General features: G+C 43.0%; 1 protein-coding gene and 2 pseudogenes across 14 annotated transcripts; 1 reads left to right on the forward strand and 2 right to left on the reverse strand.

Annotated features, from left to right (window-relative positions):
• Window positions 1–42,063: 42,063 nt before the first annotated feature.
• Rbm43 (RNA binding motif protein 43) lies at window positions 42,064–52,779 on the reverse strand. Of its 14 annotated transcripts, none has more exons than NM_030243.5 (5): window positions 52,555–52,779; window positions 50,016–50,139; window positions 47,276–47,465; window positions 44,297–44,376; window positions 42,064–43,550 (listed from the first exon to the last, which is right to left on the reverse strand). In NM_030243.5, exons 2-5 carry the CDS (start codon window positions 50,016–50,018, stop codon window positions 42,792–42,794), a joined length of 1,032 nt encoding a protein of 343 aa, NP_084519.1. In that variant the 5' UTR covers window positions 50,019–50,139; window positions 52,555–52,779; the 3' UTR covers window positions 42,064–42,791. The 14 variants fall into 14 exon arrangements, with proteins under 14 accessions (NP_084519.1, NP_001342535.1, NP_001342533.1 ...); NM_001355606.1 differs by having other exon boundaries at window positions 52,452–52,779; NM_001355604.1 differs by having other exon boundaries at window positions 50,016–50,135; window positions 52,448–52,779.
• Window positions 55,681–56,284, reverse strand: Gm13495 (predicted gene 13495; annotated as a pseudogene).
• Gm20588 (predicted gene, 20588) lies at window positions 57,032–58,627 on the forward strand (annotated as a pseudogene).

A 60,948-nucleotide genomic window follows, 5' to 3' on the forward strand; every position in this document is an offset into this window, starting at 1 on the left:
AGTTACAGAGACGGAGTTTGGAGCTGAGATGAAAGGATGGACCATGTAGAGACTGCCATATCCAGGGATCCACCCCATAATCAGCATCCAAACGCTGACACCATTGCATACACTAGCAAGATTTTATTGAAAGGACGCAGATGTAGCTGTCTCTTGTGAGACTATGCCGGGGCCCAGCAAACACAGAAGTGGATGCTCACAGTCAGCTAATGGATGGATCATAGGGCTCCCAATGGAGGAGCTAGAGAAAGTAGCCAAGGAGCTAAAGGGATCTGCAACCCTATAGGTGGAACAACATTATGAGCTAACCAGTACCCCGGAGCTCTTGACTCTAGCTGCATATATATCAAAAGATGGCCTAGTCGGCCATCACTGGAAAGAGAGGCCCATTGGACTTGCAAACTTTATATGCCCCAGTACAGGGGAACACCAGGGCCAAAAAGGGGGAGTGGGTGGGCAGGGGAGTGGGGGTGGGTGGATATGGGGGACTTTTGGTATAGCATTGGAAATGTAAATGAGTTAAATACCTAATAAAAATGGAAAAAAAAAAAGAATAGCAGTAGATGTACAATATTACATACTGTGGACATTTTATGGCCTACAGTTAGCAATACTGTATTAAACACTGAACATTTTGTACAGAGAAAAAAAAAAAAAAGAAAAACTACATACTTCACAATAGTCACAAATAATATAAATATCTTGGTGTAACTCTAACCAAGCAAGTGAAAGATCTATATGACAAGAACTTCAAGTCTCCAAAGAAAGAAATCAAAGAAGACCTCAGAAGATGGAAAGATCTCCCATGCTCGTGGACTGGTAGGATTAACATAGTAAAAAAAGGACATCTTACCAAAAGCAATCTACAGATTCAATGCAATCTCTATCAAAATTCCAACTCAACTCTTCACAGAGATAGAAAGAGCAATTCTCAAATTCATCCAGAATAACAAAAAACCCAGGATAGCAATCCTCAACAATAAAAGAACTTCTGGTGGAATCACCATGCCTGACCTCAAGCTCTACTACCAAGCAATAGTGATAAAAACCACATGGTATTGGAACAGAAACAGACAAGTAGATCAATGGAACAGAACTGAAAACCCAGAAATAAACCCACACACCTATGGTCACTCGATCTTTGATAAAGAAGCCAAACCATACAGTGGAAAAAAGAAAACATCTTCAATAAATGGTGTTGGTCTAACTGGAGGTTTGCATTTAGAAGAATGAAAATTGATCCATTTTTATCTCCTTGTACAAAGCTGAAGTCCAAATGGATCAAGGACCTCCACATAAAACCAGATATGATGAATCTAGTAGAAAGGAAAATGGGAAAGCGCCTCAAACACATTAGCCCAGGGGAAATTTTCCTGAACAGAACATCAGTGGCTTATACTCTAAGATCAAGAATTGACAAATAGGACCTTATGAAACTGAAAAGCTTCTGTAAGGCAAAGGACACTGTCAACAGGACAAAATGGCAACCTACAGATTGAGAAAAGAGCTTTTCTAACACTACATCTGATAGAGGGCTGATATCCTAAATATACAAACAACTCAAGAAGTTAGGCTCCAGAAAACCAAATAACCCAATTAATAAATGGGGTACAGAATTAAACAGAGAATCCTCAACTGAGTAATCTCAAATGGCCGAGAAGCACCTAACGAAATGTTCAACATCATTAGTCATCAGGGAAATGCAAATCAAAACGATCCTAAGATTCCACCTTACACCAATCAAAATGGCTAAGATCAAAATTTCAGGCGACAGCAGATGCTGGCAAGGATATGGAGAATGAGGAACACTCCTCCATTGCTCGTGGGATTGCAAGCTGGTACAATCACTTTGGGAATCAATCTGGCGGTTCCTCAGAAAATTGGAAATAGTTTTACCTGAAGACCCAGCTATACCACTGTTGTGGATTGCCCTGGTGCTGTTTGTTTTTTGAGGCAAATTCTGCTTCTCCAAGAGGGGCTGAGAATTAGAAGTGAATCATGTACTCAGGTGACTTCACATGAACCTCCTCCCCATTTTGACTTAAAATGAAGGCTAGAGCCGGAGATTGGACAGTGGAAAGGAAGGTGGAGCTGAAAAGTTTGGGGGGAGAAAGAGGGAGGAGAGAGAAGAGAGAAGAGAGAAGAGAGAAGAGAGGATGATGGAGGAGGAAGAGGTGGAAGAAAAATGGAGCAGAGCATGTGGCCAGGAGAAACTGCAAGTTATAAGGGATCATAGCTGGGGAATAGAGTAGTGTGGCGGTAGATCTGCCCAATCTAGGCGTGCAGCTTGTATTCATATTGAGTTGTTTTCTTTGCACAGGCTTACTTGGGTTGGAGATTTTACAACAAACCACTCCTGGGCATATACCCAAAAGGTGTTCCACTATATCACAAGGTCACATGCTCTACTATGATCATAGCAGCCTTATTTATAATAGCCAGAAAGCTGGAAATGACCCAGATGTCCCTCAACAAGAAGAATGGACATAGAAAATGTAATACATTTACACAATGAAATACTACCCAGCTATTAAAAACAAGGACTTTTGCAGGCAAATAGATGGAACTAGAAAATATCCTGAGTGAGGTAACCTAGACCCAAAAGGACATTATGATATGCACTCACTGATAAGTGGATATTAGCCAAAAGGCTCAGAATACTCATGAAACTCACAGACCATATGAAGCTTAACAAGAAGGAAGGCCAAAGTGTGGATGCTTCAATCCCACTTGGAAGGGCAAACAAAATAATTAATGTGGGGGGAGGGAGGGATCTAGGTGGGAGAGGATAGGGGAGGAAAAAAGGGGGAGGGAAAAAAAGATATTGGGCTGGGGGAGACAGAAGAGAAGCCTAGAGGGCTAGGAAAATGAATAGAAAGAAATACGCAGCAGTTAAGAGTGAAGAACTTGGGGAACCACTAGAAAGTCCCAGATACCAGGAATTCAAGAGAATCCCAGGACCCAATGGGGATGACATTAGCCAAAATTCCCAACAGCAGGGAGATAGAACCTGTAGAGACCATCTCTAGTAGGTAGACATGGCCCCCAGTTAAGGGATGGGGCCACCCACCCACCTCAAAAGTTTTAACCCTGAATTAATTGTTCCTGTCAAAAAAGGAAATGCAGCAACAACAACAAAAATGGAACAGAGACTGAAGGAAAGGCCATCCAAAGACCACCCCACCTTGGGATCCATCCCATCCACAGACACCAAACCCTGACACTATTGCAGAAGCCAAAATGTGCTTGTAGACAAGAACCTGGCATGGCTGAACCTGAGAGGCTCTGACAGCACCTGACTTAAGACAGATGCAGATACAGCCAACCTTTGGGCTGAGACCAGGAACCCCAATGGAAGAGTTAGGGAAAGGATTGAAGGTGCTGAAGGGGATTGCAACCCCTTAGGAAGAACAACAGTATCAACTATCCCCTCAGAGCTCCCAGGAACTAAGCCACCAACCAAAGAGCACACATGGGCCAGTCTATGGCTCCCACTACATATGTAACAGAGTACTATCTTATCTGACATCAATGGGAGGGGATTTGCTTGATCCTATGGAGGCCTGATGCCCCAGAGAAGGGGAATGCTAGAGGGATCAGGTGGGAGTGGGTGGGTGGAGGAGGAGCATCCTCTTAGAGGCAAAGGGGGTGGGGGATGGGGTAGGGGGTTTGTGTAGGGAAGGCCAGGAAGGGGGACAACATTTGAAATGTAAATAAATAAACTAATTAATAAAAAAGAAAGAAAGAAAACATGTAGAATTGACAGAGAAGCATGTTAAAGAGACAAGCAAGAGAAGGCTAAGGATCAGACAGCGCCCATGTTGGGAGCCGCCCCCACATTCGCCGTCACAAGATGGCGCTGACATCCTGTGTTCTAAGTGGTAAACAAATAATCTGCGCATGTGCCAAGGGTATTTTACGACTACTTGTACTCTGCCTTTCCCGTGAACGTCAGCTCGGCCACGGGCTGCAGCCAATCAGGGAGTGATGCGTCCTAGGCGAAATATAACTCTCCTAAAAAGGGGACGGGGTTTCCGCCTCTCTCTCTCGCTGGCATCTCTCTGGCTCTGCGCGCCCTGCGCTCTCTCGCTGCCTAAAGATGTAAACAATAGAGCGCGCTCTGCGCTTTGGCGCGCCGGAGCGGAGCTCTGGCTCCTAAAGATGTAAGATAGAAGGGGCTTTCGCTTTTGGGGCTGGGGGTTTGCGCTCCTAGCTCCTGAAGATGTAAGCAATAAAGTTTTGCCGCAGAAGATTCTGGTCTGTTGTGTTCTTCCTGGCCGGGCGTGAGAACGCGATTAAGAATTGGTGCCGAAACCCGGGACGAGAAAAAATCCGAGAAGAAAAAACCCGGGAGGAAACTCTGGACGGGAGTTTCACCGGCGCAAGGAAGATCCCTCATTCCAGAACCAGAACTGCGGGTCGCGGTAATAAAGGTTCCCGTAAAGCAGACTGTTAAAAAGGATTCAACTGCATAAATTCAGAACTTTTCAACTGGGGAACGGCGGTAACCCGTAAGTATAGCTTTACAAGGTACGCCTGGCCTTAAACTTTCTAAGGAAATTCAAGACAGTCTATCAGAAGTAAAGTAGAAAATAGCTTTATAAGGTATGTTTGGCCTTGAATTTTCTCTAGTGTTAGAAGCCCTTTTGTTCCTTTTCACATGTTATCAAGTGGTTAAGGCAGGGCGGATTCTGGATGAAGTTCAGGACAATCTATCAGAAGTAAAGCGGGGAGAGAGAATAGGAGCAAAGAGAAAATATGGTTCACAAAATAAGTATACAGGCCTTTCCACGGGTCTTGAACCTGAGGAAAAGTTTAGGTCAGGTAAGAATACCTGGGGAGAGATTAGAAGGAAGGAGAAGGAAAAAGAAAAGAAAAAAGATCAATTAGAGAAGCCAGTTCTTAGTAGTTCTGAATCAGATGAAAAGGCTATTAGGGCCTGGAAGGCGCTCTCCCGAGCAGGTGAAGCCACTAGACAATAATGACAGAGGCAGGCTCTTGCAGCCTACAAGGTCTTATTGTCCACCCTGGAGTTGTAGATCAGGATTGTAAAGGGAAACTTCAGGTTCTCTGTTCTTGTCCTCAAGTTGTCTTTTCTATATCACAAGGGGACAGAATAGCTCAACTAATAATTTTGCCAAGCCTACATGGCTGTTTTTTCTTCCTCTGGTATTCCTAGAGCTACAAGAGGGATTGGTTCTACTAGAAATGATTCTGATTACTTAATAATGCCTTTAGATTGTTGTCAAATTTTATCTACTCACGTAGGGGTAAACCCTCGTGGCGTCAGGCCATTACAGGTCTGACAAATGGATGTCACGCATATTTCCTCCTTTGAGAGAAATCAATATTTACATGTTTAGAAGAAACCCACTTAAAAATGGGATTGTGGTATATACTGATGGATCAAAAACTGGCATAGGTGCCTATGTGGCTAATGGTAAAGTGGTATCCAAACAATATAATGAAAATTCACCTCAAGTGGTAGAATGTTTAGTGGTTTTAGAAGTTTTAAAAACCTTTTTAGAACCCCTTAATATTGTGTCAGATTCCTGTTATGTGGTTAATGCAGTAAATCTTTTAGAAGTGGCTGGAGTGATTAAGCCTTCCAGTAGAGTTGCCAATATTTTTCAGCAGATACAATTAGTTTTGTTATCTAGAAGATTTCCTGTTTATATTACTCATGTTAGAGCCCATTCAGGCCTACCTGGCCCCATGGCTCTGGGAAATGATTTGGCAGATAAGGCCACTAAAGTGGTGGCTGCTGCCCTATCATCCCCGGTAGAGGCTGCAAGAAATTTTCATAACAATTTTCATGTGACGGCTGAAACATTACGCAGTCGTTTCTCCTTGACAAGAAAAGAAGCCCGTGACATTGTTACTCAATGTCAAAGCTGCTGTGAGTTCTTGCCAGTTCCTCATGTGGGAATTAACCCACGCGGTATTCGACCTCTACAGGTCTGACAAATGGATGTTACACATGTTTCTTCCTTTGGAAAACTTCAATATCTCCATGTGTCCATTGACACATGTTCTGGCATCATGTTTGCTTCTCCGTTAACCGGAGAAAAAGCCTCACATGTGATTCAACATTGTCTTGAGGCATGGAGTGCTTGGGGGAAACCCAAACTCCTTAAGACTGATAATGGACCAGCTTATACGTCTCAAAAATTTCAGCAGTTCTGCCGTCAGATGGACGTAACCCACCTGACTGGACTTCCATACAACCCTCAAGGACAGGGTATTGTTGAGCGTGCGCATCGCACCCTCAAAGCCTATCTTATAAAACAGAAGAGGGGAACTTTTGAGGAGACTGTACCCCGAGCACCAAGAGTGTCTGTGTCTATGGCACTCTTTACACTCAATTTTTTAAATATTGATGCTCATGGCCATACTGCGGCTGAACGTCATTGTACAGAGCCAGATAGGCCCAATGAGATGGTTAAATGAAAAAATGTCCTTGATAATAAATGGTATGGCCCGGATCCTATTTTGATAAGATCCAGGGGAGCTATCTGTGTTTTCCCACAGAATGAAGACAACCCATTTTGGATACCAGAAAGACTCACCCGAAAAATCCAGACTGACCAAGGGAATACTGATGTCCCTCGTCTTGGTGATGTCCAGGGCGTCAATAATAAAGAGAGAGCAGCGTTGGGAGATAATGTCGACATTTCCACTCCCAATGACGGTGATGTATAATGCTCAAGTATTCTCCTGCTTTTTTACCACTAACTAGGAACTGGGTTTAGCCTCGATTCAGACAGCCTTGGCTCTGTCTGGACAGGTCCAGACGACTGACACCATTAACACTTTGTCAGCCTCAGTGACTACAGTCATAGATAAACAGGCCTCAGCTAATGTCAAGATACAGAGAGGTCTCATGCTGGTTAATCAACTCATAGATCTTGTCTAGGAACAACTAGATGTATTATGACAAATAGCTCAGCTGGGGTGTAAACAAAAGTTTCCGGGATTGTGTGTTACTTCCATTCAGTATAAAAAATTTACTAGGACAGCTAATTTGTCAAAAAGTCTTTTTCAGTATATGTTACAGAATTGGATGGCTGAATTTGAACAGATCCTTCGGGAATTGAGACTTCAGGTCAACTCCACGCGCTTGGACCTGTCCCTGACCAAAGGATTACCCAATTGGATCTCCTCAACATTTTCCTTCTTTAAAGAATGGGTGGGACTGATATTATTTGGAGATACACTTTGCTGTGGATTAGTGTTGCTTCTTTGATTGGTCTGTAAGCTTAAGGCCTAAACTAGGAGAGACAAGGTGGTTATTGCCCAGGCGCTTGCAGCTCTAGAACATGGTGCTCCCCCTGATATATGATATATCTATGCTTAGGCAATAGGTCGCTGGCCACTCAGCTCTTATATCTCACGAGGCTAGTCTCATTGCACGGGATAGAGTGAGTGTGCTTCAGCAGCCCGAGAGAGTTGCACGGCTAAGCACTGCAATAGAAGGGCTCTGCGGCATAAAATGAGCCTATTCTAGGGAGACATGTCATCTTTCAAGAAGGTTGAGTGTTCAAGTGTCCTTCCCCCAGGAAAAACAACACGGGACCAGACCAGGACCCCTCTGGGTGATGAGCCTGGGAGGAGGTTATGTGTACGGCTCCTTTACCTACACACTGGGGATTTGACCTCTATCTCCACTCTCATTAATATGGGTGGCCTATTTGCTCTTATTAAAAGAAAAGGGGGAGATGTTGGGAGCCGCCCCCACATTCGCCGTCACAAGATGGCGCTGACATCCTGTGTTCTAAGTGGTAAACAAATAATCTGCGCATGTGCCAAGGGTATTTTACGACTACTTGTACTCTGCCTTTCCCGTGAACGTCAGCTCGGCCACGGGCTGCAGCCAATCAGGGAGTGATGCGTCCTAGGCGAAATATAACTCTCCTAAAAAGGGGACGGGGTTTCCGCCTCTCTCTCTCTCGCTGGCATCTCTCTGGCTCTGCGCGCCCTGCGCTCTCTCGCTGCCTAAAGATGTAAACAATAGAGCGCGCTCTGCGCTTTGGCGCGCCGGAGCGGAGCTCTGGCTCCTAAAGATGTAAGATAGAAGGGGCTTTCGCTTTTGGGGCTGGGGGTTTGCGCTCCTAGCTCCTGAAGATGTAAGCAATAAAGTTTTGCCGCAGAAGATTCTGGTCTGTTGTGTTCTTCCTGGCCGGGCGTGAGAACGCGATTAAGACGCCCAATCATTCTTTCTGGCACCATTGCAATGAGTGGCCCGTGCCTTGTACCCTCTTCAAATGACTCCAGCCAAGGCAGCAAGTTCTGAGAGGGTCCAGCAAGTTAGGGTCTGACTTATGGTGTAGACAATTCCCCAAAACTGGACATTTCTAAGGAAAGATAATTCTTTAAAAGAAAAAAGATAATTCTTTATGACTTTGTGCATAAGTGCAGGAAATAGGTAGTGGCTAACCAAACATGATATATTCCTCCAGCAGAAAAGCTGGCTCTGTGTTGGCCCAGGCTAGGCTAAGCAGCCACATGGCTGAATAAAACAATTGTGGGGTTTTTTTATTAACATTTTATTTCAACAATCATACTTTTTATTTAAATTATATATTCATTGCTGTCTATAGGTTTGCTGAAAATTATCAGCCAGTTAAACCGCTCCAAATCATGCTTTGACTCTCCTGACTACAATCCAAAGACAGCTTTGTTTGCTCTCACATTGGCAGCCTGGTTCTAGAATCTTGAGTAGCGCTAGGCTGGAAAGATGACAGTGTGACCCATTGCACTGCAGTGGCCTTTAGTAATAAGCCACAGGCCAGTTCTCTGCTAGACTCAACAATTGTCAGCCAGCTGCACCAGCCCTTTAGTGTTTCCCTTTGCCTGGGGACAATCTCAGAGACTTTTTAAGGAAGATCCCGAGCCAGCACCATGCCTCTACTAGAACAGCAGCAGATTTACGAATGGTCCCCAGTTCCCAGGAAGGCAGTTAAAACAATTACACAGCAAAACCAAAACCATGGACAATATTTATAACGTGATCAGCTTTTCTGTGGTCATGCTGGCTGTATTAATCTTCTCAGGTGATTCTTAATAGTGACGGGAGACTTGAAATTTTCTTTACTTTAAGCCTTTTCTACACCTAATAGAAAAGTTAAAATAAGTATTGACACTTTGAGAAAATCTGCTGGGCTTGATCTTGAACATATTTTTCTCAGTACCATAAATTTCATGGAAAAAGAAAAACCTCCTGCTCTTTCATAGAAAAACCAGTAGTTACCACGTGGAGTAACCTGTGAACACTGAGCCACCTATGGACATGTTCCTTTATCTGTGTGTTCTCTCATGCTTTTCAATAAGTCAGTATCAAATTCTGTTTGTCCATTTATTTGTTCATTCGTTCGTTCGTTCATTTGTTTGCTTGCTTGCTTGCTTGCTTGCTTGCTTGCTTGCTTGCTTGCTTGCTTGCTTGCTTGCTTGCTGCTTGAGACAGGGCCTCACTCTGTAGCCCAGACTGACCTAGAAGTTATTCTGTATCTCAGGCTGGCCCAGAAGTCAGTCTGTAGCCCAGACCGGTCTCAGACGTGCTGTGGTCCTCTTACCGCAGCCTGCCTACCACATCTGGCTTAATTTGTATAATTTTAGAAATAAGGATTCATATATTTTAAAGAAAGCAATCCCTTTTAAACACATTGTTTGCTTGTGTTGCCACTGAATATGGAGCTCAGTTCTAGTTATATTTTCTATTTTTTGTCTCTCTATAAAATGTCATTTGTTCTGTTATAACTATGCTACATGTAGCAAACACTGCATTTCCTGTTTGTTCGAGTTCTGCTGTATTACCTACACAAGCATCGCATTGTAGCAACCCGCTGCATTTCCTAGTTGCTCTAATTCTTTTGTATTCCCCACACAAACAATTACATCATTGTAAATATCAACCCTTTTGTTTCAGATTTTCAGATTTTCATATCTGTTATATTTCTTCCTTGCCGCAATAAGACAGCAGGTTTTCAGCCTAATGTTTATATAAGCAGTCATTTCTACCTTATTATGTAATTTAACGGCAGTGTCTCAGTCATGGGCTTTCCAATGACTCGTGGCTTATTTATGTATGAATAAGCTTTTTTATGAAATGTATATACAGCCAGATTTAGCAGGAGTTTAAGTTGGAATGCTCTAAAACATAAGCAGTCTTTGTCTAAACGTCAAAACTAAGCATGACACTTCGGTATCTGGAAGTGGTTGAATGTAGGAACTTGACACCCAGGAATAAACTATTTATAGAACACAGATTCTCAGACATGAACTGCACTTTTTCACTCACTATGAAAGTTTTCAAATACAGAGCTCTCTGGGATTCGAAAGAGAACAGTCTTAATCTTCCTAAATAAGCCCCAGATATAATAAACTGTGTCTGCTGAGTAGAGCGCATGCGCTTGCCTTTCACACGCAGCACCGCGAAGGATGGCGCCTACCCGTGGGTTCCACAGGAGACTTTTCAGCTGTGGGAAGAGTTCCTGATTTGCAAACTACATTTACATGTTGTCTCTCACTAACATCTGTTATTTCTGAAGTTAAATCAACTTAGACAAGTTTGGGTCATGTCTGGGTCATGACAAACAGTTACCAATATTAATATTTTATTTGGTGTTTCTGTTCATCTTTTTCTTGTATTATCCTTGTACACTTTGTCTAATATCAAAATTATACAATTTCTGTGAAATGAGTTTGGGAGTAGAAACTTCTTTTCTACTCATCACAAGACCACAGGCAACCTGTCTTGGGAACACTGTTGGAATTTACCAGTGAACCGTCTTGGCCTGGATTTTGTACTTTTTTTATGTGAGGTTTTTGCTGTTAACAGATCTTGGTGTGTTTGGTGTTCTGTGAATTGTTGAATCCAATTTGAAATTTTTATTCAGGAAAGTTTTCTTTTACTATAAAGTTTCAAAAGCCTTGCCAAAGAATTTTTCACAATATTCTCTACCCTCTTGTTAGATGATAGATACATAGACACATAGATATATAGATACATAGAATGGACACATATATGGATACGTGAAAGAAAGAAAGAAAGAAAGAAAGAAAGAAAGAAAGAAAGAAAGAAAGAAAGAAAGAAAGAAAGAAAGAAAGAAAGAAAGAAAGAAAGAGAGAGAGAGAGAAAGAAAGAGAGAAGGAAAGAAAGAAAGAAAAAGAGAGAGACAGAAAGAACAAACGAACCTGGAACTCTCTCTGTAGACCAGCCTAATCCATATTTGTCTGCCTCTGCCTACCAAGCACTATGTTTCACAATATTCTAGAATACTTGTTAAAACACTCCAGCATCAATCCCCACCATTCTCCATTTCTCCCTAATATTGTTATATTCTTCATTCTCTTTTAGTAGCATATATCACATAGCTATTCATAGTAAAGTAATAGGAGAATTTGAGTCATTTTCTGACAATGTCTTTATTTCGCTCTCTCTGTTGATACAGAGCTTTACAGTCAAATGTTTGGCTTTGGTGTCTCTGAGTTGATATTTTTGCTTCCTGTTGCTTCTATTTTTCCTGAAACCTGTTGAAATGACATTGAACTAAGAGATTAGCAGAAAAATTTCCACAGCAGAAATCACCTACACTGAAAACAATGCCCCCAAATGCAGTAATTTAAATAACTACATACACAGAATACATGCAACGGTAAGCAGAAATAAAGCAATTCAGTAGGGTCAAAAGGCATAAGCTTGGAATTTGAAAATCAAATGCATTTCTCAATGAATGTTAAACTTTTTATAAATATTATTTCTAAGACCACAAAGAAAAAAATACATTAAATGCAGAAGAATAAATCTGACAAAAGTATTACATTTGTACAATATCGTACAAGACCTTGACAGAAGAAACAGTACCATGTGTGTGGTTTGAAATTCTTTTTAAAAAATGAATTCTTCTGGGCTGCGGTTATGCACGCCTTTAATCCCAGCACTCAGGAGGCAGAGGCAGGCAGACCTCAGTGAGTTCAATGCCTGCCTGATTATACAGAGTGATTTCTAGGAGATCTAGGCCTGAGTAGAGAAACCCTGTCTCAGAAAAGGAAAAAAAAACAAAAAACATGTTGATTCAAGGTAACTCTGATGAAGATTGAGACCAACAACAAATGAATCATGAAAGAGTCAGGGTGATCTTTGAGAAACAGAACAATGTTGAAGGGATGGAAAATGTCAAGTTGTATTTCAAAACTACAGAAATTAAATTAACACAGAGACAATGAGGGGGAGGAGCTCAGAAGTTGAAGCCCTTGCATAGAGAAGTCAAAAAAACATCAGGAATAAATCACTGACCAAAGAGTACATACACATGGAGGAACCCATGGCTCCAGCTGCATATGTAGCAGAGGATGGCCTTGTTGGACATCAGTGGAGGAGAGGCCCTCGGTCCTGTGAAGGCTCAAGTGTACCAGTGTAGGGGAATGCCAATCCGGGGAAGTGGGAGTGCGTCGGTGGGTAGGGGACACCCTCACAGAAGCAGGGGTGGCAGAGGATGGCTTAGGGGGGGTTCGGAGGGGAAACCAAGAAAGGGATAACATTTGAAATGTAAATAAAGAAAATATCTAATAAAAATTTTAATTTTTTTTCAATTCCCCAAGAAGTAGACTGGGCTCCTCAGAAGGAGCCACTGACAATGGGTCTTTAGTCAATGACAACCCTGAACTAGGGAGACAGTCTCCTGGGACACCTTAGCTGGAGGAGATAACAAGGCTAGAACAAACCTGGTTACGGAAACTCTTCAAGGTCTCACCAAATATAATGGAACTAGCATACCAACCAATCATACTTGTACGGCTTTGCCTCCTACCAATCATATTAGAGGTTACCTAATCCTTCTGGAAAATTCCCCAGCCCTGCATAAAACAGAGCCTTCAAGCCCCACCCCTCAGGTTGTGGCCATTTTGATGAATGCTTGACCCCTGCTCTTTGCCTTTGCATACTACTGGAGTCTGGGACCCTAACAGCACATAAGAAGTATGTGACTGTCACAAGCCTAGACACCAGACCAGCAGAATATGTTGAGTCTGGAAACACACATAGTTGCCTGCTGGTGATACCCAAGGTGTTGTGATGAGTAGTTCAGCTCAGCTGGGAGGGGGGAAGTGTGCATTTCTAGAGCATACCAAATATAAACATTCATGTTAATTACAAAGCTCTATGTGAAGCACAGAAGCACAAGTTCCCCTAGAAACTTATATAGGAAAATGTGTTCCTGGCAATAAGCCAGGTAAACAAATTCAAATGAGATTCAAAGTACTAAGCAAAAGAACAGATCGATAACTAGATTACATTTAGTTTTACAACACTCTTCATTAAAGGCACCATTAGGAGAGTGAACAAATGTGCGTGTGGGTGGAGTGTATTTATTTATTGTTCTTAATAGATTTTAATGTGTTCAATGTTCTATGAAAATAGAACAAGAAAAGCTAAATATTAGACTATGAGCAAGGTCTGAGTGCAGGCAATAAACATGAGTTATGAAAGAGGAGATGAAGCTAGTGTTTCTCTAGTTCTCAGTCTGTCACCGTTTCTCATATTTATTAATGTATAAATGCGTATAAATGCATAAAAATGTATTCCATGGTGAAAGGATGAAATCCAGTGTGGGGCTCCACAGCTTCTGCTCTGAATGGCTCTTCTGTGAGGAAGCTCGTTAAGTTGTATAGACTTTGTTGATTTTGGTCTGGTTAATTTTTATGTGTGATGTTTTGGGGTTTGGCACCTCTTTCTAAAATAAATTTTAAAATGTCAAAAAGAGAGAGGGTTGAAAAGTCCAGCTACAACGTAAAAGACAGAACTCACCATATCTGTAATGTACAAATGTCTCATAGACAGAGTAGAAAAGAAAAAAGAAAAAAAGTGTGTTGAAAAGTGGATTAGACTCTGATTTCAAATGCCCATCCTACTGACATCTCCTCCTGCCCAAGTGCCCTGATGACAAGCCCCGCCCCAACCCCTGGGGTAGCTAACATCGTTAGCTACTTTCTACTCAGAAGCAGACAGAGAAACAGCTAGGGGGACTCAGGCAGAGACTCCCTGCTGAACCAAAGACCATACCAGCTGCCAGAAACACAGATAGGTAACCCACTTTCAGAGTTCCTTCCTTAGTGCCCCCCACTATGACTAGCCCCCACTATTCCTTCCTCACCACCATATCTCACCTCCTTCCCATGAGGGAAAAGACTCCCTGATGGACCAAAGACTGGCTAGCACCAGAAGTCCAGCTCCCAACTCAAATGGAGACTTCCTGCTGTGGAGCAGGGGTTGGACTGGCTGCCAGGAATCCAGGCCACAAAGACCAGAAGACCAAAGAGGAATCAGAAACAAAGGGGAAAAAACATCATCCAACAAAGACAAACTCAGAAATTGGTTCCTAGATCTATAATCAACCCCAAACCCAGATGCCTAGATGCCAGTGTAAGAACATAATCTGTAACAGTCAGGGCAATGTCACCACCAGAGCCTACCTAGTCTACTACAGCAACCCCTGAATATTCCAACATGGCTGAAGCACAAGAAAAAAACTTAAAACCAACTTTATGAAGAGGATAGAGGTCTTAAAGAGGAAATTAATAAATCCCTTATAGAAATCCAGGAAAACACAAACAATTTCAGGAAATGACCATGAATCCCTTAACGAAAGGCTAGAAAAACAAACAGTTGGAGGAAACAAAACTATTCAAAACCTGAAAATGGAAATAAAGAAAACAAACTGAGGGAATTCTGAAAATGGAAAAATCTAAACAAACAGGAACTGCAGACACAAGCATCACCAACAGAACACAAGAGATGGAAGAGGGAATCTCAGGCATTGAATATAGGATAGAAGAGACAGATCAGTCAAATAAAATGTTAAAACTAAAAATTCCTGACACAGAACATCCCGGAAATCCGGGACAGTATAAAAGACCAAAGCTAAGAATAATAGGAATAGAAGAAGAATCCCAGCACAAAGGCCAAAAGAATATTTTAACAAAATCATGAAAGAAAATTTAACTAACCTAAAGACATGCCTGCTGATAAAAGTACAAGAAGCTTATAAAACACCAAAGAATTGGACCAGAAAAGAAAGTCCCATGGTCATATAATAATCAAAACACTGGACACTAAACACACAGAATAAAGAAGACTAGGACAACCTGCAAGGAAAAAAGACCAAGTAACATATAAAGGCAGACCTACTATAATTACGCCTGACTTCTCAATGGAGACTCTACCACAGTTGACAGCACACTATTATACCTAGCAAAATATTCACTCACTATAGATGGTGAAGACAAAGACAATTTAAGCAATATCCACAAATCCAACCCTACAGAAAGAACTAGAAGACAAACTCCAACCCAACAAGGTTAACTACACCACGAGAACACAGGAAATAAATGACCACACACCAACAACACCAAAAGAAGAGAAACACGCACTCTCTACTACAACCAACAACAACAAAGTAACAGGAATTAACAATCACTATGTCTCAATATCAAAGGATTCAAGACCCAATTAAAAAAAAACACACACAGGCTAACAAAATGGATATAAATACAGGATCACTCCTTCTTCTGCAAAAAAAAAAAAAAAAAAAAAAAATACGCCCCAACATCAAAGATAGAAAATACCTCAGAGTAAAGGCTTAGAAAAAGAATTTGCAAGCAAATGGACCCGAAAAGCAAGCTGGTATAGCTGTTCTAATATATAATAAAATAGATTGCCAACCAAAATCAATCAAAAGAGATGGGACAGATACTTTATACTCATCAAAGGAAAAATCCACTCAGATGACATCTCAGCTCTTAACTTTTATGCCCCAAGTGCAATGGTACTCACATTTTCAAAATAAAAACTACTAAAGCTTAAATCACACATAGACCTTCATGCATTAATAGTGAGACAGCTTCAACACTTTACTATCACAAATGAACAGGTCATTCAGAAAAAAAGCCAACAGAAATAACAGAGCTGAGAGATGCTATGATGCAAATGGGCCTTACAGATATCTACAGAATATTTCACCCAAACACAAGACAGTATATATTCTTCTCAGCATCACATGGAAACTCCCTGAAAACTGACACAAGAGAACATGTAAAACGGAGCTATGGAAACTGAAACGTGCTAATCGGCTTCAGGACAATTACCGAATGGTCACAGGGATGCAGGAGCCACAGGGATGCAGGAGCATCAGGGATGCTGGTGTCATAGCAACGTCTTACATTGTTAGCTATGGATTAAGAAAGTATTCTCTTTTAATGGCCACAGTTAAGATTTGTGAATTGGTATGTTATACTTCAACTTTTGAATTAATAACATGAGATAAATCTGTAGACTCACTTATGAATGTTAAGTCTCTATTAAAGTTTTCACAGCAGGTGGGTAACTGATCACCCTAACTCTGTCATCTATTTTCTAAGCTCAGAAATCTTGTTTTTTCCTCAAAATGGTGCTTATATTATTTTAAAAGGTTTTTTTAAACAAAAAGTATTATTTTTAAATAAAGGCTTTAAAAATAAAAGGATTATCCATGTCAAGCTAACTAAATCTACCAATGAAGTGCACTTCTTGCGGTGACTGTAAAGTCCCCCTGCTGCGTGGATTTAACATCCAGTTTACTCACCCTATCCCTCTACGGTTTTCAGAGTGCATGCTGGATTTTTTTTTTCTCTAATTAACTGTTCTCCTAGTGCCAAATGCTCTGTGCTTGCTAGTTCCTGGCTAGAGAGTGTGCTCATAATCCTGACTGAGAGCATTGGGCCTCTTAATGCTTGGACCGCTTCAGAACCAATTCTTAAATCCTGAAAATCACAAGCACGGACTGACTATGGGGCGGTTGCCTGAGTGAATCATGCAGGCAAAAGAGAACCTGTTATCCCCGCAGGTTTAGACTCCACTCTTGTGGCTCCAGGGGCCCAGTGGATATTAGAAAGGTATGGAAGTATCCACTTCATTTAAACTCAGCCTTTACTTACATGGAATGTTCTGAGTGCCCAGAATGGGACTCTGTGTTAATTTCTGCTCAAGTTTACCAGGTTGCCTTTGTCCAACGTTTCAGCAGTCTCAAGGGATAATTAACATTATTGCTTTGTCTTTATGGGTCAGTCTCCATTGCTCATGTTCTACTTTATATACAAAAAATAATACATTTTCACCCATTTTCTATTTCTATGTCAGGCATGGGTGACTGGTCAGACTCTTATCAAATGTGGATTTACATGTGTAATCACCTAGACAGGAAACCGTCAGCTACATGCCACTGTTCTCAAACATAAATAACACATCAAAGCTATGGCATGGGCAGGTGAGCATCCCAGAATGGCTAAAACTGAAGTGTAAAACACTGCTGGTTAATGGTCTGAAAACAAACGCCTTTTCCTTTAGGATTCTTTCAACATAAAATGTAAATCATAGTTTCAAATTTAAAAAGTCCTAGCTACATGGTATAAGCAGGGCAGGCATTGGTTTGTGGTGGGCTACAAATCAGGTGGGCAACTCCACCTCCTGTGTTTTGAGGCAACAGCAGGAATTTGGTGATAATGGCTAAGGATGCTCTTTAGCTTAGATAAGTTTACCAGCCAATACGGAAACTTTGAAAAGTAACATTTAATGCTTCTCCATTTTTTATGAAGAGTGGCTACTACTCTAGTCTCCCGGAATCTACAGTGATGCAGATGGCTATATCATAATTCATGAACAGAGCATAAATCAGACATCAGTTGTCACCTGGAAGAGCCAAATTCTTTATTGGTGCTGTGTTGTTTCATACATCTTATGGAAAACGATATTCTAATGTAAATGGCTCTGGTTAAAATTAGTTATCATTTAATATCTACCCTAAACTACACAAAAGCAAAAATGACACAGAAGTATTCTCTTGTAGCCAATGATTAATTCTGTAAAAGCACAGAAATTTCCGGACCAAAGAAAAATATGAGATAGCTTTAGGATTTGAAACTTCAGAGTAAAAATTTTATATATATTGAATTGATTGACATAAGTCTAAATAGCTTTATGTATCAGGTATGTGGGCATATTCACAATACACATGTGTGTGCATTCAGGAATCAATTTCTATGGACCACTAGCTCTCACATAACTGTGATTTTGCTGTCAATAATGGGCTCTCACCCTGGTAGACGGGAACAATAGAACTCCCTTTCAGGAAAAATTCCACTGGTAACGTCGCCTGGGAGGAAATCAATAGCTTCCTTTCTACTTATCTTCTCTTCCAGAGCAAAGAGAAGGAAACAAAGTCCACCTATTGAATGTCAAAAGACATGCCTTATTTTCCAATGCTGCTCATGCCAAAGAGCAGCCACTTACGCCAGCCATTTTCAATCCTTTAGCATTTTCTTGACCTATTCTATATGGATGGGTCTATTATTCACATGAGATGTCACCAGTTATCTACAATGAGTGAAAAAATGCTTCCATTTCTTTGCTGTTGTTGGACTCAGAGTCTCTGCAGTATCATGGGTGCTAGGATTACAGGTATGTGGACCACTCCTAGCTCAACTGTTTAGTATAAAGATAAAAAGACAATTACATGTTCATTGCCTGGATCCCAACCTTTATATTCTTACTGAGCTGTCACTCAATGCTATATGCCTTAATGTAGTCTTCTGTTAATTTACATATACAATGAGGGTAATGTATTAATAACTTTCTTCTAGGTTCATGATTGGAAACTGACTTAAGCCAAAATGGCCATTCAGCAGCTGTCATATTCTTTGGGTAAATATTGAAAACCTCCTTGATAGATTCAGAATTAGAAGTGAGTGAGCGGGAGGCTCAATGCAGCTCCATCCATGGTGACAAACTACTACAAGCCACAGGCAAAAACAGATAGATAGATAGATAGATAGATAGATAGATAGATAGATAGATAGATAGATAGATAAATTAGAGCAAGCAAACACAAAAGCCATGTGGTCCATCCTTCTAAGTCATTACAATTGACTAACATGAACAGCTCACTCTGAGGGCAGCACAGCAGTGTCTGAGGGCCAGGCACCAAAAAACTTGTTCAAGAAAAGCGACAGAACCCTCCTTAGGCTGGACAATAAAGAGGAAGCATTTTTTAAAGAACAAGGACTGAATGGGGTGAAACTCTTCCCCCAGGGCTGAGAAAGTTTGGAGAGAATCACAAAGCATCACAGAAATCAAGATGCAAATGAGGGATTCTATAGCCATTGCCTCCAAATTGAAACATTCCCTCCTGGAGTGCAGAGGCAGGCTCATGGGGCCTGGGAAGTTGACAAAATGTAAAACACTCAGGAAGCTCATGGAACTTTCCAGACTCTGGAAACTCAAAAAAGTAGAGAATTCACAAGGGCCCCTTCAAGGTTATATAAGCAACAGGTAATTTCAAGGAGAAGAAAGTCCCTGAGAGGTACCTACAAGTTGTTCAAGGGGCTCCAGGGATAGAGCATACAGGAATCACCTCTCTGGAGTGGATTTTCCCATGAGGCTGTTGCCTTTGAAACATCCTTGTCCCTGTAAGCAATTCCTCCTATGTTCCTATAAATAACCCCAATAAGTTCATTGCTTTGCCAAGCAAGATGCAAGAGGGAATAACTTCTTTAGCCTGCCATCAGTTTCTTATCTAAGGTAAATAGACTGTCTACATATCTCTCCAGGAAAAGTCTCACAACATGGAGATATTAGACTACAAAATGGGAAAGTGAGTCTCCTGTCATCTTTTCTGTGGATGATAGACTAGACTCTGTTTGTTGTATTCAAAATGAACATCTCTGAAAACACAGATTTAACAAAAGTCAGCTCTAAACGAGACAGTGAAAAAATTAGTTTCCTTGCTATTACCAATTGCACCAGGTCAAGGGGGATTCAATATTCAGGAAAAACCCAGTGCTTTCAAAGAGCTTACAATCAAAAGAAGCAAGTATCAAAAAGACATATTCTATATAAACATGAACATAAATTGTATCTACAAATAATGAAGACTTTACATCAGTGGTTCTCAGCCTTTCTAATATTTTGAGCCTTTAATACAGTTTCTCACATTGTGGTGATACCAACCACAAAATTATTTTTGTTAGTACTTCATAACTGCAATTTCGCTACTGTTATGAATCATAATATAAATGTCTGTGGATTTTTTTATGTTCTTAAGCAACACCTGTGAAAAGGTCATTTGATGCCCAAATGGGTCACAACCCACAGGCTAAGAACCACTTCTTTGGGCGCCCATGAAGAAGAAAACAAAATGGGAAGAGTTATCAGGGGAGTCTCAGTCTAGAGACAAGGCTTGATCATAAACTTTGCAAAATGAACAGGACTCAGGAGTAGGTGAAGAGCAGACATCCTCATGAAAGAAGGGACATGAGGCTGTGGTTAAGCAGACACAGCAAAGCAGAGAGTAAATGCAAGGAAGAAGTAAGAGCTACTGTTGTAAAGGAGAGGGGTTTCTAAAAGCATATGACCCTGGTGCAGGACAAAAGTGGGAACTAGAAAGTCGTCTAGACAGGTAGATCAATGGAACAGAATTGAAGACCCAGAAATGAACCCACACACCTATGGTCACTTGATCTTTGACAAGGGAGCTAAAACCATCCAGTGGAAGAAAGACAGCATTTTCAACAAATGGTGCTGGCACAACTGGCGGTTATCATGTAGAAGAATGCGAATTGATCCATTCCTATCTCCTTGTACAAAGCTCAAGTCTAAGTGGATCAAAGACCTTCACATAAAACCAGCGACACTGAAATTAATAGAGAAAAAATGGGGGAAAGCCTCGAAGATATGGGCACAGGGGGAAAATTCCTAAACAGAACAGCAATGACTTGTGCTGTAAGATCAAGAATTGACAAATGGGACTTCATAAAATTGCAAAGCTTCTACAAGGCGAAAGACACCGTCAATAAGGCAAAAAGGCCACCAACAGATTGGGAAAGTCCCCAATCCTATATCTGATAGGGGACTAATATCCAATATATACAAAGAGCTCAAGAAGCTGAACTCCAGAAATTCAAATAACCCCATTAAAAATGGGGTACAGAGCTAAACAAAGAATTCTCAACTGAGGAATACCGAATGGCTAAGAAGCACCTGAAAAAATGTTCAACATCCTTAATCATCAGGGAAATGCAAACCAAAACAACCCTGAGATTCCATCTCACACCAGTCAGAATGGCTAAGATCAAAAATTCAGGTGACAGCAGATGCTGGCGAGGATGTGGAGAAAGAGGAACACTCCTCTATTGTTGGTGGGATTGCAGGCTTGTACAACCACTCTGGAAATCAGTCTGGCGGTTCCTCAGAAAATTGGACATAGTACTACAGGAGGATCCAGCAATACCTCTCCTGGGCATATATCCAGAAGATGCCCCAACTGGTAAGAAGGACACATGCTCCACTATGTTCATAGCAGCCTTATTTATAATAGCCAGAAGCTGGAAAGAACCCAGATGTCCCTCAACAGAGGAATGGATACAGAAAATGTGGTACATCTACACAATGAATTACTATTCAGTTATTAAAAACAACGAATTTATGAAATTCTTGGGCAAATGGATGTATCTGGAGGATATCATCCTTAGTGAGGTAACCCAATCATAAAAGAAGTCATTAGATATGCACTCACTGATAAGTGGCTATTAGCCCAGAAACTTAGAATACCCAAGATACAATTTGCAAAACACAAGAAAAGGGAAGAACAACGTGTGGATACTTCATTCCCCGTCAGAATAGGGGACAAAATACCCATGAAAGGAGTTATAGAGACAAAGTTTGAAGCTAAAACGAAAGGATGGACTATCCAGAGACTGCCCCACCCAGGGACCCCTCCCATAATCAGCCACCAAACCAGACACTATTGCATATGCCAGCAAGATTTTGCTAAAGGGACCCTGATACAGCTGTCTCATATGAGGCCATGACAGTGCCTGGCAAATACAGAAGTGGATGCTCACAATCATCTATAGGGTGGAACACAGGGCCCCCAATGGAGGAGCTAGAGAAAGCACCCAAGGAGCTAAAGGGGTCTGAAACCCTATAGGTGGAACAACAATATGAACTAACCAGTACCCCCAGAGCTCGTGTCTCTAGCTGCATATGTAGCAGAAGATGGCCTAGTCGGCCATCATTGGGAAGAGAGGCCCCTTGGTATTGCAAATTTTATATGCCTCAGTACAGGGGAATTCCAGGGCTAAGAAGCAGGAGTGGGTAGGTAGGGGAGCAGGGTGTGGGGAGGGTATAGGGAACTTTCAGGATAGCATTTGAAATGTAAATTTTTTTTAAAAATCTTATAAAAAAAGAGAAAAAAAAGAAAGTCGTCTGGAGAAGCCTGTTTAGTTGGGAGGTATGATATGAACGAGGATGTGCTGGGTAAGTCAGCAGCCCACCAAAAAAGTCTGCATCTGCTATGCTGTAAGTATTTTTTTGTCCCTACAACATTCATGCAGTAGAAGCTTTTATCACCTATCCCAACTGCAATGACTTGGGAGCTAGGGGCCTATTGAAGGCATCTAGGTCAGTGGAGCAATGCCACCATAAAAGGTAGGTGGGTGGGTGCTTCCCTTCTGTTCCCCTGCTGCACAAGGGCCTACCTAGTGTTCCCCCTATCAGAGGATGCAAGACTCAAAGTACCACCATGCAAGCAGAAAGACTGATGCCCTGACCTTGGTCTTCCTAAATCCCAGAACCCTGAGAAATAAATACTTTTCATAGAGAGAGTTATGTAGCCTATGAGGTTCATATTAAACAAGCACACAGCAAGTGTTAAAACTTTATTCCGGTGTCTGGAATCTGTAAGTATGCTGCCATGCATGGGGGAAAAAAAAGACTTTGCATTTGGGATTCTATTAAGGCTCTCGAACCAGGAGGAGTCTTTTGGCTTAGCCAATATAACCAATGACTTCCTTGTAGAAACAAAGCAAAGAAGGCCAGAATCAGAGTGAGACAAAAGACAGAAACAAGACAAAAGGAGCTGAGGTCAGAGTGATTGGCAGCCGTACACCAAGGGATATAAGTGGTCTAGGGATCTGAGCAAGACAAGGATGCCCTGGAGCATCGGTAAGGAGCAAACACTGCAGGAAATCTTGATTTTCCCACAAGATACATTTGGACTTCTGTGTCATTTAGAAACCACCAATTGGCAGAAATTTGTTACAGCACAGGACACATGTGCCAACAGCCTAAACTCAGAAAGGCTACGGACAAGGGGTTTCATCAGGTATCCACCACTGTTAAAGATTTACCTCGTAGCATAGATCAGTGGTTATTTGTGCCCCTTTCTCTCTTGAGGATAACCCTAATGACTGAAGTAAATAATCTGATTTCTATAAGAAAGTTGCCCTCTCAAGTTTCCTTGCTAAGAGAAAATTCAAAATCCTGATTCGAAGCCGTGGGCCGTCTACACACTCCTGGAGTCTGAAAGCTTCAGACACATATCTGATTACAGAATTCGGGAGAGAGCAGTGCTCTGGAGAAATTATGCACGCAGTCTGTAATCACACAAGAGACATCAAACACGTGGCCTAAAAACTTGAGTCCAAAATTACAAAATGAGAGGGTTTGATTTCTCTCCCACGGATATGCCACCATCGTTTACAAGGAGGCAAAATGTTTAGTTTCACAAAAGTGGAACAGATTTTCATAGCTAAGCCCAAAACTTCAAAAAGACACCACATCATACATAAAGCTCAAGCAGGTCTGCAAACAGCTTTCCATTTCCCAGTCAGATCGGGTGGATTGTTTTGTGATCACTACAAATATTGAGCAGAGGCAAAACTACACTCACACGTACAAGTTCACACCAACAGAGACACCTGGAGGGTCATATTTTCTTACAGCTTCCAGACTGATAGTCTCACTTAGCACTGTTAATTTGCAATTAGACCTTAATGATATAGGCAGCATGCCAGATCTGTCCTTTTATTCTGCCTTAGCCCTTCCAAGAAAAAGTCATAAATCACAATCCACTGTGTGTGTGTGTGTGTGTGTGTGTGTGTGTGTGTGTGTGTGCGCGCGCGCGCGCGTGCGTAACAGGTCTCATAGGTCTGCCTCAGCTTCTTAAATGCTGAAATTATAGGCATAGCTTCCAATTATACTGCATGTATGTGTGTATGTGTATGTGTGTACACATGAGTATATACACACATGTGGAAGTCAGAGAGCCTCGGGTGTCATTCATTTCTCACATTCTGTCCACCTTGTTTTGCTGAGACAGAGTGAGCTCACCACTTGGTGGCTAGGCAGACACAGAGGTTAATCAGAACCCCACAGATCCAACCAAATCCCACCGTGCTGGGATTAGAAGTGCACATCACCACACCTGGATTTTTTTTACACTGATTCTGCACATGGAAATCAGGTCTTTGAGCATATATGGCAAGCACATTACCCACTGTGCCAGCTCCTGCCTTCCACGTCTACTTTTTTTTCAAAGGTGAGAATGTATACAGCCTCAAAAGAAGACTGGTGTTGGAGTTGGTTGTTCAAATTATGTTCTAGAACTCAATCCATTTAACGCCATGCTGTAAGGTAATATCACGTCATGGGATACATGTCAGGCTTTAGGCAAATCAATATGAGTGCTACTCACTATGTTACTACCATGCTATGATGTCACATCCCACGAAGCAGCACTGAAGACAGCAGAACACAGACAGGTACTTCCTCTCGCCAACCCCACACTAACTTCCTGAACTGTTTCAATATATTGAAATGATCACATGAGAGACAACATGAAAAAATATTTGGTATTTTGCATATACTTTCATATTTGCAAATATTTAATATTTGACACATAATATCAATATTTAATTTGATGATGATGACTGTAATAATGAATGTTGGCATAAAAGTTGGGAATCCCCCGCCCAGGGCTTTATGTACAAATGCCAGGTAAGTTCTCTATCCCTGAGTGAGTACTTGTGAGAGAGGTGAGTCATGGCTAGGCCTTGAATCTGACTCCTTCTAACAATCTAAATCTCACAAGGTATCTTCAGAGATAGCTGCAGCTACCCAGAATCCAACCGTGCTCTTTTCTGAGCTAATAGGAAGCTGGTAAAATCTATGAAATTCTACCGTGCTATTTGCAGGATTTGGGCTGGCCCAGAACTTTCAACCTAACACTCAAAGGTCACAGAAGCACACGTACACACCTGCCAACCCCTGAACGTTTGCATGACCCAGCATGAGCCCTGAACACAAAGATGCACAGAGCAGATCATCCTGGAAAGAGCTTGCTCCCAACTTCAGCCAGCACCCCCACTGCCAGCCACAGACTCCTTCGGTGTCTGTGGGGGCTGCAGAGAGCTGCCTGGCTGCACACAGCCCCTCTGCAGTGACTGAGCACAGCATGGGAGCAGAAGCCTGAACTTTTGGTTCAACACAGAACAATCCTGACCACAGCTGGCCTTGGGGAGCCAGAGTTTAATCAGGCCTGCATCACACTTCCCGTGTCTCGCTGTTCATCTTTGCTTCCTTCCTCACTACCTAACTCCTGATGTATTTTTACAACCCAGACAGACTCTCTAACACTGTTTGACTCCAGAAAACTCAAGACTGCTGAGATGTGGTGATAGGAAAAAAGGGAGGGAGGGAGGGAGGCTATAGTGTCCTCAGCCCTAGAACCTATAGCTATGTAGCCTTACTTGAAAAACAAACTTTTCAGGTGTAATTAACAAAGGGATTTTAAATAAAGAAACCACGTTCTATTACACAGGTGGGAACAATGTAATCATAATGATAATTTGTCCTTTATTGGGGTGACTAAGATCAGTCCTCAGACATGCTAGGCTATGCCCTTGCTCTTCTACTAGCTCCACCCAAAGCCTATAAAGATCTTATAAAATAAGTAGAGAAATAGGAAAGTCGACTCAGAAGTGGGGCTGTCACGAAGAGGGCAGAGGTTGGAACAATGTGACTCTTGAGAGAGGAATATAAATCAGTGAACCCCAGCAGCTTTCCTGTAAGCTGGAAAGGCCCTTCCCCTGGAGACTCGAGAAATCACAGCCCTGAGAAGCACATGGCCTGCAGCCTGGTGACACACTCTTCACACTTCTGCTCTCCAGACAAGGAATGTGTATCGTTTTAAGTCACTCAGTTTTTAGAAACCTGGTCTAATAGAAAATGCATCTAGATTTAGGAACCTGAGGGAGGTGCCGCTGTAAAGCACACCTGAAAAGCTAGCTTTGGAACTGAGCGACAGGTAGAGGCTAGAAAAGGCAGAGGACATTGTAAGAAATGCCTAGCATGCTTACAGACAATCACTAGGCATAGGCTGTTCATCACTCTGCTGCTGGCAGTGAGCCATAGGTGTCTTCAATGCTGCTGGTGTTGTCACCTCTGAAAATGTCAGACCCCTGCCACAGTATCACTGAGAAGAAGACAGAGATTTGCTGAAACTCTAAGGACATGCCTTGTCCCACAGAAAATCACAATATCCCTAACAGGCCATATTGTTGTACCCATATCCCAGGGAATGTAAGGGAATATTAGTACAAAAAGGAGAATAAAATAATTGAACTTAAAAGTTCAGCTCAATAGTCTATGTTGGTGTCTTGGGCAAGAACAACTATAAGAGCCTCCCAACCCAATGCTGTGTGGTTTTGTTCCAATGTCTGTGTGCATGCGCATGTACACACACACACACACACACACACACACACACACACACACACACACACACACACACACTTCTGTGAAGAATTCTGCTGTAACTCCTGGTGCCAAGTGACCATGTCAGACCCCCCCCCCCTTGCACAATGGCAGGCTTTGCCTGCATTCCCTAGAGAATTGTTCTCTCTTCTGGCTACCAGCCTACTCTTTCCCAGCCCCACACCAGAAGATGATATACTATGTCCAGAATGTGTTAGATGGAATAAAAGATAATTAAAGATTAATTATAATATAAAAGATTTGAAAAGCACACATTTTTATGACACTCAAATATGTTCCAAAATGTGCTACTTTAAATTATATCTGAGTATTATTCTGAGCCAATAGGATTGAGATAAAGGCAAAGTAAAAACTACCTGTCTTTTCTCTAGTTGTAAAAACAATAGGACATACATTTAGGGAGGTCTCTCCTGCCAGCTCTGCCAGCAAAAACACTGGAGAGCCCACAACTAGATCAACGTGCTTCCTGGTTGTCACAGTCATGTGTCCCAACTATCTGCAGTGTTTTCTAATGTCTCAAGTTGAACTTACTGCTTAGCTGACTTGCGCGTGATGATTTAAAGTTTATTTCTATTGAAGGTGTATGAATACTCATCTGCATATGTATATATATATATATATATATATATATATATATATATATATATATGCACACTGTGTGTGCAGTGCCAGAGAAGGCTAAAAAAGGGTATTGAATATAATTGCAGACAGTTGTAGGCTACTGAATGGGTGCTGGACATGAAATCTTAGTCCCCTGCAAGAGCATCAAGTGTGCTTCTTTGCTGGGCCATGTCTCCTGCCCCATTTACTAAGTTTTGTAAAGTGATTTAAGGCTTCGAGAATATATAGAACTCATATATTCTCCTATCCTCAAGCTTCCTCTATTAATAAAATCTTATATTACTGTGGTACATTTTTTTAAACTGAATTTTTAAATTTATTCTACTAATGAAGATTCAGAAGGAAGTGAGAAATAAGGCAGAAGAAAAAATATATTCTCAAGTAATGCCTAAGTTGTCACCAAAAAAAAATCAGTGAAAAGACAGAAGTTAAAGGCACTGCCCTTTGGGCTCACACAAAAGGTGGAAATGTGTTCTTGAGAATTATAGGTGAAAAGATTCTTTTCTATAGTCTCAGAAAGCCTCAGTGGCCCATGTCCTATAGCCGTATGGAGGAAAAACTTAAGCAATAAGTTTGGATATGAAATTGAGATTCCCAAGTGTTGCAGGTAGAACCTATATCTTACTTAAAATGCAAGAGAAAAGGGTAGATGACCAGAATTGTTGAATGAAAAAGAAGCCAGCCACTGATGACTTGGGGGCTTCAACCTGGCGAGATGGCTCAACAGGTGAGAGCTCTGACTGCTCTTCTGAAGGTCCTGAGTTCAAATCCCAGCAACTACTTGGGGGCTCATAACTACCCATAACGAGATCTGACGCCCTCTTCTGGAGCGTCTGAAGACAACTACAGTGTATTTATAAATCTTAGAGCCTGAGCGAGCAGAGGTCCTAAAATTCAATTCCCAACAACCACCAACCACATGAAAGCTCACAACCTTCTGTACAGCTACAGAGTACTCATATACATAGAATAAATAAATAAATAAATCTTAAAACACACACACAAATGAGGAGACTCGTGTCTAATGAGAAGAAGGCAGCCAGGTGTGGTGGCTCACGCCTTTAATCCCAACACTCAGGAGTCAGAGGCAGGCAGATTTCTGAGTTTGAGGCCAGCCTGGTCTACAAAGTGAGTTCCAGGACAGCCAGAGCTATACAGAGAAACCCTGTTTCGAAAAGAGAGAGAGAGAGAGAGAGAGAGAGAGAGAGAGAGAGAGAGAGAGAGAGAGAGAGAGAGAGAGAGAGAGAGAGAGAGAGAGAGAGAGAGACTAAGAACGCGCATAAATATCTTTCACTAATGCTTCAGAAAGATCAATGAGACAGCAGGAATGCTCCGTTACAGGAGGATTCTAGGAAGAGATTGTCTCCTCAACATCTCAGTGGAAGTTAGAAATTACTACAGAGAAGCCTTTTGGTCTAATAGAGTAAATCCTCATGACAAACATGGGAGGCTCACAGGGTTCACGTGAAGCTGCAGAAACAGCCAGCTTGGAATCAGGGGACAGCGGATCTAAAATGGTGCCAGGGCATATCTATTATAGACTGATATCTTGTGGCGCTATTGGAAGGTGGGGGAGACTTCATGAACGAAATGGAGACCGGAACTGGTGGGAAGTCACCTTTCCCTTGAAGAGGACTATGAGGCATTGGTCTCCTCTCTTTTTGCTTCCTGGCCACTGCCAGTTGAGCAGCTTGTTCCCTCACGGACTCTCCGCCACAATTGCGGCTGTACCACAGACCCAAAAGCATCGGAACCACGGAACCAACCCCAAAGTTAAGTCCAAAGTGTCAAACACTGCAGGCCAAAGTAAAACTCGTTCCGTTTTCATTTCTATCAGCCCTTCATCCCGGGCACTTGTTACAGACAACCAACGCGGGGACCAAATGGAAGAAGCGGAGGGCGCGAGGAGTTAAGACTTCAAAAGTTCTCCAGGCAGGAAGCAGACTTACAAAAGTGCTCATCTGCAAACACCGGCTTTTCTTCATGAAGAATATTCTGTAGAGAACGACTCAAGCGCAGAGCATGGAGCTACAATATGAGGAGGACTTTTCCCAGGCTGTGAAACCCGATGCTGTCATCCCAGCCTGGTTTTGACCTTGCTTGGTAGAAGGTGGTATCTTTACCCCTTCCAGGACTCCCTGGAATGCATCTTACCCAATCCTACCGCCAGCCCCACCACTGCGGAGGAGTAGAGAAAGCACTTCTTGAGATGCATATGTTCTCTGACTGCAATGACTCTTGCCTCAGAAAGGCCTGTGATGGCCTCACCCATTCCTGTTGAGATCTGGGACTTTGAATTGATGACATTTTATATTTTGGGTTGAGCCTTTCAGAGGCAAGTAGGAGGGGATGAATATATCCTGCGTGAGAAAGGGAAATAAATCTTTGGTGGTCAGAAGTACACTGTGGTAGGTTGAATAATGGTTCAGAAAGAATCCAGCGCTAGTCTTCAAAGGCTGTAAATATGCTACCTTATAAGGCAAAATGACTTTGCAGATGTGAACATGCTGTGAACTCTGTGATAGAGGACTTATCTGGATTATCTGAGGGCACCCAATGTAATCACAAGATTTATAGCATTAAAAGGAAACTTTCACAGCACCCCCCCCTCTCCAAATGCACTCTTTAAGACATCCTGACTTGAAAGGTTTCTGTTAAGAAACAGTATAATAACCATTGATTTCAAAAAACGAAGCTTTTTTTCCCCCACTGAACGTACTTTAAAAGCATTAAAATGCAGCTGAGCGCTCTGAGCTCCTATGATTAATTAAAAGATTGCATCTGGATATAGAGCATGTGTGTGTAAGAACGGGATTTCTCACGCAGAGCCTGTTCCTGGTACCTTCTCAACGCCATCCATCCTGCGTGTAGAAGAAAACTAATCCCAAACTGGACGTCTCTTTCCAGAGGGACTGGAACCTAACGTCCAGGATCAGAAAGGCGTCAGCAGTAGTTTAGCCTGGAGTTTCAGTCCAGGTATCCCAGAGAAACAGAACAGCCAACCCGCCATCTTCCTTCTCTGGACCAGACCGCAGAGGCCATCAAGGTAGGAAGACCCGAGGAACGAAGAGTGGCTTTTTCTTACAGTGCAGAAGGACATAGCACAGTTAAGGTTTTCTTTCTATCCTGAGCAGAAGTCTTGACAATAAACATCTGGAAGCTTGTCCACTATGAATTGCTTGGGTTTCTTCTCCTCTGTTTCCCTGAGGCCACAGTGACATGATACTGTAAGAATTCCCCCCACCCCCTCTTTCATCTGCTTCCTTTCCACTGACAGCTCATAAAGGATGGGCCGCACTGGGAACGAAAGCTTCCCAGTTATTTTCTTAAAATACCAGGGGAGTTTCAGCTCCACAGACCTCGGACTGGATGCCAGAGAGAACATTTTTCCTAAGTCGTGGCAGCTTTGGTGCCTGGGGCTCCACCTGGATTCCCACACGGCCCTTTAAGGCCCGAGCTAATAGCTTACTAAGTCTTAGGAGAAAGATCCAGTAACCAGGTGGAAAAATTAGATAAGAGGCTTTTCCTGCTTGTTGTCTTTTTGCTAATAATGTTTTTTTAAATGCCTGTCATGTATGAGTTTTATACGAAGGTCCAAATTCTTTTTGTTGTACTTAGTCTTGTTTAAGCAAAATTTCACTGACTCTGCTTTATAAATACTAACATGTTGTATAAAAATAAAAAAAAAAAAACTTAAGTATATACCTGATACCCACTTAAGGCATAGGTTCTGGGTCAGAACACAGGTCTATTCAAGTCCCGACCCCACATTCCTAACTACCTTTTGTGTGTATGATGCTGGGGGTGGAACTGTGCGCATGCTAGCCATGCATTATACCATTGACCCACACCCTAGCCTTTCACCCTGTTGGGACCCTTTAAAAGCCTAGATGTGTCAGAAGATTTAAAAGCCAGAGTAATTATTCTCCTATTGGACCTGTGGAAGCTGCAAGTATCCTAGAATTCTCAAGGCCGCCATACCACACCTGCCATAGGTGTGGCCCGTCAGAAATGACCGAGCCATGGAGCTAAGAAGGCCAGAGGGAAACCTCCAGGTATGACTTCTGTTTCAAGAGAGGCTTGGGGGTCCATTTGAGAGGCAGACCCGGGAGCCCCTGCAGACTTTCATCAGACAATGTGGCTATTGTTTACAAGGATACAAGAGAAGAACAAAATGGACTTAAGAGATTTTTGACCTAAGATGACACACTAGATCCATCAGCAAACTCCCACCACCCCCTGCATGCCCTGACTCCCACTCTGCAATTCTGCTGTGGAAAAAGGAGATATCCCAGACTCTCTTGGGTTATGTTTCTGATAGTGAAATACCAGGGAAGTCTGGCATAAATGATGTTCATTTCTGACATCTAGAAAAGAGGCTCAAACTAGAAATTGAAAGTACTGGAGTATGGGGGGGGGGAGTACTATTTTCTTGTACATCTGACTTTGTAAGCTAAGAAAGGCATATCATATGTGTGTGTGTGTGTGTGTGTGTGTGTATAAAACAAAATTTTAAAGTATAAATACACATTGAAATATATATAGTACATTTTCATCTTCCCTTTCTCTCTCGTGTGTGTGTGTGTGTGTGTGTGTGTGTGTGTGTGTGTTTAGCACACACTGCATGTGTGGTGATCAGAGGGTTCTTCCTTCTGCCCTGTGGGTTCCAGGAAGCAACCTCAGATTGTCAAACTCACCCCGTCAGCTGAAACACTTCTCCAGACCTCATCTTTATTTCTCACAGAATTTTTCAGAAACTCACAAAAGTACAACAAATGCTTCAATGAACGCCTGTTCCAACAACTATCAAGCTAATATCCGTCTAATGTCTTCTATTATCCACTACTCAGAGAGAGACAGAGAGAGACAGAAAGAGAGTCAGGGATATGAGCACACCTTATCACTTTATCGTAGATACTAGACAACTATCTATAACTAAGCTGCATCCCACCTTTGTAGAATATTTTTAAAGATTTATTTATTATATGTAAGTACACTGTGGCTGTCCTCAGACACACCAGAAGAGGGCGCCAGATCTCATTACGGATGGTCGAGAGCCACCACGTGGTTGCTGGGATTACTCAGGACCTTCGGAAGAGCAGTCAGTGCTCTAACTGCTGAGCCATCTCTCCAACCCCTTTGTAGAATATTTTATAATGAGTTTTGGCATCAAGTGATTCCATGAAAACATTAATAGTTAAGGAATTTTTAGCATTGCCAAGATACCATTACCACACCTAATAAAACAAATAATAATTCCATAATATAACTTTTATTCCTGATCGAATTTCCCTGGTTGTCTCACAAAGATCACTTTAAGAATGATGTTTGCTCTATGACTCAAGTAAGGTCCATAGATTGTCTTAGGTAATAGGTCTCTCAAGTCCGTTTTAATGTGCAATCGTAACTTTACTCTCTAAAGTCTGTGATTGTTGCATTTCTAATGCATGTGTAATCTTGCCAATGGACTCAGGCTGATCCCTGAAGTCACAGGTTGACAGGCTCTGCAGGACAAAGAATTCCTCACAAAGGGGTCTGGCGCCCTCTAGTGCTTTATCAGATTGTAACTGCTTCTGAGTCTCAACCCAATTTTGAAACAAAAAAGCCAATCCTGGAGAAACTAGTTCCCACTCAAGGACAGCCCAGCTAAGTCACCTACAACACACTCCTGAGCAGCGAGTCTCTTTAATATTGAGAGATTACACTGAAATCCAAGTTAAGAGTCAGAAGCTAACAGTTTACCCATTCATTTGAGTCCTCAGATTACTAATGAGGATGTCACAGTCCATCACTCACAGTGACATCACCATTGTTTGTGCTGGAATTTCTGGCCACTGGTCCCTAGCACTTCCATTGTGCCAACATCTCATGCTTCACACTGCTGCTCCTTGGTGACATTCATGACCACATTCAGGTCGGCCTGGGGAAGGTAAAGAAGGCCTACTCTAAGGTAATGAACAGTTCCTGGCTTTTGTCATGGCACACCAAAAGAACAGAGGTGAGGTGATATAAAAGAAAATCATATAAATGCATTTTAAAAATTCTCAAGGCCAGGATCCCTGACCAGAAGACAGGACAAAAGAAGTATAAACTGTCCTGGAAATGATGTATTTTAAATGAGATGTTAAAATTAACATATTTTAGAGTAATAGTTGATTATATAGAATGTCAAACTAATATGAAAATAAAGGAAGCATCAAACTTAGAAACATTGGTGTACCTTGGATAATTCCAATTCTCCATTATATGGAAAGTTTGTGTTTTCCACTACAACTACATTAAAGCATACTTTTCTATCTGTGTGTTTAAAAATAATCATTACTGTTCTCGTTTGCATCTTATGGCTGCAATGAACGTTGACCAAAATCAATTCAGAGAGGAAAGGGTTTGTTTGGCTTGTACTTCCACTGTCCATCATTGAAGGAAATCAGGGCAGGAACTTAGGCAGGACTAGGAAGGCAGGAACTGAAGCAGAGGTCAAGAAGAAATGCCGCTTACAGGCACACTGCCTTGGGCTTGCTCAACCTGAGTTTTTATACAACCTGGGACCACCTGCCCAGAGATGACATCACCCACAGTGGGCTGGGCCCTCCCACATCAATCATTAACCTAGGAAATGCCCTTCTAACATGCCCATGAAACAATCTAATGTAGGCAGTCCCTGTTTGTATCATGTTAACATTTACCAACCAGCACAATGCCGTGAGTTACTTAAAAATACATATTCTGAAGGGGTTAGATAAAATTGAGAAGGCATGTGTTAAACACCTATAGTCCCAACACTTGAGAGGCTAAGGCAAGAAAACCCTGAGTTTCAGGCCAGCTTGAGCTACATAGAAAAACCCTGTAAGAGAAGGAGAAGAGGAAACAGAGGGATGGAAAAGGAGAGGGGAAAATGGAGGAGAAGATGGAAGTGAAGGAAGAAGAGGAGTGTCTTAGTCAGGGTTTCTATTGCTGCACAAACATCATGACCAAGAAACAAGTTGGGGAGGAAAGGGTTTATTCAGATTACACTTCCATACTGCTCTTCATCACCAAAGGAAGTCAGGACTGGAACTCAAGCAGGTCAGGAAGCAGGAGCTGATGCAGAGGCCATGGAGGGATGTTACTTACTGGCTTGTTTCCCCTGGCTTGCTCAACCTGCTCTCTTATAGAACCCAAGACTACCAGCCACCCACAAGGGGCCTTTCCCCCTTGATCACTAATTGAGAAAATGCCTTACAGTTGGATCTCGTGGAGGCATTTCCACAACTGAAGCTCCTTTCTCTGTGATAACTCCAGCTGTGTCAAGTTGACACACAACTAGCCAGTACAAGGAGGAAGAGGAAAAGGAGGGGAGAGAAGAGAAGGAGGAAGAGTAGCATGAGGAAGAAGAGGATGAAGAGGAGGAGGAAGAAGAGGAAGAGGAGGAGATAGTAGATGAGGAGGGAGGGGAAGAGGAGTATGAGGAAGAGGAGAAGGGGACAACGTAGTAAGAAGAGCAGCTAAGAATAAACACAGCTCCATCCTGGACACCGGATGCACAAACAGGAGCCCAGGGGTAACAACTTTTCAAGTCTTAATGACTATAGAAGAGAACTTCAGGTTTACATTGCCACCTTTACATTCATCATCAAAAGTTAAAAGTTTCAGGGCTGAAGGGACGGTTCAGAGGTTAGGAGCATTGGCTGCTCCTCCAGAGGTCCTGAGTTCAATTCTCAACAACCACATGGCAGCTCACAACCATCTGTAATGAGATGTGGTGCCCTCTTCTGGGCTGCAGGCATCTATGCAGGCAGAAACCATTATGTATATAATAAATAATCTTTTAAAAATAAAGTTACAATCCAGCACATCCACTACAGTTTCAGTTTAATGTGACTTCAAGCCCCAGCCCAGAGCAAACCTGCCTTGACTGCTTCCATCAGTCAAAGCTTCCATCGGCACGGGTAACAGGTTCAGACTTCACATTACTCTCCTTCCCCTCAGATCTCCAGAAATGATCTAGTGTGTGGTAATTGCTCTATTTTTTTCAATCATGTGTTGAGAGCTTAAAAAAAAAAAAAAAAAAAAAAAAAACGGGGTGGGCAAGGCCAGAATGAAAAATGTCCTCTGTATCTGACCCAAAAGAAACACCAGAGGCTGCAGGCTGGCAGACGTCTGCTGAAGTGAGTGAGAGTGAGCTCCGCTGTTGAGCTGCAGATTACCTTACTGTCTTTTGTCACCCCCTCCTCCAATAACAGGGGACACAGGACACAAGGCTCCCTTGACAAGAGAGTGCAGAGCCCACTAGAGAAGAATAGCAAGAGTCTCTGTGAGATCCCTTTAAGCCAGGCAGTGGTGGCGCACGCCTTTAATCCCAGCACTCAGGAGGTGGAGGCAGGTGGATTTCTGAGTTCGAGGCCAGCCTGGTCTACAGAGTGAGTTCCAGGACAGCCTGCCTCAAAAAAAAAAACAAAAACAAAAACAAAAACAAAAAAGAACTTGTAGCATCCAGCCCTTACCAAGTCCTTACACAAGAATGGCTGGTGACTCGGGCTCCCTAACATTACAAACCCATCATTGGTATTTATGCCCTATGAAGTCTCCAAGAACACTGAATTAGCAAATGCTGAACTCTAGGAAAGACACGGGGTTAGATCCTAGATCCTGGGAGTCTCAGGTCACGGTTTCAGAAATTGATCAATACCCAACCTTGTTTTCTGAGAATTTATTGTGGAGAATTTCTTATTGTATATCCTAACCCCCTCTCCTCTAGGTATCACAATCTGGCATGGTGTGGTCCAGTTCTTGAGAAGCTAAACTACAAATATTTTTTTTTGAAAGACTCCTCTCTGAGAAGAAGATATGAAAAAATTCCTGGTGAGAATAAAAATTCTTCCCTGCTTCCCAAGCTTCTCAGAATCCCTAATAAAAAGGAAATATCTGAAACCCCTGATATCACAGCTCTTATTTTCCACTGCTTGGATTCAGTCAGCCCAGCTGACTATGCCTTGCTTTTCTGTCAATAATGTTGTTCCATCCAGCAGGGCCATGAAGGCTCAGCAATACAGGGAGAATCATTAAGACTTCTGGAGCCAGGCGGTGGTGGCGCACACCTTTAATCCCAGCACTTGGGAGGCAGAGGCAGGCAGATTTCTGAGTTCGAGGCCAGCCTCATCTACAGAGTAAGTTCCAGGACAGCCAGGGCTACACAGAGAAACCCTGTCTCAAAACAAACAAACAAACAAACAAACAAAAACCAAAAAAAAACAGAGTACTCAGCTTGTTATTAACCACTCAAAGGAACCAATAAATTCATTTAAAAAAAACAAAAAAACAAAACACTTGTGGAGCAGCAAGGTGAGGCAGTACCAAAAGTGCTTGCTGCACAAACCTGAGGAGCAGAGTTAGCGCCCCCAGCATCCAGCAGTAAAAAGAGAACTGACTCCTGGAACTTGTGTGTGTGTGTGTGTGTGTGTGTGTGTGTGTGTGTGTGTGTGTGTGTGTGTGTGTGTGAAAGAGAGAAGACAGAGAGACAGAGAAAGGGGGAAAGAGAGAGTGCTGAAGGTGAAGGAGAAAGACAGAGAAACTAGATGAGAGGATAATAAATAAAAAGTAGAAGAGACTTCTTTCCATACCTTGCCTACAGCAGTGAAAGCATGTACAGTACATGTCCTAGGGATGGCTGTTCGTCTACAAGAAAGTCATGGCTTGACCCTTGGCCCCCTCCTCATCCTTCAGGATCAAGCGCTAGCTCTCTCTACTATCTGACCTCTCTGGTGTTTGAGTTTTACTCTGCAACTCTCTTGGCAGAGAGAGTAGTAGTGGAGACAGTCTCTCACAGCTTCTTGTATTAGCCAGCTTTCTTGCCTGTAACAAAATACCCAGCAAAACCAAGTAAGAGGGAGAAATGTTTGTTTTGGTTCATGGTTACAAATGCTTCCGTACACAGTTGTTCTGTTCCCAACACCTTCAGCTCACAGCAAAGCAAGTTATCAAGTAGAACAAAATTATCTGATTCTAAAAGTTAAAGTTTGCTGAGTGGAAGAGGTGAAAGCTGGGAAAGAGCTTTATCACTCTGGATGTAGTAGTTTGAATAGGCTTGGCTCAGGGAGTCAAACTACTTGGAGGTATGGCCTTATTGGAGTAAGTGTAGCCTTGTTGGAAGAAATCTGTCACTGTGGACATGAGCTTTAAGACCTCCATTTTAGCTCCCTGGAAGCCAGTCATCTGGTGGCCTTCAGATGAAGATCTCAGCTCCTCTTGCATCATGCCTGCCTGGACACTCCCATGCTCCCACCTTGATGATAATGGACTGAACCTCTGAACCTGTAAGGCAGCCCAATTAAATGCTGCTGTTATAAGAGTTACCCAAATCATGGTGTTTATTCACAGTGGCAAAACCCTAACTAAGACACTGGGTTTGTTCACATTATTCTTCTGTTTGTCTCCAGTGGCCTGTCATTCTCATTAACGATGTCTGATGGCCATCACTGATATGGTAGACTCTACCAGGCAGCTAGGAGGAGGGTCTCATTGGCCCCTCCACAGTGACACACTTCCTCCATCAAGGCCACTTACTCCGAGGTCACATCTCCTAATAGTGCCACTCCCTGGGCCAAGCATATTCAAATCACCACACAGACATCTCACTATATATCCCTGGATGCCCTAGAACTAACCATGTAGACCAGGCTGGCATCAAACTAACAGATATCTGCCTGTATCTCCCTCCCAAGTACAGAGATTAAAGTGATATATCACCATGCTCAGTAGGAAAGGCTTTCTTATAATGGTAAATGTCTTAGCTACTGCTCTGTTGTGGTGAAGAGACACCATGACTAAGACAACTCTTATAAAAGGAAACATTAAATTAGGAGCTTGCTTACAGCTTCAGAGGTTGAGTCTGTTATCACCATGGCGCTGAAGCAGTGGCTGAGAGTAGCTACATCCTGATCCACGGGCCAAGCAAAAGTAAGACTGGGCCTGGCATTGGCTTTTGAGACCTCAAAGCCCAACCCCAGTGACACACTTCCTCTAACAAGGCCATACCTACTCCAACAAAGCCACAGCTATATGAACCTATGGGGACCAGTCTTACTCAAACCACCTGTACTGGCTGGTTTTGTGTGTCAATTTGACACAGGCTGAAGTTGTCACAGAGAAAGGAGCTTCAGTTGAAGAAATGCCTCCATGAAATCGGCTGTGGGGTATTTTCTCAATTAGTGATTAAGGGGTAGGACCCATTGTGGGTGGTGCCATCCCTGGGCTGGTAGTCTTGGGTTCTATAAGAAAGCAAGCTGAGCAAGTCAGGGGAAGCAAGCCAGTAAGTAACATCCCTCCATGGCCTCTGCATCAGCTCCTGCTACCAGGTTCCTGGAAGTGTAAGCTGAATAAACCCTTCCCTCCCCAACTTGCTTCTTGATCATGATGTTTTGTGCAGAGAAACCCTGTCTAAGACACCAACGCAGTAAGGTTAATCAAGATTGGGCTCTGTCGTTTAAATAATTGAAAAGATGTGAGCTTACCTTTGCTTTGGTGGGCTGAAACAGGATAGATGAGTTAAGAGCATGAGAGGGTTTAGAGCAACTTCCTCTGGTTAACGCGATTCAGTTGAATGCCCCACTGTGCCTACTAAAAACATGAGGAGAACAAGGCATTGATGAAAGCTATGGATCTGTTTCTGCTGATGCAAAGCATGCGCGGGGAAGAACAGCATGTACATCCCCAGCAGCAGCTCCTTTAAGGTAACCAGCAGTTTTCAGGACAAAGCCAGAGCTCAGCTCCTTCCAGGAATTAAGAAGTAGACTTTTCTTCTATTATCTTCACACTGGAGAGAAGACCCCCCCTCCTCCTTTCGACGTGGAAAACTTCAAGGCAGAATTCTCATCCCCATCATCAAAATTATATTGTAAAACAACGATCCCTGATTCGGCTCTTGGTCAGGGGAAATACAGCACGGCAGTCCATTTGCTCAGAACTGGCGAGATGCTCTTTGGGACCTTTATGAGGTGGAGCCTTGCTGTAGGAAGTTCACCCCTGGGGGAGGACTGCTGAGAGTTCAAATCCCTGTCCCACTTCCAGTTCACTCTCTGCTTCATGTTTACTGTTAAAGATGTTATGCCTCAGCTTCCTGCTCCAGCTCCCTGCTGCAGTGGAAGAGGCCCTGGTCATTATAGACTCTTCCTCTGGAACCATATGCCCAGATCAACTCTTTCCTCCTTAAAGTCACTTTTGGTAGTGATATCACAGCAACAGAAAATTAACTAATACAGAAAACAGAGCTACCCATACTCTGCTCATTAGTAACCAAACGCCTCCTCCAATTGAACACTAGAAAAGGAAGACCCAAATAATAACCCACCCTACATATCCTCACTCATGGGACCCACTGACGAAAGGTAGATAGATAGATGTATTAGGTAGGTGTGGTGGTTGAATAGGTTTGGCCCCATAGACTCATATATTTGAACACTTGGCCCACAGGGAGTGGCACTATTAGGAGGAGTGGTCTTGTTGGAGGAAATGTGTCACTGTGGAGGTGGACTTTGAGGTCTCCTAGTGTTCAAGCTCCACACAAGGTGGAATCAGAGTGTCCTGGCAGCTTTTGGAAGACAGCATCCTCCTGGCTGCCTTTGGAATAAGATGTAGAACTCCAGCAACATGTCTGTCTACATCCAGCCATATCTCTTGCCATGATGATAATAGACTAAACCTCTAAAACAGTAAGCCAATCACAATTAAATGGTGTCCTTTATAAGAGTCCCCTCGGTCATGGTGTTTCTTCACAGCAATAAAACCCTAAGTCAATAGGTGATAGATAGGCAGGTAGACAGACAGAAAGACAGACAACATTTTAAATTTATTCTTTAAAGATTTCATACAATGTATTTCAACCATATTCAACTTCCCTGTTTTCCCCCTCCAGTTCCTCCTAGGTCTCATGTGTGACACCCCCCCCCAACTTCATGTTCTTCATGGATGTTCTTCAACTAGCACACTGAACACAATCAGGGCTACACACAGGTGTGCATCCAGACACTGAAACATGGCCAACCTCCCAGGGACCACACCCTGAAAGAAACTGATTCTCCCTCCTCCAGCAGCCATCGACTACTGACCACCCCCATCAGGAATGGGAGCTCATGTGTCCCCTGCCCATCAGGCCTGGAATGCAAACTGGCTTGAGTTTGTGCAGGCAAACACAGCTGCCATGAGTGCACGACTGTAGCAGTCCTGCTGTCAGGTCTGGAACACACTGGCCTTGTCCACCTCTGGACCTTACTGTCTTCCCACCCACTGCCTCTCCCACGGTGTTCCCTGAGCCCTGGCAACAAGAGAGAAGGCCTGGTGAGCAAAAGATGGCAAATCTTCCTCCTCTTGTGCTTTCCTTTTTAAAATCTTGGCCGAGAGCAGAAGGTGCTCCCACATCAGGTAAGGCAGTCTGGGCGATCGATCTTTCAGGTTAGCCTCCCTCCCTACTCAGGCGATTTTTAATTTGGGGCAAATCCCACTAAAAGCATCACCACATCTTAAGCAAGGAGATGATGACTAAAGATGCATGCAGACCTCAAAGTGGCACGGCAGCTTTATTCAAAGGTGAAGGGTAATGCGTAGAGGCCAGGGGAAGGGGATGATACAGGGACGAAATCCAAATGCTTGGCAACTTACAGAACACAGGAATAGGTGGGACTTTCAGTTTAAAACCCAGTTCTCAGGGGAAAGGCAGAAACGTGGGTATTTCTTATAATTACCCATCAGAAGCAAGCTGTCCCTCCCCACTCTCATACACAGTCCTGAAAATGCTTATTGTTTGAAACAGGTGTGTAAGAACTCTTTGGGAAAAGCTTGTAATAAATCACGTGACTTCATGCCCACCCCAGACAGCGATGCTTTAAGTTAGCGTCTCGGTACTAACTGGATCTGTGCAACAGTAGCTATATCCTAAAACACTAAGGGAGGCATGCCCTGCCCTTCCCCTTCGCCAGAATGGCTGGAAATATGCTAACTGTGGGACACTCTCACCACACTACATGGGTCAAGCAGCCATGGACTGAAATTGGGAGCCACAATGTATCTTTCATTCTTTTGGGTTTGCTCTGGTATTTCGCCACAGCAAGAGGAAGCTAACACAGACCGTATTTGGAGGTGGGGCCTTGAAAGGGGGTGACTGAGTCATGAAGGAAGGCCCTCTTGATGGAATTAATGTTCTAAGAGGCGGGGGATTGACGATCTTGCTTTCTCGAAGGAATAGGGCCCTTATCACAGCCCAGCTGTGGCTGCACCCTGATTCCAGCCTTTAAACTGTGAGAGATGTCTATTGTTCAAGTCACCTCTCAAAACCTGTCACGGCGGCCCAAACAAGTGGAAGCACCAGGTTGATCATGGCCTCCGGGGCACAAATATTGTTCAGACTCATGTAGTCCCATTTATCAAGTTTTGGATTTGTTGCCTGTGTTTTTGGTGTCAGAAATATACTAAGGGAACAAAAGCATTTATACATTTGGGATTTAGATGGCAAAGAAAAATAAAGACCCAACAGATTTTTTTCTTATGCTTCTCTAACGATACAGTTACAAGAATCATGCGCATGGTTGTTTACTTTAAGAGGAACTGATATAGTTCTATTATTTATTAACCAAGATGAGCTCTACAGAGCTCCGTTATATAAAACTGACTTACTCTAAGGCTAAAGTCAGGGGAGTCGCAAACCTGGAAACAAATCGCTGTGGCTTTTCTTTGCCTTTATTATTGTACTGCTAAGGTAATAGCATTAGAGGAAGAATCCTGAATGCTCAGAATGCAGATGCTGCTTAGCTCAATAATGATGCAGCTCACAGTTTAATTTTCTGTAAGTTTTACTTTATTATGGTGCAAGAGGAATAAAGAGTCAGTAGAAATCATACTTGAGACATTGAATCTTTTCCAGGCAAGTGCTGATCCACAGTACAATGCTCTCTAGCAGTGCAGAGCAGCAGCAGCAGCAGCGAGCCTGAGCTGTCAGTCAACGCAGCAACCAGGGTAAGCAGTCCTTTCTTCACTGTGGGCAGTTTGGCAAGTCTAGGGTGTTCTGCACATTACTTGGATTAACGGCATTGCTGATTCACAGTGTTTTCAACTTACAATGCTCATCTGGACGCCACACTATCGTAAAGCAAGAACCACCCACAAAAGCCACTGCACAGACTTCTCCCAAGATTCCCCCACAATTCTAACAGAACCACAGCTTCCCAGGTGAGCTTGACCAACATTCTAATGCTGTGTGGGGTGGGGTGAATGTAAAACCCAAGAAGCTAGCAACAGCCTAAAAGTCATACAAACCTATGCAGGGGAAGACTTCTTTTCCTAATAATTTTAGATTTGGAGGGAAAGTGAGATTGCTTCAACATTTAGTGAGTTCTCTTTTCAAGGTTTGATTTAGACATTACTTTTTATTCAATGCTAGTCCCAGTTGTTGTCTGCTGGGCAACTTTGAATAAGTAGTTTCATATCTGTAAATCTTATCTTCTCCTATACCTTAGATGGGGAAGGGGCAGGGGAAGTGACCATGATAACTGTGGCTGAGACTTCAAGTGACCTTTTGCCCCGCAGATTTCATGAGCTGTGTCTTAAATAGGTATGTGTCGGAAGGAGGTCCTATAAGATCAATATGTGTGCTGTGAACGTTGGTCAAAACTCTAGGATATCTGCCACCCAGTTCTTCTAAAGCCTGCCTAATGTTTCTTTTCTCTCTATCTCCCATTCCTTCCAAAACCAGTAGCTCTTTTCTGAGCTCAAGGTGGAACTCCTGGGCACACTCTTCAATGAATTCTTTCACATGTCTGACGCTGCCAGAGCAAGACCCATCCTGGGCGTCTTGTAGACAAATGGTAGTGACGTCACCATCCACCCTCTCCTGACACAGGACATGGTATTTGCTCAGTGTTAGATGATAAAACTCACACTTGTGTTTCAGATAAAGGAAAATGTCTGTGTCAAGCACAAGTGTTTCTGGGCTGCCGGCAGGCTCAGCTACAAAGGTCCCAAGTATCGACGCCGAGTTCTCCCTTTTCTGCAGGATCCTTCTAGGGTTCTCTCCATTCCAGTTTCTCCTTTCACCAGCATCTTTCCTGTTGTTTTCTAAAGGGGAAATGGCTTTTGATATCAAAGCCTGTTTGAGCTTCATGATGGCCAGAAATGAACCTTGCACAGAGATTTTCCCACTGGGTCCCAATGGGCTAAAGTTTAAAGTTGGGATTTTCTTTTTCAGGTCCACTACTAGGCTTTCTAGCTCAATTTGAGTGCGAAAAACAGACAGATCAAGAATGGCCATCACATAGTTGAAGACCTACAATAAGAAAGAGAAAACAGTCAAGACAACACTGCCTAATGGAGCAAAACCTGCACACATTGTCTCCTGCCTCTCTTCCCAGTGGCTCAGCTCTAAGGTGAAGTCCAGGCTTCTGGCTCCTTGATCTAGATCAGCCCTACAGAGAGCCTACGCTGTTCCACATGGAGGAACAGCCCCCACCACACACCCCAGAAATGAAAAGCAAAACAATATTTTGAGACAAAATGCTGTTTTGAAACGAAGTGCTTTTCAGAATCCATTGACATAAAAACTGTTGGTATAAGCTCCACAGACAGACATCCCCCTGCAGTTGGGCCTGCCCTACTTCTCCCAGCTTAAATTTCAATAGCTGGCTACACCAGAAGCCTGGATTCCCTAAAGAATCTGCGTGGAAACTACTGGGTTAGATTTTAACTTTCGTTCTCATACCCACTTTTCTCGCTCCTTCAAAGTTCCTTTTTAATGCTCATCTTAATTATTCCCTAGTATAAAACCTTCAGCCCGGCTATCATCCATGACAACAAAAAAGCTCATGGTCACTTTAAAAGTATCAAGGGACACATATACTATTAAAACCTAAAACCAACATTTCTAGGAGCAGCTTTTGCCTTTGAGACCTGAGAAGCCTCTGCTCTTTCCTAAGAAGGCATGGGAAGGGAGCACTTTGTATATCATTGTGTATGAAAGACTTTCCAAGAGAAATGGGGTCCAGGCCTCAAACACATCCCAGGGCCCACACTCACCTTTTCACTGAAGTGAGAGACTGTGAGCCGAGGCTCTGAGCCTGGAGGGTGTTTCTTTTGTCTGATGAAGTCTTGTGCAACTAGGGAAACATTAGCATCAAAAGTGTTTGTGGCATGACACACCAGTAAGTACCTTAATTTACAAATAGAGATGTTCAATTCTATTGTTTGCAAAGTAAGTTTTGGTTTTTTGTCTTTTGTTGTTGTTGTTGTTGTTGTTGTTGTTGTTTTTGTTTTTTTGCAACATTTATCTCTTTCACCTGACATTCAGATAACATTTCCTGTGTGCTTTAACACACTAAAGTTCACCATAAATGTATACTAATTCTACTTTTAAGCACACACAAATCCATGCATGAGTAAAAAGCAATAGCCTAACGTCAATCCTCCATGCCACCCATCAGAGGAATACTGCCTTCGAGAAATTCCACGCTGCGGAAGTTTTTCTCCTGCCTCGCTGCTAACCCCTCATCTCCTGCTCTTCACTCGACCTTGGCAGATCTAGACCTCGGGCCTCTTTCCTCACTGTACCCACCCGTGGCTAATCTCAACCTCTATGGCTTTAGACATCTCTACATGTATCACTTCCAAACTTCTGATCCTACTTCATTGTCCTAAAAGCCGTCACATGAAGGACAGCTTGCTTCTCCATCACTGGTCCCCCAAGCATCCTCAAACCTGTGTCCTTGATACTCACTGGCTCTGCGATTCCTCTCTATAGCCCAACCCACTGATAGATCGCCACACTGCAACATTGTTTCGAAAGAGCAACTCCCTTCCTCAGTCCCTTACTTAGGACCTCCAACAGCTCCCACTTCACCACAAGCAACCCAGAAACCTCCTGGACCACAGGCTGCTCAGCACGCGTGGGTCCTAGCTCACGAGCTATGCACACCTATTAATTACTTTGCCCACACTCATTCCATTCCTGCCTTCCTCTTTCTGCACACTCAACGTGCCTCCGCTTCCATCCTCACCACACTCCCCACCCTAACAATTTTTACCAGTCCTTCATTTATCCTAAAATGCCCCTCCCCTCTATCCTCATGAATCCCTCTCTATCCCCTTAGCCACCACACCCACCCACCCCTGCCCCTTTTGCTTCATTCTGGTCTCTACTTAACCGTTAGGTAAACAGAGTGTTTCATATCTGGGAACACACCTAGTTGGTACAGCACATGTCTTGCATAGATGAAACCTTGGGTATTATCCCCAACATGCCTATTATACATGAAACCTTGGATATAATCTCCAACACACATACACGCGCGCGCACAGTTCCCAAACCAGATCTGGTGATGCAAGTTTGTAATCCCAACTTAACCGGAACAAAAGCCAGAGGCCCTCAGTTCAAGACCAGTCTAGGCATCTTGGGCAATATGATAAAATTCCGTCTCAAAAAGCAAATAAGAAAGAGAGCTGGAGAGATTGTGTACCAGGAAAGAGCACACGCTGCTCTTCCAGAGGACCTGAATCTCATTCTCTGCACCCACATCCAGTGATTCACGGTCTCCCGTGTGTAATTCCAACTCCAAGGATCCAATTCCCTCTTCTGAGCTTCTCAAGCACCTCTGTACACATGATATTCAGACACTCAAGCGCGTGCACATATACACACACCATAAAATAAAAGTAATAGAGATAACTCTTTTCAAATAAAATGCTAAAAGAGCAAAAGACATTTCCTGACCCAGTCTACCTAAAGCAGTACCACCCATTGCTTTTATCTCTTTATTATTCTCTATACTTTTTCATAACATTTATATGTTAACATATAAACAAATGTAAATATACATATATAGATATAAATAAGGGGCAAACATATTATACATCTGTTGCCCTAATAAATGCCCAACCTCATTGATGTACACTTCATGAAAACCAAAACGACTGCCTACTCCACTCATGGATGTATTCTCAACATCTAGAATAGTATTTAGCAATATTCAGCACATGAACTATCACCTTACACCACCACTGCCGAATTTTTAAAGAGATGGCAAGCCCTTCCCACAATCTCATACCTGAACATGGCTTTTCTTCCCCCACCCCCAAACAGAACATGAGCCTTTTTTTTTTTCCTAACACACCTGCATGGAACTTTCGCTCCTGATGGGGTAGAGCACGGAGAATGTTCTCTGGCATTTATCCTCTAGCATCTAAGCCTAAAAAAGACTGTCCCTCCTCCAGGCTGGAGTAGCAAGGACAATCTGCAGCCACCAATCTGCAGCTGGCTGTTTCAAGATGGAGTGGGAGACAGAACACCTCAGTCCTATTTCAGGTGCAGGCCATAGTTCTCAGTTCAATGTAACCAGTAACAAAGCAGACTCTTTATTAGAATTTCCACTTGAGAGCCTGGAGAGATGGCTCAGTGATTAAGAGCACTGACTGCTCTTCCAGAGGTCCTAAGTTTCAAGTCCCAGCTACCACCTAGCGGCTCACAAGCATCTGTAATGGGATCCAATGCCCTCTCTGGTGTGTCTGAAGACAACTGCAGTATACTCATATGAATAAAATAAATAAATAAATCTTAAAAAAAGAAAAAAAAAGGACTTTTCACTTGATAGTTGGAGGGATTAGAAGCAGAGAGTGTGATTATATTGCTGCTGCCACCTGAGACTTCCCTAAATAGTTGTCTTATCTAGGAGATTATATATAATTCAACTTTATTTTACACATGTTCTATATCTGCCTCCTAAGGTGTATGTGTGTGTGTGTGTGTGTGTGTATATATATATATATGTGTGTGTGTATATATATATGCAAAATACTTTTTAAAGTTTTCAATTTTTTTCACTCACTGACACATTTTCATAAGCTATTTTCATATATTTTTTGCAAACATAAGACTGGCCACTTCTCAGAACAGAGTAATTTTTTATGCTACTTCAAACGCTGCCAATCCCATCAGTCATTTTAACAATATGAAATTTTAATGTCACCGAGAAAGCACTTCTCAGATAATAAAATCTTGGTTACCTTTCTTTTCCTTGAAGATGATATACGCAACTCCTTTGGATTTTGATGGATATATCACCTCTTCCACATGTCCACCCTCGTCTTGGAAGTAGCACTTCACTAACTGGTCCTTTAAAAGGCCAACTGGAAGTCCAGAGACTACAACTGTTCTCTCAGCAACTGTAGGATCTTTGACCTTCCACGCTGATGCCTGCAGAAGATAGGTGGGTACTGTTTAAATATGAGTCTATGAAATGAATCTACTGAAAGGTACCCTCACATCTTCCACAAAGATGACCAGTGGGACTTTGTCTGCCTCATTCCATCGACCAACGTAGACCTTAGTCAAATTTGAGAGATCTGTGCACAGTGATCCCTTCGTTTTTCTAAGAGGTAGACAATAGGAAGGCCCAAATAATAGTATCACAGAAAAAGAAAAGGAAAGGAAAAAAGAAAAGGAAAGAAAGAAATACTTTGTTTGCTTTTTGAGACGGGCTCTTTCCATGTAGCCTAAGCTAGTCTTGAGCTTGCTATTTAGACCTGAATGACTTCAAACTCAAGAGATCCTCCTGCCTCTGTCTCCCAAGTGCTGGGATTAACAGTGTGTGCAACCACATCCAGAGAGATGTACCTTTCTTTTTTTAACCATTTAAAAGTGGCTTTGGATACAGCTCAGTGATAGAGTACTTAAGTCGTGTGTGCACTTAAAATAACTACAAAAACGGCCACGTTTGAAAGAGGCTATATATTTCCTGGATTATGGAGACCCAAGTATATAAGCTGTGGGAAGCCACATACGCCATTGCAGGATGGCACCAGCTACCACTGGCCACCACCCATAAGTTTGGTAAACAACCAATGTGCACATCTGCAGTAGAGTTCTTTTTGCCGAGTCACTGCCTGGCCCAAGGCATGCAAATGAGGCACTGAAAGCTTAACCAATCGGGTGTGGACACGCCCCTCCTAGGCCTATATAAGCAGCGCCAGTTCTGGGGCTCGGGGTCTTTTCGCCTCTGCAATCAAGCTCTCCCAATAAACGTGTGCAGAAGGATCCTGTTGTGGCGTCTTTCTTGCTGGAGAGTCCGGCACTCACAATAAGCCAGTGAGAAAGGTGCTCCTCTTATGGTCAGAATCAATGGGAAGTCTTGTAATAATGTGGTGGCTGCATAAACTAACCCCCACTTTCCACCAGGGATCTGAAGAAACAGTGAATCACAGAGGGACATGCTCTCTCACTGTGGAGTACACAGTGAAGATCCTTCATTTAAATCCACTTCTACTTAACACCTTCATTTGTCTCCCACCTCAGGAATGTGAATCCACACAGCCTCAGCCTCACCCAAGATGTGTGCAGTTAGTCAGGACCAATTGCAGCGAAATTCAGACATAATCCATCTTAACTAGCTGAGGAAGGACTGCACCTCCCGAGCTGGACTGATGGTTAACAAACCGCAAAGGAGCTTTGGGCTCTCAATGCAAGGACTACTTCAAATAAGATCTGTCTGAGAAAGAAGCCTACTTCTAGCGTCCCAGAAGGACAGCAAATGAAGTGTGTCTATGTAAACACACACAGTGTTCCTTTCACCCTGACAGCCTTAAAAATGAAAGTAAAAGATTAAAATCAGTTCACTGGGACAGACTTCAACCGTTTTCAGGGAGACAAAAATATACACAGATGTATGTAAGGATGAGACAGAAGAAACAACTGTAGAATAAGGAAAGGGGAATTGTGGGGTAAAGGAGACAGTCTGAACAGCAGAACCTTGGGCGTGAAAAAGAGGAACACGCACAACAGGTCATGGATGGCTACCAGTAAAATAATCTCTCCAGTTTGCTCTGAGCACAGTCTAGCCCCAGCTTAGACGCACACACGGGCTTGAGCACACAAGCGCCATAGTGTCAGACGCTGATTCAGACCTCAGTGGAAAGTAAGGATCTTTTTTCTTAAGATACATACATACATACATACATACATACATACATACATACATACATACATACATAAACTCTCTGGAGACTCTAGTTAGCCTGGGCACGCATGAGCACTGCTGATTCTTTTCTGGCATATGAAGAGACCCCAGCCTAAAGATCATGAGTGAACAAAATCTTTTCTTTCTTTTTTTTTTTTTCTCTTTTGGTTTTTCGAGACAGGGTTTTTCTGTGTAGCCCTGGCTATCCTGGAACTCACTTTGTAGACCAGGCTGGCCTCGAACTCAGAAATCTGCCTGCCTCTGCCTCCCGAGTGCTGGGATTAAAGGCGTGTGCCACCACGCCCCGCTAGAGTGCACTAAATCTTAAGTAAAGGGGGAAAGCACAAACAGAAAAGATACCTTTAAGCATCACTAGAAATATTTCCCTTTATGTGACAAAGAAAAATTACACATGACTTAAGTCCAAAAGGGGGGAAACATCTTTAGCCAGCAATTAGCAATTAGACCCTGCTGGAAACGTATATGCTCCTTAGGATGCACCACTGTTGAATTTTAACTTTTAGACTAAACGTGCCAAGTCTTCACAAAAACTCAAAGTGGCTACAAAGAAAATGAAAATACTCAATGCGGTCAATGTAGGATTAAAGCCAGTGTTAATAGAAATTAAAGGGATAATGACACAGTTACATTACAGACAATTATGTAACCTGATACACAGGTTAAGTACGTTATAGAAGGTACAAAAACAACCTGAAGAAAAACTTAAGCAAGATTACAGCACAGCTCCCAAAGTTGAAAATGGAAGAAAGCAGTCATTCCTCCTCACTTACCATAGCGGGATTCAGAAAATGACTAAGCCAGTGGTGGTGATGGTCCAGAAGATGCACGGTCTCAGAATCTCTGCCTTTCACCCGGTTGCTGAGTCAAGACGATGAGATGGCACACAGATCCTATCTAATGAGGTCATTTTTAAGTTTACTTATGTATGTATGACATTCTCAACACACACATCCTATCACTTAAGGCATTACAAAAACTGTATTCATTGAACAAAACATTCCACATCCGACAACACATTGGGCACAAGTGGCAAGCAGAAAGAAATCTGTTGCCCTGAAATTCTGTCCTCTTCAAAACATGTACTGTACAGAGCTGGGAAAATGGCTCAGGGGTTAAGAGGCCTTGCTACTCCTACAGAGAACCTGGGTTCCATTCCCTACACCAACCTGGTGGCTCACAACAGCCTGTAACTCCAGTTCAAGGGAGTCTGACACCCTCTTCTGGCTTTTGAAGACACCAGGCACGCATGTGATGTACATACATACATGGAGGCAAAACACACACATAAAATACGATAAAATTAATTTAACGAATAAAAATGTGCGGTGTTGTCTTTCTGCCCTGCAGCATTCAAGGGGCTTGACAATTCATCCAGTGGGGACTTCTAGCTCAAGGATAAGAAGGTCACTTACGTCATTTCAGAGGAGCTCGGTTTGCATAAAAACCATATTGCTCTACAGAAGGAAACAGAGCATCTCATTTCGAACACATACCACCCACAATAAAATCCTGTAAGACTACAGTAAAGGCCATCCAGGATTAAGAAGCAAGATTAATTCTGGCTAAAGCACGAAAGGCTCTGTGAATGAGAGGCCTTGAAGGCTGGGGCAGAACTGGAGTTGAGACAACAAAATATCAAGAAAAAAGAAGTTTTCAGGCTGAGCAGTGGCAGTGCACACCTTAGATCCCAGCACTGGGAGGCAGAGGCAGGTGGATCTCCATGAGTGTGAGGTCACAATGCTCTATAAAGCTAGTTCCACGACAGCCAAGGCTACATAGAGAAACACCGTCTTGGACAACCAAACCAAAAAGAGGGGGAGGGAGGAGGAGGGGCGGGGAGGGGGGAGGAGGGAGGGGAGAGGAACAGGGGGAAGTTGTTTTCAGCACACAAAGCTGGGGCAGGGATGTGGGGAGGGGGGGGGGGCATGGCTCATGTTGGTCGAATACAAGGCAAAGGGAGACCTCCTGAAGATAAAATTCTCAAAACTGTAAAAAGTTAAAACTTACTGGGTATATGACAAAAAAGACACTTTAATGGAAGTAAACTATTTGTCTTCTAGATGGTATAGTGAAAAGATGAAAATATACCTCAGTCTAGTCCTCAGACACTTAATGCAATTTCCCTTACAAGAGGAACTTTTCAGACTTCCAGCCTGTGTGACTTCCTGGCTTTTATCTCTGCAGCACAGTTCCCTGACAGCCCACGCCAGCCTCCTTGGTAAGTGGCTCATGAACTACAGACCTTCCAGCCATTCATCAATATCAAAGACAAATATCCATTTAAGCTCAGGAGAGCTCCACACCTCATCAGCACTAATGCGTTTCTTAATTCAAGTGTCTACGCACACGTTATCTTTAGAATCACCTTGTTCTGCAAGACCTCACTTCATTCCGTGGTCTCGTCAACGTCCTGCACATCCTTTCTTCACTAACTCACTTAAGTCTGAGGACATGTGGCTACATGCCTTCTCCTGAGACCCGTTATAAGCAGAGAATGACCTGTCTTCCTCTGTGCACAGTGAAGAAGAAAAACAATCCACTCAAAGACTATGAAATACGGGAATTTCAGCAGAGGTGTGGTGCCATTTTACAGTTTCCATGCTCTGCTTTAAGAAGCTCTGGCCTTGATGTCAGAAAGGAAGGAAGGAAGGAGAAAAAGAGGGAGAGAGAGGGAGACAGACAGACAGACTGACAGTGGTGTAAAGTAACACTTTCTTCTTAAGTGTGGCACTAAGAAGAAATATTTCATTTGCTGTTTTGTTTTCTATTTGTTTTCTCAATAGTTTATTTTCATGCACTATACCTTGACTCTCACCAAGTAAAACACACACACACACACACACACACACACACACACACACACACACACACACACACACACACAAAATCAGGTAAAATATATATAGAAACTCACGCACTCACTGTAACAGCTCCAAAACACAGTCATCTAGGCAAAACCCCGGGTCCCTGGTCAAAGGCCTAGCTCTGACGGAGAGAGGGACAGCAAGCCAGTGCCTTCAGCTCAGACACTTCTTACTGGCTCCTTCCAGTAGTTAGCCTCCATTTCTGGGTCACTGTCCTCGCCCCCACTCCTAACCGCAGTCCCGCCCAAACCACCTTCCGGACAAAACCCGTGAGTCCCTGCCTATTGAGCAGGGGCGGGTGAGAAAAGAGGCCGTATCCCCACGCGTGGGAGCCAGACCTGCTGCGCCCGTGACGGCCACTTCGGGGCGCGCGACCGCGCAGGACACGTGCTCCGGGACCCTCGGCGCGCCTTCCTGCACTGCAACCCGGGGAAAAGCGACTTGCCAGGCCTCGGAGATGTTCGAGCAGCGGGAGCGCTAAACTGGAGGTGAACGGGTTCCGCTTTCGCTTTCCAGTTCCGTTTCCTTGGAGACTCAGTTTGGAAGGGCGGAGCCCGGCTGGGTCGGTCCCTTGGCGCCTTTGAGGTACCTGTGCAAGATGCCCCAGGGGCATCTGGGCTTCTCTCCAAACTCATTCCTAGGCTTTGCCCCGTCTCTCCAGCGCATTCTCAAACCCGATCCCCGACACTTCCTTCCCGCCAGCAGGGTCCGCCCAGGCTCATCACCGGTGGAACGCAGAGCACATGAAGAAGGTACCCTGCTGCCCACAAAACTCAATCACTTGGCCGAATGGCCCTGGAGCCTGGGACACAAGAAATCTAGCCCAGTAAAATCAAAGAAATATAAAGGCAAAAGCAGAGCACGAACTCCCTTGTAAAGAAATAGAAACTGAAATTGGGAGATACCAATTTTCAACCGGTGTGCTCAAATTAGCAGATCCCACAAACCAGTTTAGATGCAAACATTTCTAAAGATTTGGACATCTCTCAGGGACTCAGAATACAGCTCCCCACATAAGCACTTTAGCTTGCCCTATTCCTGAAGCCAAGTCCCTCTGACCCCTTCCTGACTCTCTCCTGCATTTTTGTTGACCCTAAGCCAGTCACAGAAAACAGGATTCTTCTTCCCCAACGTTGGGTCATATAAAATAGACACCTCTCGTCCCAAACAAGCTATGAAACATACTCCCCTCTCTCTGAGGGAAGTCCCATTCCCGCATTAAGGAATGCTGCACAGAGCAAAGATGAATCCAGACAGGCTGGGATGGCTAATCTTGACTGTCAACTTGATTAATTTGGGAAGAGGACCTTCAACTGAGAAACTACCTCTGTACTGTAGGCATGTCTGTGGCATTTTCTGTCCTTTTTTCATTTTTTGGTTTTTCGAGATAGGATTTCTCTGTGTAACTCTGGCTGTCCTGGAACTTGCTCTGTATACCAGGTTAGCCTCGAACACAGGGATATCTGCCTGCCTTGGCTAGAATTAAAGGGGTGTACTGCCGCTATTGGAGTGTGGCATTTTCTTGATTGCTAATTTATGCAGAAGAGGTGAGCCTCCTGTGGGCGGTACCATCCTTAGGCAGGTGAAAGTGAGCAGACAGGAAGTGGTCAGCAGCAGTTCCGCCAGGCTCCTGCTTCAGGTTCCTGGCTTGCGCTGCTGTAACCTATAAACCAAAATAGACCTTGACCTTCCCAGGGTGCTTTGGGTCATGGAGTTTATCCAGCAATAGAGAGCAAACCAGAACAAGAAAGCGAACTTCTGTCCAGTCACAGTTCCCAAAGCTGTCCAATCTTTATCTACCTTGAGCATAAAAACTGTATTTTTCGGGCCTCTGGCTGTTTCTCTCGGATGACCTCTGTGTCACATTCAATGGTGATAAGCTATTAATAAAATTAGTATGCTGTTCTGATGCTCTTCTTCTTTTCAGTAGGATTGGTAGCCGTGACCTTTACCGTGACTAAGGTAAAGGTCTTCCTGTTCTAGCATTATCAAAATACAAAGACATGCAAGCGTGTAAATGTGCAATTATCCTCAAACTTAGCAGCTCTACTCTTGGAAGTTCCCTTCCAACACTAGTGCATGAGTGACCCCAAGAGGCCGGACAGAAATGAATATATGCTGCTTGTAGTGAGGAGTCCACTCAGCTCACCAATGAAAGGACCTACTTACATACTTGATGGTACTTCACAGCTATGAAGATTTTAGGACAGAATGAGATAGGTCTCCTCTCCATGTAATTATATAGTTCCTCAATTTATAGTTTATCTCCAGATCTTCCTGTCTCGGCCTTCAAAGTGCTAGGATTTCAAGCTGATGCCACCATGCTGACACATCCCCACTATGCCAATTTGAATGTCTAATAAAGTGTAATGAGAGCAAACAGAAAGAACACTTTTTTCCCCTATGTTTTGGATTGAAGCCAGTGCCTGTGCACGAGAGGCCAGCACTATCCTCCTGACTCCCTGCTTCCTACTCTATCAGCTTGCTTACACCCCCACATTTATGTTCTTGATACAGCATGGTGTCTTCCTTTCCTTTTGCTGCAATCAAATCCCTGGACATAATCAGGTTAATGGAGAAAGGGTTTCTCCTGGCTCACAGTTTCATCTGCAGGATGGCAGGAACTTGAGACAACCAATGGCACCACACCCACAGACAGGAGCAGAAAGCAATGGACTAACAACTGCTTAGCTTGATTCCTCCTCTCTTATGCAACTTATGCGACCCAGGATCCCTTGCTCAGAGAACAGCGCCACCACTATTATAACCACAGAGATGCAGTAGCCTAGACAATCCCTCACTGAAACGTTTTCTAGGCGATTCTAGCTACATTGTGTCAAATGTGTCGTGGTAAATTCCCAACCCAAATAACCCCGTGCAAAGAAAACACAACTCAATTAGTATGAATATAAGCTGCAGGCCTAGGTTGGGCAGATCTCCCACTGCACTACTCTATTCTCCAGCTGTGAGATCCCTTATAACTTGTGGGTTCCCTAAACCTCCTGCTTTTGCTCCATTTTCCTTCCAACTCCTCCTCCTCCATCATCCTCTCTTCTCTCCCTCTCCTCCTTCTCCCTAAAACTTTTTAGCTCCACCTTCCCTTCCACTGCCAATCACCTGCTCTAGCCTTTATTTTGCAAGTTAAAATGGGCAGAAAGCTCACAAAACGTTACCTGAGTATTTGATTCACTCCTTGTCCCAGGCAGCCCCTCTTGGGGAAGCAGAATTAGCATCAAAATACAAGCAGCACCAGAGCAATCCACAATACAAATTGGCAAAACTAAACTTAATATACGATCATAAAGACCCTTTCTAAAGTTTTAAAATATTGAAACAATGTTTGACATTTTCATAAACTGCATTCATGTTGGCAAAAAAAAAAAAAAGAATCACAAGATGACACTGTAAGAAGTTTCCCCTCTCCCTAACATACTTGGGAATAGAAAAAGGGAAATTTTCTTTTTTCCAAGTCTGATTATTTATTTATTTATTTATTTATTTATTACCCTTTAAGAGTTATTTTTGAGTGGACTCGACACTTAAGTAGAAGTCCTCAGCTTCCTTCATTTGCAGACAAAAGTTTAGTGTAGTCTGCAGCCTGCTCTTTGTTTTTGCTGCCCTGTTTCTTCAGAGCTTCATGAACTTTTGTGTGGTAGGTCATGTGGCGTAACAAGACGCCAACTCTTAGGGGCTTTGGTCTTGGGCTTCCTGCCTTCTCTGTTAAAGGACATCCTGCCAACATACAAGTGGACATCATTGTCTTTAGAGAGATTGGAGTTTTCAGATTCTGCGAGTTCTTCAGGGCCTCAACTACCAAGACACAGTGGTGTCTCTCAGCTTAGTAGCACCCCTCTCTCCTTTTTCTACAATATCCACATTGAGAACATCACCCACAATCCATCCCTGGGCAGATTTGTGTGCTTTGGTCTTTGGTCTCTACAAGAATGTCATTTTCTCAACAACAAAAGAGGGTCTGCTGTGGTCAAGACACCCTGCTTCATAGGAAAACCTTGTTTATCGTTCCCACCACTGATTCAGACCTCGTAGCCCTCCCATCCTTCATCTAGAACATCACCAGGAATGTCTGCGACTCTTGGCTTCTCATAGAAAGTACAAAGTTTGTGTTCACTGTCCACTGTGGCGCATTTCTGACAGCTGGTGGCTGGGAAGGATACTCAGCTTGATCTTGACACAGCCCACAGCTCAGGAGGCAGCACAGAAAGGGGTGAGGACAAAGCAAAGGGGAAATTTTAGTCACCACCTCTTTAATAAATTTTAGACATATTCTCTCTCTTGCATGTGTGTGAAAGAGAGGTGTGTGTGTGTGTGTGTGTGTGTGTGTGTGTGTGTGTGTGTGTGTGTGTGTGTGGGCGGGGGTGGGGGTGGAGGGGTAGGGCCAGTAAGATGTCTCAGTGAGTAAACGTCTGGCGAGCCTAACAACCTGAGAGGCTCCTCATGGTAAAAGGAGATAACAGACTCTACAAGTTATCTTCAGATCTCCATATGTGCTATGTAGTGTGCTTAGACACACATATATACACACCTACAGATTCAATGATGTTCTTCTCACAATCTCTAAAACACTGTATATAGAAACTAAAAAACAAGTATAACAGGTAGAGCTACCATTTATGATAGCACTATTTATGAAGCTAAGGTTTAATGATGACTTTAAGGACAGCCTGAGCTACATAAAAAGACCCAGTCTCAGAGGAAGAAGAAAGGGAGATGGAGGAGGAGAAGGAGAAGGAACAGGGGAAAGAGAAGGAGAAAAAGGGAGAGGGAAGGCAAATAGAGGAGGAGGAGGGAGAAAGGAAGAGAGGGAGGGAGGGAGAGAAGGAGGGAGCCACTGAGCTTGCCTGCTCCTTAGTTCCCCCAGAGTTTACAGGAGCACATAAACTGCTTCTTGCGGGCTGACCACATCACTTCAAGTCCCCAGGCCTCTGGGCTTCTCCCAGGTGCTTGAGGATGAAACAAAATATTTTGAGCATTAGAAGAGGCTGGAGACCTCTTCTGTATACAAACACAAGCTTGCAAGGAATCTTCCCAGACTTCCGTACAGCATAGGAACCAAGTAGAATGAGTTAAATTTTTTTTCAGTCTCCTGGAGAATGGTTTGTGACAAATGATACAGAACCCATTATGAAAGATCTGGAAGTGCATCACCCTGCTGCACAAATGACATCATGGCCTCTCTTACTCAACAGCAAGAAGTTGGAGGTGGCACCAACTCTGTTCTGGCATTTGCCGAAGCCCTTCCGGAACTAGCTGAATAACTTCTTAGGGCTAGCTGATCAGTTTTAGGGATGATAGAAGATTATGAAACAGCGCGTACACACACACACACACACACACACACACACACACAAAGCCTATGAGCATCCTTCTGATTGGATGAAGGGATCCTGTAAATCTCTCGGGATGCTGATGAAGTATCATCTCTACTTCTTACCCCAGTAATGAGCGCACACCGTGTGAACAACACAGTTTTGGTCACACTTACTGCTCATCCATCTATATCTATTTCCCATGATTCCAGTAACTTCAATAATGAGCACATCAGAGTTGTAAACTTCTGAGATCTGGTAAAGCGTGGATTGTTTTTTTAAGGAAGAAATTGAAAGTACTCTTGTCCTTTTGAGGACGTGATAACAAAGAAGAGAGAATGGTGCTGAGAAAGACTGTTGGATAGCTGCTGGATGACATTAAAGGAGAAGAAAATCTGATAGATGCACAAAGCAACACTACTGTCGGAAGTGGTGAAGATGTCATTATAACAGGTGACAAAGTGGCAAACATGGATCTTCACTATGCAAGCAAATACAATACCATGTTGGTAAGGCTGAACTCAAAATGAGATCTCAGAAGACAATAAAAGAGTTGGAGCTACAGCTCTCCCCAGATTGATTCATCTTACTCTTGAAGAAATAGGACATTTCTTCAAGGTATGGAGGGAACAGAGTTTGCCTCCATTAAGATAGAGATGCGTGGGTGGTTGCATGAAACCACCCATGTAAAAGAAGGTGGTACCATTTCTACTATACTATGTTGAGGTTCTATAGATGATCTGATGACTGATATAGGAAGAACAAAAGATGATGGTGTTAATGCATTGAAGTTCTCGCAGGGGATAAACATCTTGCTTTGGGATGGGGTGTGCATGATTGGAAATTGAACTAGCCAAGCACATCACACCATATGGAGAGCCAAGACCTGGACTTGAACAATATACTAGAAAGAAGCTTATTGTAGCATTTGAAGCTATTATATGGGCACTGTCAGAAATTTCTAGGGTTAAAGCCAATGACTGGGTTAGATCTTAAGGCAGAAATTCTGCTGTAAAAGCCATGTTGGAAGGTGGTATTCTTGATGCTTACTTGGAAAAATACTGAGCAGTTAAGTTGGCTATCAATATTGCAGTTGCTGTACTTAGAGTGGATCAGGTCAATCATCATGACTAAACCATCTCAGGGCTACAAGCCTCCAAGAAGAAAAGAGGCTGGGATGAAGACCAACATGTCTGAACAGCTTTTCTTATGTAGATAAAGGTTTTATAGTCTTCTTACATTCATAAATGCTTTGATTTTTCCATTCTCTGATGAATGATGAAAAATTTTCCTTTTTTTATCTGAAAGTTTTATGGAAGCTCAGGGCATTTCAAAATAGTCAAAACAGTCTTTAAATAGAACAGATCTGGAGGACTCACACATCTCGATTTTAAAGTATTACTTCAAACATACAGTGACTGAAATGAGACAGAAGTGACATAAAGACAATCCCAGCCAGAAATAAATTCCCATTTACACGACTCTGGTGGTTTGGATCTGAAAGGCCTCCAAAGGCCACAACATGGTGAAGGTTTGATCTGTGATGTTGTTGGGAAGTGAGGCCTCATCAGAGGTAGGTCGATGAGGGTCTACTCTTTAAGGGACACTGGGACCCTGGCCTCTTCCCCTGCCTTTGCTTCCTGGCCACCAGCTTATTCTACTTTACTCTCCACCATCGGTACACTTCCATACCACAGGCCCAAAGCAACAAAGCAAAGGGAACTTGGACTGAAGTCTCTGAAATTGAACTAAGGGTTGTTTTTCCCTGACAGAAAGCTGACTTCTCCAGTGATGTAATGTTACCCCGGGCTAAGGGACGAGCAGGTAACTGGTAAATCACCCTTTCTGGATATGCGAGGGAATGTTCCTAAGAGAATGTGTAGCATTGTCTCATCTACTGTGATTCCAATAGAACAAAACAGAAGAAAGGCAAAGCTCCCACAGACACCTTTTAAGACTAGAAGTCTTACTACACAGCCCACTCTGGCTTTGAGCTCAGAACATTCCTGTTTCCGCCTCAGATTCCCGAGGGCTAGAATCACCCTATACAGCACAACACTTGGCCAAATTCAACTTATTTTATTAATTATCTTTTCCGTTTTGGTTTTATTAGAAAAAGGACATCTGTTTCCCACCATTACAAACTCAGACTACAGCCATCTCATCAGCTTCGCTGTGCCTGTGCCTTGCAGACCATGGGGCTTCTCTCCAAGAGCCAAACCGTCATAACGAAACCCTATCTATGGGCATCACAAGCTGCTGCTGCTCCGATAAACTATGTGGTCAAATAATTATCAAGAAGAGCACCAAGACTATTCACTGGGGAAATAATGGCTTTAAGACATGAGACAGCCACATACAAAGGAATGAAGAAAAGTCTGAGGGTGTGACTTAGTATAGGCACTAACTTAGCCAGCACTCTCCCTCAAATGAAAGTGGACCTTTGCCTAAAAAACATATATGAAAACCAACAGCTATTAACCCAAGCTAATGGAAAGACCAACATGTGAGCACTAAGTTGAAAACATACAGGGAAGACTTCATGACATTGGATTTGGACAGGGCTTGGGAAGCAATGACACCACAAATACTGGAGGAAAATACATGGATTGAACTTCAATAAAATTTTAACAATTTTATTTAAAAAAAATGTGTCAATGGACTTACAAAACCACCCATAGGATGAGAGGAAAATATTTGCACATTGAATATATGTAAGGGATTAATATAGCATAAAATTTTTTAAGTAAAATAACAAGTTGATTTAAAATTAGACATGGGATTGCAGAGATGGATCAGCTATTCAGAGCACTTAATCAAGGACCTTGCTTTCAGTTCTTAGCACCACATTGTGGCTCACAACCATCTGTAACTCCATTTAGAGGGAATCCAATGCCCTCTTCTGGCATCTTTGAGCATGAGACACAAACATAGTGTGCATACTTATGAGAGACCAAATCTTTTGGGTTAGACTCCATCTTAGAGAATCTGATCTAAGGTTGAACTCAAGTTAACTAACAGGCCAGTACCTAGCATCAGTTTCTGGGTTATTCCCCAACAAATCTGCACCTCCAGGTTACAAGTCAGTCCCTGACACTTCACTTCCTAACCACCACCAATCAGGAGGAAAATGGAAGTTAAGTTTATGGTTTGGCTCTTGAGCAACAACCAGTTATATTAAAGGCCATAATACCCTTCCAATCAGGTAAGTATTAAGCTAGATGCCCACTTCTTGCCTCTATAAATGTTTGCCTAAAACTAGGCTCAGGGCTCAACCTTCCTGCTATGTCAGGGTTGGCAGGGAGCCCAAGCTTGAGCTTGAATAAAGAGACTGTGATGTGATTGCATCAGAATCACCTCCTTGGTGATCTTTTTTATTGGGGGGGGCGGTGTCCATGAATGTTTCCTGGCACAACACTTACACACAGGCAAACCTTCATACACATAGAAGTGTTATAGAAGATTTGAACCTGTTCCTAGTTAGGGTGTTGCTCAGCCCTTAGTCCACACCT

The sequence above is a fragment of the Mus musculus genome, chromosome 2 (assembly GCF_000001635.26).
Source record: "Mus musculus strain C57BL/6J chromosome 2, GRCm38.p6 C57BL/6J".
Classification (NCBI taxonomy): Eukaryota; Metazoa; Chordata; class Mammalia; order Rodentia; family Muridae; genus Mus; species Mus musculus.

Coding starts and splice junctions, on each gene's coding strand:
- Rbm43 (NM_001355608.1), bottom strand. CDS start 52,744: ATGAGTTTGGAGAGAAGCCCAGATGCCCCTGGGGCATCTTGCACAGGT. Junction 47,466..52,447: donor GGCCGTCACGGGCGCAGCAG/GTCTGGCTCCCA, acceptor TATCTTCTGCAG/GCATCAGCGTGGAAGGTCAA. Junction 43,551..44,296: donor TCTCTCACTTCAGTGAAAAG/GTGAGTGTGGGC, acceptor TTCTTATTGTAG/GTCTTCAACTATGTGATGGC.